The following is a 71346-nucleotide window of genomic DNA, read 5'->3' as shown; positions in this document are numbered from 1 at the left end:
ATGTAATCCCAGTACTCCAGAGGCAGAAGCAGAAGGATTGCATCAAATTCAAGGACAGCCTGTTACATATAAGTAATGAGTTCCAGGCCAACTAAGGTTAGATATCGAGAAGCTGTCTCAATGCAAAACAAAATCTCCACCTTATAACTTGTTTCCTAAGTAGTACTCATGTTAAGTTGGATCAGAGTAGATGTGCAAGATATGAGAGGGGGGGATAGCTTCATGATGGAGTGTTTTCTTAGTATGTTTGAAGCTCTAGTTTAGATTTGAAAACACACACACACACACACACACACACACACACACACATCTAAGATGTATAGAAAGATTGAAGGAGGAAGATTGCTTGAGTGGGAAGAATAGCAGATTGCCTTTAAGTGTCAGAAAAGGTTCGCCTGTTTCTGAAGAATCCCACTCAACAAGGTGGCCCTGCTTTCATGCCTCTTTGTCGTCTGTTACCTGGGAGAGCCTTGTTGCCCACATGGACCAAGAAAACCATTCTGAAGGGGTTTGCAACCCCATAAGAACAACAATACCAACCAACCAGAGCTCACAGGGACTAAACCACCATCCAAAGTGTACACATGGACAGACCCATGGCTCCAGCTGTATGTGTAGCAGAGGGTGGCCTTGTTGGGCACCAATGGGAGGAGAAGCCCTTGGTCCTGCCAAGGCTGCTCCTCTGCCCCCAATGGAGGGGAATGTCAGGATGGGGAGGCATGAAGGGGTGGGTGGTTGGGTGGGGGAAAAGGGATAACATTTGAAATGTAAATTAAAAAATATCCAATTAAAAAAAGAGAAAACCATTCATTTGGTTTATCAATTCGTTTTGCTCCTTCCATGCAGTTTTGTTTTGTTTTCCATAGTAAATAATCAGGGAGAATTCTTGTATCAAGTATGTATAGAATACATGGACGCTATAAGAATTCCACTCATTTAATTTTTTTGATAATTTTATTTTTTTAAGTGGTAAGTGGGAACATTTTAACCACTTTTGAACATACTTTATGAGAGCTTTTGGAGACCAAATTGTAGCACTTGTTAAGGGAACACATGAAACTTTTTTTCACTTTTCTTTTCTTTCACTGGATACTTTCTTTACTTATATTTCAAATGTTATCCCATTTCCTGGTTTGTCCTCCAGAAACTCCCCATCTCATCCCCCCACTCTCTGCCTCCATAAGGGTGCTCCCCCACCCATCCACCCACTGAAACTTTTTAAAAATAGAAAAAAAGTATTTTTACAGGTGTATGGCTGTCATCTCATCCCTTCATTCGAGGAAATAAAAGTGACATACATTACACAGGTCTATAGGTGACTAAGATAATCCTTACTTTTCCTTAGGAGAACAAGATTGAAGTTAATAAAATATTACATAACTCATATACCTAATCCAGACTAAACATCTAGGTGTTGATTTTAGTTGGAAGGGTATTTGATAACTAAAAGAAGTATTGCAGAAATAAATACGTTGCAAACGTCTCATTGAAAATTTAAAAAACACATTAAAATGAGTACAGTTACTTGTACTGTGCAATGGCAAAGCTTAAAGAACATCTGATTGGTTCACTACTAGCAGTAAGGAAATGGAATCAGCATAGGTGCCCATCAATAGAAGATTGGCTTATGAAAATGTGATACGTATGTACAGTGGAATTCTATTCAGCTATAGAGAAAGATTACACGATGAAACTTTCAGGAATAATGGATGGAACTGGAAAAATTATATTGAGTCCATCTAAGAAGGGCAACTACAAAATGCTGCCATGGGTCATACAGACATGACATGCCTGTGACTTTCGTGAACTAGTAACAGCTATGGTTACCTGCATGGAGCCTGGAAGACTCGGTCCATTTAGTCATTGACAGGGGAAGAGCTTACAGGGCTCTACCTGGCTGAGGGAAGCCGATGGCTGTCTTATAGTCCATGATGTAGGCATTAGTGAGTTTTTCATACTACAGAGGATAGATTTAAAGCCATGCCCACGCAAAAATGAATCAAGGAGCGATGGAAGTGGAGTGGGGGCTTAGGGAAATGGGAGGGAGAAGGATCAGATATGGTGACGAGATGAGTGTGGGAAGAATGTGTTATACATGTGTATGACATTGTCAAAGAATAAATTAATTATTTGAAGGACACTGACAAAAAACTGGTAATATCATTTACATACGTAAACAGAAGTGACTTTAGTTAAAAGTTAGAATAAGCAGTGCAGATGGCCCCTCATTTCCATGGGTTTCACAGATTCAACCACTGATCAAAATATTTGTAGTGACTGGAAAGATGGCTCAGCCAGGAAAGCACTTACAAGTATGAGAACCCAATTTCTGCCCTCAAAAAGCATGGGGGTAGGGGGAGCCAGGCATGGAGGTGTGTGCTCCTAAGTGTAGCACAGAGGAAACAGAGACAGTCAGATCCCCAGCCACCTGGTTATCTGGCAGAGTCTAATCAGTGACTTCCAGGTCACTGAGAGACCCTGTCTCAAAGATTACATGTAAGGAACATGTAAGGTTGATCACTGGTCTTCATACACATATATGTAGCTGCAGATATATACACAAAAGTATTTCCAAGATGCGTTTATTATGAACATTTACAGAAAGGTTTTCTTTTCTTCTCTAAACAATACATAACAATGATTCACTTGCTGTGTACATTGTATAATTTAGAGTTGACAAAATACACAGAATGATAGGTGTAGGTAGATTCGACACAGCTATCTATATGGTGAAGTTGAACATCTACGGACATTTCCATGACAGCTCTTCATCAGTTTGTCTGTCTGGTTTCTCCGTTATGGGCGGTTAGTGTCTGTTTTGCTGTCTGTGGGGTTTTGGTGGTGTTGTTTGTTTGTGGTCCAGGAGGCTTAGATTTCTTGCATGCTGTTTGTTATATATTGATTTTATGGCACAAAAAATGAAGTTTATACATTCTCTAGAAAGGACATACTTATTTTCAGTTCTCTCAGGCAATCTAAGAGGGCCTCTACCAGCCTAACACAAGGTCTTGTTATTCTAATTTGGATGTTCATGAAAATATATGACTTTTTTGTTTTTCTTTTCTTTTGTTTTTCGGGGGTTTTGTTTTGTTTGTTTGTTTAGTTGGTTGCTTGGTTGTTTTGATTTGTTCTTTTTTCTTTCAAGACAAGAGTTTCTCTGGGTAGCCCTGAATTTTTCTAGAACTCACTTTGTAGACCACACTGGCCTCAAACTCAGAGATTCTCCTGCTTCTGCCTCTTTCTCCCAAATGCTGGTACTAAAGGTGCGGGCCACCAGCGCTCAGCAAATATATGCTTTATAACACAAAGCTTATTTTAAAGCACAGCATATGTTCAGGATGGCACAAATACAGACAAATGTCTGTCCTTCCTGTTGCTGAAAAAAAGATGTACTTTATAATTCTCCCTCTTACTAAGTTTGGGCTGTGACAAAGTTATGTGGCCCTTCTCCAATTAAGGGTAGAACACTCTGAATGGCTCAACATCACAAAGAATGTTGGGCCAAGCTATTCATCTGACAAGGGCCATTCTCTATGTTCTGGCTCCATTCAGCTGCAGAAATCTACCAATCTACCATGATCGAGATGGTCTGGTTTCTCCAGGATCACAGTAGTGCCAGAAACAAATACAGACTGACATTTGGTTCCATTTTTAGGTATAGGCACTCAGATTTCTCTGCTTGCAGATAAGTCTTTGTAGGAAAAAAAATAATGTTATTTATCTAATGAGGTAGTCTGTAAATGGTGTTTTAAAGGATATTTGTAGCACTATATTCCAGACAGAAATTCTTATATAGGAATAAAAATCTCTTCCCTACTGGGCTCCAGATAGATTTACCTCTCATGGTCACTGGCCACGTGTTTTTATAAATCTATCAACAGCCAGAAATGTGGTGTTTCCAAAATTGACTTAAGAGTTGGCAATCTATACCTCAGGGACACATGGAGGAGGGAAGGACAGTGAAATACAGTTTTGGGAGGAGGGAGGGAATCGCTGTTTGGGAGAGATGGAATAGCCTGTCTGCAGCTCAGATAATTTAGAGGAGACTGGGGGACCAGTCTGATTACAGCAGAGTGCTTGATCTAGAAAGTTGGATTGGAAAGGTTTTTGCAGGGGTCAAAGGGTGGGAGCATCTTGAATACCTAGATAATGAGTTCATATTTCACTCTATATGGAAAGTAGCAACATTGGAGATTTTTGAAACAGAAAATGATAAGGAAAAATGGTTTGTGGATTAAGTCAAGAGTGGTATCTTTTACACATAATCTTGGTACTTGGGAGACCAAAACAGAAGGGTTGCCATGGATTCCAGGTGACACTGGGCTACCTGGAATTTAAAAAAGAAAAGAAAAACCTTAAAAAACATATAAAGTATATGATTACATCCATGTAGACATTGCTATTTTGACAACAGTGTGAAGTATGAATTAGAGACTAGAAGCAGTACATTTTATTTGGGAAGAATTTGTCACAAAATAGACCTGAAAAGATGACAGACTATGCAATGTTGGGGAGCAGCAGAAATTCAAAGGAGACATGTTATTAAAAAAGGAGGAAATGGAACTTGACAGTTAAATTTTATGAATAACAAATTATTTTGTAAAACACAAATCAAGAGATAGGGATTGACATTTCTCTCAGTGTTGTAGCCATAAATTGTCCGTATATGAGGAAATAACTCGTGCTCATAAAGCAACCTTATTTAAATATAGTGTGTCAAACTTTAAAAGGCATCGCCAGGCCAGTCATGGCAGCATAGTAATACTCTGTCTCTGAATTAATTAATTAAGTTGATTAAAACTTAAACAAACATCAAAGTAGAAGGGCAGTTGCAGGGAGGAAGAGGAGATTCATCGAGAGAGATGGGTGAATGAGAGATAGCAACAGGGGACAAAATGCAAACTCATTGTATATGTCTATAAAACCTATCAAATAATTAAACAGAGAGATAGGGGAAGGGGGGAAGAAAGAGAAGAGGAGAAGGAGGAGGAGGAGGAAGAGACATTAAAAGATGAAAAGACCCCCACACTTAAGAATTATCAGAATCTAGCTAGATGTAGTGTCACAGACCTCTAATCCCAGCCCTGTGTAAGCAGAACCTGGTGAATCAATGTGAAGCCAAGGCCAGGGAGTCTACATAGTGAGTTCCAAGATAGCTTTAGGGTTATGTTCGCAGAATTAACATTGTAATAATGGCTATATTAACAAAAACAAGTTACAGATTTGGTGCAGTCCTCATCAAGATTTCTATTTCATTCTTCACAAGATAGATAAAGTAAAATTCATATAGAAACACAAAGGCCTCAGATACCTAAAGTAACATAAGTAGAAGTACTAGTATTGGAGGGATCACAGTACCTGGTCTCAAACTACTGTCTAAAGCTATACTATCAAAAGCAGCATGGTATTTGCAAAAATACTGACTTATTGATCAATTGATTGGAATATACAAAAGCCCCACACAGTTGTGGTGACAGAGGTACCAGAAATATACATTGGAAAACAGCTTCTTAAACAAATGGTGATGGGAAAACTGGATAAAACTGGATACATATCTTTTATCTTGGACAAAATCAATTCAAAATGGATACAAGTTCATAATGCAGTAACTGAAACTTTGAAACTGCTAGAGAAAAACACAGGTTAAACACTTCAATGTGCAGTATAAGCAAAAGCTTTTTTTAAAAAAGACTCATAGGGTAGAGATTTGGCTCAGTGGTTTAGAGCACTGGCTGCTCTTCCAGAAGACTGTGAGGTCAACTCCCAGCACATACAGGGTGGCTCACAACCGTCTTTAACTCTACTCCAGGGATCCAATGCCTCCTTCTGACCCTAAAGTCACCAAGTTCACCTGTGGTTCACAGACATATATGCATACAGCCAAAACACCCATACACATAAAATAAAATAAAAATGATAATTTTAAAAAAGAACTCCAATAGTGTAAATCATGAAATCACATGGAATGAAGCGCTTTCTATACAACCACGGAAACAATTGTCACAGTGAAGAGACAGCTACAAACTGGGGGGGGGGGGAATTGCCAATCACCAGTCAAGGTCAACACCCCCCTAAATCATCCAATCAATAAAGGAGCTAATGAACTGGTTAGAACATTTCTCCAAAGAAGAAATACATATGGGTAACAAAATTTGTGGAACACTGATTAACTGATTAGCTATCAAAGAACTATATTAAAACAAATTGAGATTCCATCTCACCCCAGGAAAAATGCTTATCATCAAGGAAACAAATGGTGACAAATACTGGCGAGGTTATGAGGAAAGTGGAATCCTTGCACAGTGTTGATGGGAACATAAACTGTGCAGTCAATGTAGAGTCAGTGTGTAGGCTTCTCAGACATGACCCAGCTAGACCTCTCCATCACATATAGCCAGAAGAGTCTAAGTCCCATGACACTTGCTCACCCATGTTAATTGCTGTTCTATTCAAATAGCTAAGCAACTAAAACCACCTGAGAAGTTCAACAGATGGACGGATAAAGAGAATGTCATATGTATACAAGATGGGATTCTGTTCAGCCACAAAGAAAAATGAAACTGGCATTGGCAAAAAAAAAAAAAAAAAAAAAATGGCCGCCACTGGAGTAGTAGGCAAAATAAGCCAAATTCAGAAAGACAAATGTTACACCTGTTGTTTTTATATGTGAACCTTAGATTTAAATCTCTCTCTCTCTCTCTCTCTCTCTCTCTCTCTCTCTCTCTCTCTCTCTTGTCTTTCCCTCAGTGTGTGTGTGTGTGTGTGTGTGTGTGTGTGTGTGTGTGTACATGTGTGTGATAGAACCATGAAAGGAGGGGAAAAGACCTTAAGGGAGGGGTGAAGGAGAAAGGAAGAGATGGCATGGGCATGGGTTCAAAAGAGAAGAGAGGCCATTACCTGTGGGTAATTTTCTAGGACCTTCACATCCTATATAGCTGAAACTCTGTGAAAGGAGACTACTGCCTCCCTGTTTCTCAATCTCCTCAGCCCCTGGCAACCACTGATCCACTCTCTGTTTCCTGGGTTTGATTATCTGTCATTGTTGGGTTGATTGATGTTTACATTTGAGGTCTCATTATGTGTCACCGGTTATTCTCAAACTCTTGATCTCCACATTACAGAGTCTCCTTTTTAGAGTGAACAGAATTTTTTGACCATTTTTTCCCTCACTGGACATTGTCATGTCTAGATATGATCCTAAACTGGCACTAAACTACACTGACCTTCTGAGGTCAAAAAGGATGTTGTTGTGTGTCCTCGGACTCAGCAGAAAACCAGAGCTGAAGAATGAAAATGACTTTGTTCCCTGTTGCTGTCATAAAGCTGAACCAATCCGAGATGTTATACCCATCTCTGAACTTTCTGACCAGACCTGATCAGTATTTAAATCCTGCTCCTCTCCTCTCTCCTCCTTCCTTCTCCCCCTCCTCCTCCTCCTGCCCCTTCTCCATCCTCCTCTCATTTTCTTCCTCCTCCTCTCTACCTCTCCTCCTCCTCCTCCTTGTCTTCTTCTTCCTCCTCCTCTTCTTCTGTGATAGTGATTGAACCCAGGGTCTAGATATACTAAGCAAGTATTCTGCCTCTTAGCTACATTCTCATCCTAAATGTCTTTAAGTAAATAAATTTGGTCTTTGTAACTATTTATAATCAAAAGTTTACAACTAATAACATATACTAAAGCTCTCTTCTACAAAGCCTGCCTACCTGTCATTCACAATGGTATTAAAAGTATAAGCCTTCCTTATATTCATGATAAATATTCATAATATTCTTGGTTAATACTTCAAATTTTACTTTTGTCATAAACTTTTCCTCACCAAGTGGTTTTCTAAATAGCCTTATCACATGCTCAATTTAGGTTTGTTAAATGACTATGTAATTTAATTTCTTATAAGTAAGCTGGTTTGTTGACATGATTTCTGGAATTCTAAGCTGTAACCTTTGGACACTATACAAACATTTGTCTTGTATCAATGGGAAAATCTGTTTAACACATATATCCAGATTTTATCATTTGTCAATAAAAATTGATAATCATTCAACCAAGCTAAGCTTCATGCTTTTAAGGATGGGTGGTAAAGCAGGGAGCTAAAGTCCTAAGCATTGAAACACAGAAGTGGGCTTTCTAGTGCTGTAAATCGACTTACAGTTTGGCCCACACTGGTTGCCCAGCATCCTCCTGGATGTTCACATATTACTTCAGTTAATGTTCACAATAACTTAAAGATGGGATATTTGTCACATTTCACAGAGGAAGATTCGTGTTCTTACAGGGTTTTAATGATCCCTTTCTCACAAGTTGAAAAAGTTGGTACATAGGTTACAAGTCAATTCCAGGTCTTCAAGACTTCAGCATTACCTTTCCCACACATCATGATAACCACTCAAGAATTTATTTACTTATGGACTTATGGTTTAGTCACAGTTTTTATTAATTCGTTTATTTATTTTGTGTGTGTGGGGGGGGACAGGGTCTCATTTTGTAGCCTTGGCTGGCCTATAATTCTCTATGTAGTCCAGATTGCCCTCAAACTTAGAGATGTCTGCCTGCCTCTGTCTCAGAATGATGGGATTAAAGTCATGTGTCACTATACACAGCTTAGCCACTGCTCTTAAATACAGAATAAAATTGAAGGCGTAATGTACATATTCTTACTACCAATCATGAAATCTGGTAGACGACATTACATTGTCACATTCCAATAGTCCATAATTTCGGAACTCACTGTGTAGATACAGCACAAACTTTACAGTGCTTAATCAGTCATGAAGCTCTGAATCTAATTCTATTACTGGTTCCATAAACTAATGAAAATAATTAGGTCACAGGAACACTGTCCAATTGTGCCATAATTGAACATTATCAGAGTTGGGGACGATGCTCAACTGTTACACTGCTTGCTTCAGATGCTTGAGTCTCTGGGTCTGACGTCTAGTACTAGATTAAGTCTAGAATAGAGGGCTCATGCCTATAGTCCTGGCTTGGGAGGTGAAGACAAGGGTTCAAGATCATTTCTAACTATCCTGAGAGTTCAAGGTCAGCCTGGATTACAAGAGCGAGTTCTTGTCTCAAAAGTGCATAAATAGAGGGTGGAGAAATGGGTCCCAGGTTAAGAGCAGAGAATCTGAGTTCAGTTCCCAGCTCAGAGATGGCGACACAAAACTGTTCACAACTCCAAGTTCAAGGAATCTGATGCTCCCCCTCTTCAAGCTCACAAGTGGTACACATTCGCACGGGCAGTAAAACACTCATACACATGAAGCTAAAATAAATAAATCTTTAAGAATAAGCGAATGGATGAAACATGATCAGACAGGGCAACTAAAGTGGATGGCATCTTGAATAAATTATACAAATATGACCATAATGTCTATGACTATACCACCCTGAATGTGCCTGATCTCATCTGATCTGGGAAGCTAAGCAGGGTCGGGCCTGGTTAGTACTTAGATGGACAACAAATATGACCACATTACTGCAGAAGTAGAATTGCATTCCACAGTCTTTGAAGGTGCGTCAGCTTTATACCTGTGGAAACCCTAACGGGGTTGCATGTGTTGTGCTGACCACTGAAGCATATCATTTCGACTCACCACTGGGAAGATATTAACATGTATCATACTCAGTAGACTAGTCGTACATGTCAATGTCATGGATATTTGACCTGAAACTCAGTGTGCCTTTCATTCCAGTCATGGAACAGTGGACATGCATTCCCCCTCAGGCAGCAATGAGAGTGCAGAGAGCAGCTCTCTCTGATTTGTATGCTGTGTTTGTGGACTTAGCCGAGATGCCTGTTACAAATGTGTTGTTATGTGGGAAAGTCTGTAAAACTGTGCTACCCATACACTTTCAAAGTAGAAATCAAATCTATGTATTTTAATAAAATGATATATATTTCTTAATTTAGCCACGCTCTTTTGGGAGATTCCACAATTCATACTGAATAGACACAATTGTAGGTTTCATTTTTAATGCTTGCATAACAGAAGGGCTAGAAGTAATTAGTGTGGATACTGCACGTGACAGTGATTGTGTACGTGTAGTTTATAATTGGAATGATTGTTCAGGGGTAACAAGGCTTCGCTTCTCTGTCAACATGCACTTATTTCATTTGGAGTGTAGCCCATACACGGTGCTCACTATTAATTCAATGACGGTTTCGGGGAAACTTACTAAAGCGATTGCCAAATAAAATCATAGTTACTTTATTATCATAGTACACTATGTCTCTGAACAATAGCCTATGGAAAACTGATGTGCTGGGAAAGTCCAAAGCTGATTCATAGCCATAGAGTATTAGGAGAAAACGCAACTGTATTCTTGATGATGCAATTCACAGCTGGGCTTTACTGCTATGATATATTCATCTGTTCACTGGGCCAGTTTTTCTTCTTTCTTTCTCACTCTTTCTCACCATTTCTTATGTACTTGTGCCACCACAGATATAATTAAGTTAAGACCACCTTTATCTTTAAAGACCCAACAGTAAAGGAGCAGGAAAAGGGGGGGGGGAATCTCATAAACAAAATAATGTGAGAGGTGAGTGCAAATGTGGTTGTGCTCTTGATATTAGGAGATCATAATCTCCTAATTAGGGTGCATATATCCTGTAGAAAAGACTGGAAACCATAAGCAAAGTGAGCTGTCAGAGAAGTTACCAGAACAGGTACAGGTTGGGGCCTAGGGAAATACTTAGACAAGTGAACTTAGACAAGTGAAACTACAAAACACCTAGAGATGACTCTAATGGGAGCGTGTGTGTGTGTGTGTGTGTGTGTGTGTGTGTGTGTGTGTGTGCGAAGAGGCCAGCATCTCTTAGTCAACTAGGTACCACATGATCGTGCTGTACAATCAAGTCATCTGAAAGACTAGAAACAGGCAATGAGGTCGATGCCAACAGTCAAGAGAGGAGGGCACAGGGAGATGAAGTGTCTAGATTGCTTCATGTTACGTGGTCCACTTACACTTTCCAAATAGGAGGATGAGAGTAAGGACAGCTATGCTCCAGGCATGTGACACTGGTGGAGCAGCATCTGCTGGGAAGCCAGCCGAGCTTGCAAATAGAAATAGTTGGAATTCCCTGAAGAAATTTCTAAAAACCAGTTCTGTGAAACATGTGCTATTCAATGTTTGATTAAATGGGAGAGAAAAAAAAAATTCCCCATAGGCAACCTCAGGGGCAGGTAACATTTGCTCTCAGTCCTTGGAACTGATACTGAGGGTGCATCTGCATGGAGCAGACCGTGTCACCACACAACATCAGGCTAGAAAACATCAAACACATAAAGCAGCATCCAAAATAAATGAACGTAACAGGAAGTATTCGGCCGAGAAGCGTGTTGCTAACCCGGTGGTTCAGGCTCCAATTGTCCACTCACAGCTCAATACAATCGTAATGTAAATATTACTTGAAGAGGCAGTAATTTAGGGGCTCAGATCAGATCCATGATGAGGTACACATGGATGCTGTAACTGAAAACAACCCAGTCATTAAGAATTCACAGTGTATCATTTCATTTAGGTTTTTCAAAAACAATTATTTCCAAGTAATAGATATTTGCTCGAGTGTGCATTATCATCTATAGAAAACTTACCATTCCAGATGGCATCTCTGACAAGAGTGTAGGAGGAAGACAATGAGTTATTTATGCAACCGCAAATCTTGTGTGCATTGCTGGGTTTCAAATTACCACATGCAGAAGAGCATGATGGGCCGTGAGGTGGGAAGATGGGAAAGGCATGTTACACGTTGCTTGTAATATTTTGAGGATCCAATGCCCAAAACTAAAAGGGTATGTGTGATTGTGAAATGTCAAGGAGGGACAACCAGGGCAAATGAGAGGAACGACTTTAAAAAATTAAGATGAAAGTTTAAACAGTAAAATCTCTGGGCGGGCTGGTGAATTTATTTTGCTTTTGGAAGCCGCACCGTAGTAGACATTTATTAATTGTGCCCTTGACATTAATGAAGTCCACTTTGAGACAGGGACCGGTGGGTTACACACAGGTAGGTCCAGATTAATCCCGATTGGATTAAACATAACCTTCTCTTATAAGACTGACTCAAGAATGAATATGACCCTGGTTGTAAGAAATGAAATTTGATGGTTCATTTTCATGGTGCCCTTAAACCAGAAAATATTAGACCCTTACTGAAGCCTGATAGTCTGGCTACGCCCCCACCCACCCAAACTCTGATTAACTTTCTGCCCTCAAAAACGAATAGTTTAGAATGCAGAAGTACTAATAACCACGCTTGCCTACAGGAGAACACATCTGATAAGCTGGAAAATCAAAAGGATGTAAAGTAATGGAAAGACAGAAAGGTAGAACACAGATGGCCCCTAGCATTGTCCCCTCAGATTTCTCAGCCAGAGGGCAGAGGAAGGAAGGGGTTTTTGTTTTCACTCTGGTTTAAAACTGTCCTCTGCATTCAATCAATACTCCTGCCTTCCTGGGCTCATGCACACTTTGCAAAGTTGCAAAATAAACTGCCTCGCTTTCTATAGCTTGAGGCTATGGTGCTTTTTTTTTTTTAACAAAACAAGAAATTAGCATATATAGAGATAGATAGATAGATAGATAGATAGATAGATAGATAGATAGATAGATGCTAATCACGTTTGCCCTCCCCTAGCTCCTCCCAGCTTCTACCTACCTCCCTGTCCACCCAACTTAATGCTCCTCTCTTTCAAACAAAAATATGAGAGCACACACACACACACACACACACACACACACACACACACACACACACACACAAATGAAAGTAAAATAAAACAGGTCAAAAACTAACGAGGTTTTTTTTTCCTTTTTTTTAGAAAACTCCAAAACAAAAGGAAAAGGTCCACAAAAATATCACTGAGTCCATTTGTGTTGGTCAATTGCTCCTGGACATGAGGCCTACCCTGGAGTATGGTTGATACACCCAGTGACTCTCCAAAGGAGAGAGACGGAATTGCCCTTTGATAGCACTTATCTTCTGGAGATGGCTGCTTGGTAAAAGGATGGGATCGCGTGTCCTCTTCCTCCTCTCAACGCTGGAACCCCATCTGGCCTGAACTTGTGCAGGTCTTGTGCTTGTTGACACAGTCTCTGTGAGTTCATACGGGCATCAGTCTGTTGTGTCTGAAGAATGCTGTTTCCCTGAAGCAATCCATTACCTCTGACTCTTACAATCTCCCTGCCTCCTCTTTTACATAAATTCTTGAGTCTTGACTAAAGAGATAAAGATATCCCACTTAAGGTTGAGTGCTTCGAAGTCACTCTACTTTGTCCACTTGTGGGTCTCTGTGTAAACTTCCATCTACAGCAAGAAGAAGCTTCCATATGTGGGCTGAGGAAGGCACTGATCTGTGGGTGTAGCAGTATTTCATTAGGGGTCATTGTATTGTTATGTTCCTCTAGGAGAATAATAGTATTCAGCTTTCCCCCACCCCTAGTTCCATGGTCTATCTAATTTGAGGTTCTTGAACACTTTATCAGTGTCAGGGTAGGGTTCCATCTCATGGAGTTGGCCGTAAAGTCCATCAGAAAGTGTGTGCTTGCTCCAATAACATTTGTGCCACTACTGGACCAGCATAGCTTTCAGGCAGGTCGCTGTTGTAGGTTGCAGGATTTGCAGCATGGACATATTGATGATTACATTTCTTCTTTGTTAGTGTGCACAGTACCTTGCAGTACTATGAACACTAGTTAGTAGGGGTAAAGCTAAATGTTGCATTCAGCAAACAATAGTCCTATCAATACCCCGTATTGTTTGGGGGGCGGCGGCATTCATGGGACCCCTGTGAGAACTATCCAACAAGATGCAGCCAATGCCTGGCACTGGAGGTTTAATAGCATATGACATTTAGTTAGGTCACTGTCTTCCCTATTATTTGATGATTCTATTTAGATTCCTTTCACATAAAATAGGGACAAGGATGGGAGAGAAGGGTAAATGAGGGACTGTGGGGAGGGACAAGTAATAGTAAAAACCATTTGAAAAACCTTATGGAAACCTTATGGAAAATATTTATTTCTCACACTGCTGATGACTGCTCAAACTTCTATGAGGCAAGGAACGTCTAAGCTGGAGCTTCATTGCAAAGTCTGAGAATCTATGACACCTTACAATCTGTTTGCACCCACTTTACACCAGTAAGAAATGGACCTATGTAGCAAGTGAATTAGCGGAATTGACAGAGAAAATGGAGAGAGCCATGCTTTGATCAATTCATCAAATGTTAATCCCACTTATTCTTCATGATTATCTAAGTAAACAGAGTTCTTTTATTCTAACCGGACTAAGTTGTATGCTGTATGTATGTATGTATGTATGTATGTATGTATGTATGTATGAATGTATGTAAATGTATGTGTGTGTGTGTGTGTAATCTTGCAACCCAGAGTTCTAACATATCTATTTCAAAATTGATGTAAATGAATTCTAGTGGGAGTGCATTTCCATGAAACCCACCCTCAAACATGAAAAACATGTTTAAGTCAGCATACACACCCAAAATTTGGGGAATAATTAGAAAATCTACTCAATATCATGTTACTAGAAAATCCAACTATAATAGCTTCAGAATAAAATGAGAACTTCACCTACTTTTCTAGAACCACGACAAAACACCATGACCAATGCACCTTATTAACGAATGTGTTTAATTTTGTGGCTCAGAGTTTTAGAGAGTTATAATTTATAGCTATGATGGTGCAGAGCATGGCAGGAGGCAGGCAGGCATGATGCTGGAGCAGTAGCTGAAAATTTACATCTAATTCATAAGCATGGGGGACAGAGACAAAGAGGAAGCTAAATGAGAATGGTGTAGTCTTTCAAACCTCCAAGCCCACCCTTAGGGGCGCACTTCCTCCAATAATACCACACCACCTAATCCTTCCCAAATAGTTCCACCAAGTGTAGACCAAGTGTTTAAACACGTGAGTATATGGGGATCATTCTCACTTAAACTCCACATCTACCTTCTGAGGTTGGACTTGATGCTCTCACTTTCATGTAGCTTTGGCTACTGTGAACAGGGAGAGTCTGAAAAGAATAGAACACACACAAGAATGCGCTAAAATTCAAGGCCAACAGGAGCCTTTCAAAACAAGAGACACAGAAAAGAAAACTGGATATGACAATCAAACGAATACTGAAAATAGATAATTAAAATGCTTTGGAATTATTAGTAGTGAGATATTTTCTCATCTCACTTCATTATGTTTCAACTTTGATTACAATTTAAAGATGCATCTGTAAGAATGCAAACAGTGGTGTCATGTGACTAATACAAAAATCATGTGCCCAGAGGCATAGACTAACCAGGACAATTATTTTTCTTTTTCGTAGACTGGATCTTGCTATGCTGTAACTCACTGTAGCTCAGGCTGACCACAAACATAATTCTTAGGCCTCTACCTCCTGAACCTATAAATTTAATTTTGTGGTGTTGGTTGGGGATGAATGGGAACCTGACTTATGTTTAAATACTCATGCTTAATGATACTCATTCTGAGGGGGTTTAACTTGGGTCCCATCCTTCCAGATTTCCTTAAAGCCCCTCAGAACACCAGGTAGTCTCCAAATCACAAATTTATTATTCCAGTATAAAGGAGCATTTGAACACAGTATTCCACCTTATTAAATCACTGAGTTTTACAATATATCAATAGACTTGTTTCAATCTGTGATTAAGGACATCAAATTGGGAGTTAGAGAGGCGGCTCGGCGGTTAAGAGCACTGACTGCTCTTTCAGAAATGCTAAGTTCAATTCCCAGCAACCACATCATTGGCTCACAACCATCTGAAATGGGATCTGGTTCCCTCTTCCGGTGTGTCTGAAGAGAGCAAGTGTAGTCACATTCATAAGACAAATGAATACATAAATCTTTTTTTATTTTCCTTGGATACTATGTATTTACATTTCAAATGTTATCCCCTTTCCCTCCTCTCCCACATGTCCTCCCCCCGTCCTTGCTTCTATGAGGATGCTCCCCTTCCCACCTGTCCACTCCAACCTTAACACCCTGGCCTTACCCTACATTAGGGAAACAAGCCTTCCTACGACCTTCCATTGATGCTGGACAATGTCATCCTCTGCCACATATGTGGCTGGAGTCATGGGTCCCTCCATGTGTACTCACTGGTTGATGGTTTAGCTTCCGCTCTGGTGGGGTTTGGTTGGTTGATATTGTTGTTCTTCCTATGGTGTTGCAAATCCCTTCAGCTCCGTAAGTCTTTTCTCTAATTCCTCCATTGGGGCCCCCTTGTTCAGTCCAATGGTTAGCTACAGCCATCCTCATCTGTATCAGTAGGGATCTGGCAGAGCCTCTCAGGGGACACACATATCAGGCTCCTGTCAGCAAGCACTTCTTGGCATCAGCAAAAGTGACTGGGTTTGGTGGCTGCAGTTGGGATGGATCCCCAGGTGGGGCAGTCTCTGGATGACCTTTTCTTCAGTCCCTCTCCACTCTTTGTTCCTGTATTTCCTCCCATGAGTATTTTGTTCCCCCTTCTAAGAAGGAATGAAGCATCACATTTTGGTCTTCCTTCTTCTTGGGCTTCATATGATCTGTGAATTTTTCTTAGATATTCCAAGCTTTGGAGCTAATGTCCATTTATCAGTGAGTGCATACCATGTGTGTTCTTTTGTGACTGGGTTATCTCACTCAGGATGATATTTTCTAGTTCCATCCATTTGCCTAAGAATTTCATGTAGTCATTGTTTTTAATAGCTGAGTAGTACTCCATTGTGTAAACGTTCCACATTTTCTTTATCCATTCCTCTGTTGAAGGACATCTGGGTTCTTTTCAGCTTCTGGCTATTATAAATAAGGCTGCTATGAACATAGTGGAGCGTGTGTCCTTGTTATATGTTGGGGCATCTTTTGGGGATATGATATAGCTAGGTCTTCAGGTAGTACTATGTCCAATTTTCTGAGGAACCTCCAGACTGATTTCCAGAGTGGTTGTACCAGTCTGCAATCCCATTAACAGTGGTGGAGTGTTCCTCTTTCTCCACATCCTAGCCAGCATTTACTGTCACCTGAGTTTTTGATCTTAGCCATTTTGACTGGTGTGAGGTGGGGGTTGTTTTGATTTGCATTTCCCTGATGACTAAGGACGTTGAGCATTTCTTTAGGTGCTTCTCAGTCATTCGGTATTCCTCAGTTAAGAATTCTTTGTTTAGCTCTTTACCCCATTTTTAATAGGATTATTTGACTCTCTAGAGTCTAATTTCTTCAGTTCTTTGTATATATTAGATATTAGTCCTCTATAAGATGTAAGATTGGTAAGCTCTTTTCCCAATCTGTTGGTTGCTGGTTTGTCCTATTGAGAGTGTCCTTTGCCTTACAGAAGCTTTGCAATTTTATGAGGTCCCGTTTGCCAATTCTTGATCTTAGAGCAAAAGCCATTGGTGTTCTGTTCAGGAAAGTATCCTCTGTGCCTATGTGTTTGAGGCTCTTTCCCATTTTCTCTTCTATTATTTTCTGTGTATCTAGTTTTATGTGGAAGTCTTTGATCCACTTGGACTTGAGCTTTATACAAGGAGATAATGGGTCAATTTGCATTCTTCTACATGCTGACCTCCAGTTCAACCAGCACCATTTGTTGTAAATGCTGTCTTTTTTTCCATTGGATGGTTTTATCTCCTTTGTCAAAGAGCAAGTGACCATAGGTGGGTGGATTCATTTCTGGGTCTTCAATTCTATTCCACTGTCTCTTGTCTTGTCTCTGAACCAATACCATACAGTTTTTATCACGATTGCTCTGTAATACAGCTTGAGTTCTGGGATGGTGATTCCCCCAAAAGTTCTTTTATTGTTGAGAATAGTTTCCGCTATTGTGGGTTTAAAAAAAAAAAAAAAAAAAGGACATCAAATTGTGGTCTCAGGGTTGGAGGGTAAATATAGACAGTGGAAAAAGAAATTGGGATGGTCTGTGATGGCCTAGACACCTTTCTCCTGTCCAACTAACCCACTTTTGCTGTCAAGGATCCCCTCCTGCCATTAGTTCTTTATAACCAAGAACACTAACAAAATTACTCAACAACACTGAGTTCTCTTGAAATTCAGGCTGTGGTGTTCAGGCTGGGGGTGATGTTAATTTATTGAAGGCATAAATTTGTTTCCTGGGCTCGTGCTAAATTCACTAAATTAACTTTATAGGAGTATAGGTGTCACTTTCTAAGACAGGATTTATGTTTGGTTTTTCACTACACGAAAATAGCACCCTTTCTTCGTGTGAGACTTTTCCTTGATTTTCATTCTAGAGTTGGCCAATAAAACATGTCACCAAGCTTATGATTGCAGCTTCATCCCTCTCACACATGACCAGCAATCAAGCAGTCTTTTCTATATGGGGTGAAGGTGCTTTCTTTTAAAAACAAAATATGATCTAGCCTGGCAGGAAATTAAAACACTTGCCCTTTATTTGAGAAAAAATAGCAGAGACTTTAGGAATTGAGAAGGTACCTTCTTCCACTTCAGGAGCATAATTTTCCCAGCAGAGGAGCCAGGAGACCGAGGCAGCTCGATCTTCATTAAACAGTGCTCCGCCTCCACTCTTCGCCCCGCCCCCTAGACCCGGCCCCGCCTCCCATGCCCACGCCACACCTCCCGACCCCGCCTCGCACCGCGCCGGCGCCATGGCCGCCCAGGGTATCCGGGCGCTGTCGAGACAAGCACTTGGGAGGTCACCGCCCTGGGCCGAAGACTTCCGACAGCAGCTCTGCTCAACCCTCCATTCCGCTTCCGAGGGAGCCTGCGGCGGCTCCGCGCCCGGCTCCTGGGGAACGGCCGAAGAAGAGCAGAGGCATCCAGTGAACCGAGAGTTAACACCGGCGGAGAGGCACATCGCCGAGCTGCACCGGGCCGCCTGCGCGGTGAGACCCGCTCCTGCCTGCCCCGCGGCCTCTGCGCCTGCGCGCGTCCGGCCTCCGGACCCCCAGGCGGGCCCGGGGCCGGAGGTGCTGGGTGCTGCTGGGCCTCTGGCCTGGGCGGGTCGGCCTGGTGCGTCCGCTCAGAAGGTCCTGCGAGAAACCCGGTCACACTTTTGCGTTCCGGATAGAGAGGTGTCTGCCCTGAGATTGGTGGCTCAGCCCGTTTTCTGATCTGTGTCCCAACTAAAGGCTTGTCTCAGGGTTTGTGTGTGTGCGCGCCCTCCAGTGTGTGAGTGTGTTGGGTGGGGAAAAGGGTGTTAAGGAACTGAGGGTAGAAGGACTGAGCAGTTACTGGAAAAGTATGTTGCACAGGCCTGCCATCCATTGACTTTAATAATGAAAACATGAGACAGACGCTTTACATTTTTGCTCTACGTCCTCTCAACCTTTGCCTCCAGTACAGGAGAGCAAAAGAAATTATAGTCAGCCATGTTTGCATTTTTCCCTGGGCGTTCTTAAATAACCCTTTTCTTCTGGTTTATGGATTTGACAATTGCTTGTCACCACCAATATCTAACTTTATCTCCCTTCAGTTTCCTGACACTTTAGAATACAATATTTGAAGATAGCATTATTTATATGTTAAGTTTTATAATGATATAAAAGTGGTTTGTAATAAACCTATGTGTTAAGCTCTGTGTTTGGCTAGTACTTGATCAGACCACTGAGTATTGTTTTGTTCGGCTTGAACCACAGAGGCAGAGGAAAGCCTTGAATATTTCCTAAGGTCGACACTCCCTTGGGAGTAGTATGCCCCGAAAATCTACCATCTAACCCTTTCAGTGTTGAAAGTGAATAAAGATTTATCAAAAGATTACTGACAGCCTTTGACCATTCTTGCTTATGCTCTTATTTAAATATAATACATGCAGTTCGTTTCCACAAAACATACAAATATGGCGGGGAAAAGCCGAAGTCTCATGATTTTCAAGGCAAACAACAGTGGCATAGAGTGGTTCAAATCAACATAGGAAAAGGAAGGAAAGTATTTGCACTGGGGAACCCACTTTTTCATCATGGGTTTCACAGGTTTCATGACTGTCCAGGAGACCGGAAACAAGCCCCGAAGCATGCTTGGTATTTCTCTTTCCCACAAAGAAGAACTCCCAAACAACGGTATTTTTCCATGCCTCAAGGGAGATAGCAGCCTTACCTCTCTCCTGAGGCTACTACTGGGTATCTTGCTTTCTGTGGACATCTCACTCTCCAGTCACATTGTCAGCAAACTTGCCTCTTCTTTGTTGCCTCATTATCGGAGGCTCATTTAAATGCGAAGAAATGAATTGTGGGTAGGAAGTCAGCAAACTCAGAGGTACACCATCCACATGGGGAACAACCTGTTAGGCTTCCAGGTTGCCAGATCATTGTCTCAAGGAAACGCACAGACGATAAGTGAAGAGTCTAAAGACTTTGCAGTGTTGTGTATTTGCCTTCCAGTTTGTCAAACTCGAGCTCGTGTGGGGAGGGGGAAGAGAAAAGAAAAGGAAATGAGGTTCTGACAGTGGGTCGTTCTAAAGCAGTGTTGGGTGCATGTGATGTCACATAGCCTCAGGATTTGAGTGGCCCCTGAGACCACCAGCATTGGGACTTGCTGGATTCTTACTGCCCCGATCTATCTGTGCAGGAATGCCTTTAAGAGTGAAGCTAGACTTGAACTAACATAAGTTGACCTAAATGTCAACCATAATGAGTGACATCATTAAGTGTAGCGCCGGATAGCTGAAGTTGTTCATGACCAGTTGGAAAATGTATGCCTGAGCTGGCAGGACTGGTGCAGTCCTTACATCCCAATACTCGAGAGGCTGAAGCAGACAGGTTGGCTGTGAGCTTGAGGCCAGCCTGATCTACATAGTTCTAGGCCAGGCAAGGCCATATAGTGAGACTATCTGGGGGGGGGGGAGGGAGGGAGAGAGAGAGAGAGAGAGAGAGAGAGAGAGAGAGAGAGAGAGAGAGAGAGAGAGAATATGCATGTTAGAAGGCCTACTGCCTTCATGCTTGTTTTCACAAAAGTCTATATGCAGGAGTGCTACACTGAGTTACTGTTACTAATGGTTAAAGTGTTATAGAAAAGCCCATAGGGAAGTTCTCCTATAAAATCTGGAAGCTATGAAACATCATTAACGTGATATACATCCGTGGGAGAAGTTACAACTTACCTTTCCCTGCACACACAGTGCTTTGGAGGCTTTATGTTTTAAATCACAATTGCATATCGGTGGAAAATGCATCCCTGAAGTCTGAGGTGGTGTACTGGAAGTCGCTGGTGATCAAGCTTGTGAAGCCAGTGAGTGTTAACGTGGCAAAACAATACCTTTTCAGTTAAGACTAGATCCGACCACACTGGTGAGGGAGAGGACAGGAAAACTCTGGACCTTGCCTCGAGGTAACACATCGGGAAGGTATAGAAAATATTCAATACCGGCAAAGGCAATGCTTGTCTGTGAGGCCTGTTTGGCTTTGATTAGCACCTTTTCTGTGAGTTTAAATCATTATCCACATATTGTAAGTACTGAAATTGTAACTGCAGCTTCTGAGTGCAGTTCATTTCCAGCCTCTTAAGCTCTTAAAGTCATCTAAATCACCTGTTATTAAGCTTGTTACCTCGAGGCAGAATGAAAAATATCAGAGCGGCAGCCACATAGTTGTCGCATACAGAGGAGTTCTTGTTTTCCATCAACGTCTCATTTTACTCAAACTGTATGTTTCTCTGTCTAATCACATACGGTTAGCTTGTATATAGCATCGAAATGCACGCACTCTTTAATTGCAAACGCCACCACAATTACTGGAAAAGAAATTTAATACTGTTCTTTTTTAAAAAAAATTTTTTTACAACTGTTTTGGCCTAAAAATATTACTATATGATGCACATTAACGAAGATTGATGCATTGTTTTATTCCTCTTCAGGCTGGCCAGCTAAGCTATTTGGATCCAGCTACTGGCTATGTGGTTCTCACCAGGCTGGCCCACTTGCAGAGAGGTGCCTGCTGTGGTTCTGCCTGCAGACACGTGAGTAACAATTCTCGAATTACCCCGGCAGTTTGCTGAGCTTCTGTGACTTCATAAATACCTATTATTTGAACAACAAGTCAAATAAAAAAAGCTAAGTAGACCTAGAGTGCGCTTTTCACAAGCTGTTTTAGCAAAGGACAATGAAGCTGTTAGTACCAACACAGGACCTTTAAAGTTAATGGAATTTTGTAACGTTTCGCTGCAAGCATCCACTCCCCCAAATGCTAAGATGTGAGATTCAGGGGACCTCTTTATTTTGAGGGAAGCTCTCACAAAGTCTGAAAGAAGGTGTTTTCACTAGGCATGCACAGAGGAAGGTGGGAAGAGAAACCAAACCAAAAATATACATACATACATACATACATACATACATACATACATATGTGTTGCAGACCAGATCCTAAAAATACTGCTACCTTAAGAAGCAGAAATTTGCCCCAGGTTGAGGTGGACCTTGAAATGATAAGATTTCTTCCTTCCCTGCCATTCCACTCCCTGTTCTATGTGCTTTCCCTCAGCCTACAGATCTGAGTGCTGGGGCTCAGCTTTTCTATAGTTCATATTCTTCTCTGTCTCTTGATTTCTGTATCTCGCCCTCCTCCCCTCACCACTCTCTTGATGCCTGTCTGTCTCTGTCTCTTTCTCTGCCTGCCTGTCTCTATTTCTGACTCTGGTTCGTTCTCTCTCTCTCTCTCTCTCTCTTTCTCTCTCTCTCTGCTTGCCTGTCCCCATGTCTCTCTGTCTGTCTCTCCCTCTCTCTGCCTGCCTGTCTCTGTCTCCTGTCCCTCCCTTCCCCCCTCCACACTTCATTCTCTGCTTTCTTCTAGTCTGTGTTTAAAGTAAGTGCGAGGCTAGGTTGCTCCAAAGTTAGTGCTATAGGTCTTAGGTTGCTTATTTCAAGAAATGTGTGCCTATGTTTAATAATCAAAGCTGATGAATTATTCCTTCCTCTATTTTGAGCAAAGAAGAAATTTGTTTCCTACTGGAAGGCATATCTCTGAGGTACATTGTTAATAGGTTAAGATTATAACCAGATAACATCTGTTTACAGAACATTTTGTATGTTTTTTCTAAAAGAAGATGTTATTCCTTTTACTAGTCCACTTTCTAATTGAAGCCTAGACAGTAAATGCTCTTATAAACTGTGGGCAGTGTTCTAAAAGTCAGCCTTCACTTTTATGAATTCATTTATCTGTGCCATGAACTGTTTCTAATCTAATACGTAAGAGGTGTAAATCTAGCACCCATGGATTTTGTAAGAATGGGAGTTTGATAATAAAATTCTTCAGGTTGGAAAGATATACTTAGGAAATGGTTCCTTGGTCCTAATTAGGGCTATTTACCTAAAGTTCCCACTGTATTCTTGAGTCTCCAAAACATATGGATCAAGTGATTTAAACCATTGCCAACAGCACTTGTTTGTACTTTCTTACAATGACAGTTAAGAAATCTATAGTAATTTGCAATCCTTCTTTTTCAGTGTCCATATGGCCAAGTCAATGTGAAAGATCCATCTAAGAAAAAGCAATTCAACTCCTATTTTTATGTTTGACAACAACTTCATGTCTATTTTGTCAAATTAAACTGATGTTCTTGAAAATAAAGCCCTGGGGCTGGAGAGATGGCTCAGCGGTTAAGAGCACTGACTGCTCTTCCAGAGGTCCTGAGTTCAATTCCCGGCAACCACATGGTGGCTCACAACCATCTGTAATGGGGATTCGATCCCCTCTTCTGGTGTGTCTGAAGAGAGCAACAGTAGACTCACATACATGAAGTAAATAAATAAAACCTTTTAAAATTTTGGAAAAAAGGAAGAAGGAAAATAAAGCCCTAATCTAGAATTATCTGTTGTGAATATTTGAACAGTGAGTTAATATTAAGTGCATATATCCAAAAAAGACCCATAAAATGCACAGTATCCCCCCCTTTTTGCTGCATGACCATGGGCACACACTGAAGGAGACTATAATGGCTGTCTTATCGCATGAAAGGAGCTGTCAGGTGGAGGAGCAGCTTTGAGTTTTCCTTAGCTTTGCCTCTTCCGTCATTTTCTCATCAATGCAAGGAAGGTCGATGGCAAATAGCAAGCACGTTCTTTATTTGTATCTTCAGCCCAAGGAGATGGACACAGTACGATGAATCACAGCATATGAATATCCAGAAAATGGTACCCTACAGCAAGGGATGCTCCCATCATCTGTCCATCTGTTCTTTCAGCCTAACCTTGGTGTCATTCTTGATGTGGGGTCAGACATGCTTCTCTTAGACTGTTCACACTCTAGATGGGGGTGTGGGTGTGGGTGTGGGACATGCTTCTGTTCTTCATTCACACTCTAGACAGTCCATTGTGGCGATTCCCCTGTGGGAACCCAGCCTCCAGTGAGGCAGGATCTCCCAGGGAGTTGTTCTCACATCTTCTCAGCTTCTATAGGACAACAGCTACCAGGAAGTCCTTGACCTTGGAAGAATTAGGCAGTAATAGGAGGCTGCTGCCCAGAGCTGGGGGGTGGGAGGGTGGGGGTGGGGTGGGCTTAAAGTCCCGCCTCTGTCTTCCTACCCAACCATTGGCCACTGGCAAATTTATTCACCAATTAGAGCCAATTGAGGGCAGGGACCCTGAGCAGGCTGATGTGAGGGTTTCTGGATGATTTGGGGAGCTGAATTAATACAAATAGCATTAGAGCCAACCCACAACAATGGAACACCCAGGGACACCCTTTCTCTCTCTTAGTACATTCCTCACAAACAAAAACACTGGCCATCATGGAGGTTGGCAATTCTTGAGGTTTCAATGTGCAGCTTAGTAGCTGCTGGGTTAGGAAGGGAGGAGGAGGTAATTATTCTTGCCTACACTTGGTGCCAGGAGGAGAGGTCTGCTATGGTTCTGAAGAGACCTGCCTTGACTCCACCAAGGGTCTTTGTTTCAGCAAAGTGCCCCCTCTCCAAAGGCATTTATTGCAAAGTCCTTTGCTCAACAAAGTCCTAACATCAAAAAAAAAAAAAAAAAAAAAAAGTTGGCCTTTGATTCATCTGAACAATGAATGGTATAACAGGGCAGCAGCTTCCACAGTAAACACGATATTGCCACATAAACGGACTTTGCTGCAAGAGGGTTTAAGCTATATTGTTTTCACACATTGTAAAGTAAGTCTTTACTTTGCCGGTCTCTTAGTGGGCGCATAGATGCGAACACATGGAGATGCCCAGAAATACCAATATCCCCATATAAATCAACTCTGGTGTAGCTCCACTCTCACGGTTTCTAGAGATTCCTCCTGTCCCAGGGTACAATAAATTAAGAGAGACTGATTTTTGGATCGTCTCTAACACAGAATGACTCAAGGGAAACTAAGGTTACTAGAACAGGGTGGAGATGAATGTTTGAGGCTACATTCTCTCAGCTGGGAGAAGGTACCCCTAGCTGTGGATGACAACCCCCTCTCTTCAGGGGCCCTACCCCTGATTAGGAAGTTCGAGAAGAATCATTTTATCTTTTAAAAGTAAAACTTGAAGTTCCAAATAGTGTGTTTGCAACAGATGAGATGCTGAAGTTTTTAGTGGGGTCTTTGTTTCAGCAAAGTGCCCCTCTTCCAAGGGCGTTTTTTGTTTTTTGTTTTGTTGTTTTTGTTTTTCGCTAAGTCCTTTGCTCAACAAAGCCAGCTGTGCAACATCAAAAATTGGTAGGGCTTTGATTTATCTCCAGACAAGATTAGGGAAGGAGGCTTCCTACCTACCTGATGAATGGCAGTTGCTACATTGTGTCGCTCAGCGGTTAAAAGACTCAGGGTTCCATGTCAGCCCAAAAAGAACGTTGCCTTCCACACCTCACCCTTCACTCCTTTTGCCTCAGTCACTTCTTCTCTACCTTCCACCGACGGCAGAAGCTTGTGAACTGTCATCTGTCAATGGTGGAGAATTAAAAGCTCCCCGTTACCTTCTCACTATCTTACAAAAGTCAAGATGTATTTACAGATTTTAAAAGGATTCTCTCCTTTGGGAGGGGGAGATCTCGATCTCTCTCTCTCTCTCTCTCTCTCTCTCTCTCTCTCTCTCTCTCTCTCTCTCTCTCTTTTCCCCCTCCCCGAGTGTGCGTGCATGTGTGTGTGTGTGTGTGTGTGTGTGTGTGTGTGTGTGTGTTTATGTATATCCTTATCAAATACCCAAAACGGTTACCCAAAGAAGTTAAAAGGCACTGCCTAGGACAGAACTTCTAAGAGTTCCTAGTGCTCGTTCAATGATTAGCATAAAGGCTGAACCCAAGAGTCTTGTTTCCTCCAGGAGGGTACAATAGAAAAAACAGCCCAGGGTGATCCTGGGAAAGCCTGGTTGGCCGAAGAGACTAGTTCACGATGTCCAGTGGAACCCGAGGCTCAGTCCCTAGGTCTCCGAGCCACTTTCAGCAGCTCAAGATGCAGAGTGAGCACGCGTTGGGGGATGGGAGTGGGGGGGCTTGGATTCGCCATTCCCGAGCTGTCCCTTAAAGCCTCCAAACTGTGGAGAGCTTTTGGGACTGGCTGGCTTCCATCCCCGCACAATTCCGTGGTTTTTGCTGGTGGCTTCGAGGCACATGAATGCCTTTAGCCCATCCAGTCCTCGGCCCATGCCAAGTCAAGGAGCGGCTAAGACCGCGAGGCTTTGGGGAGCAGACGAGTGGGGGAGGGCGGCGCCGGCGCTGACCGGTGTTCGGGCGCTGCCAATCTCTCTGCTCACACCTCCTTCACCACAGGCGCGGGAGCCCAGGCTAATCCCCCGCCTCCCCATCCCCGACTGCGAGGGGTGCCCTGGGTGGGGAGTGGGGTAAATAATTGGCCAGAGGTCTGGCTTCCGAGTCTCCTCCACTTCCTAGCGGCTCGTGGGAACCCGGGGCTACGCAGTCCCAGTGGAACCTGAGACCAGGTAACAGGGGCCTCGTTTGGTCCCGGGTCCCAAAGCATCTCTGCGATAGCCATCTACGCGGGTTTGAGTGTAGGTTTCCTTCTAAAAGGTTAGTTTCAGCCTTTGCTCAAGGACCCAAGAGGGACAGGTGTCCTGGGCTCCCTCGCGGACCGATCTCAAAGGCCGCCATCCGGAGCAGAATGCTCTTCAACTTGCTGGGTTTCTAACGCCTGGCTTCGGAGCACCCACACTGAGTGAAGCAAAAGGAGAGGAAGGCGGGGATGGTGTGTGAGCAATCAATAGCTTAGCCCATTTTCCCCAGGAGCCACCACCATTCACCGTCTATGTAACGGGCACCAGCTGGTGGCAGCATCTTTTAGGTACCAGCTTCAGCATGGCAAAGGCAGGCTAGGGGTCCGGGAGCCCAGAGTGCACTGCGGGGCTCCAGCTCCCCTCCCACTCCCCACCCCGGCTGCGCCCAAGCCTCGGGATGCTCGTGGCTTTATGAGGTTCCCTTGCCGCCAAGTCTTCCATTAACACCTCCTTGGATTATTGAGAGGCTGGCAGGGCTGAGCGTGGCCTCAGAACGGGTGACGGGGCACTGGCCGGAGGCTGAGCCCTCTGCCACCCCCACCCCCGCCTTTTCCGATTTGAGAAAGCATAAACAGAAAATAAAAGACAGGTGGAGGAGGCTGAAGGTCAGAGGTGAGAGATTCAGGTCAATACTGGGAAGAGAAGGGAGGAGCGGAGGGAGAGAGGGAGGGAGGGAGGGAGGGAGGGAGGGAAGGAAGAAGGGAGGGAGGGAGGGGAGAGAGAGAGAGAGAGAGAGAGAGAGAGAGAGAGAGAGAGAGAGAGAGAGAGAGAGAGAGACGCTTAAGTTTATTCACTGGCTTATTTATTTGATTAACCGAGTGAGACGTGGGGATTGGCCCAAAACCCTGACCACCACCTCTGGCCACCTCCTCTCCAAGAACCAAATTCTTGAGAAGAACGCCTGACACCAAGACGAGAAACATCAAGGTAACATCCCGTTAGGTTGTGGTGGGGTGTGCTTTTCTTCCCCGGGGATGTGGAGGGTGGGGGAGAGGCGCTTCTAGTCCGGGGTGTCCCTGGAGCTCTGGAAGGAAGACTCAGTTAGGCTATAACCGCCTGGGTCCCCAAATCTTAACAGACAAGAGGTTGAGTCTGGCCCAGCCAGGGGGAGAAGGTTCTTGGTTCCCGGTAATGTCTAGCTGACACCAGGTTTTCTTTCTCTAACAGCACAACCGCATTTCACTGCGCGGTCCGCTACTCTTGCACAGAGAATGCTGAACGGCACCACTCTAGAGGCAGGTGAGTTTGGTGCAGTTTCCTCAGTATTTTCCTTGCCAACGTTTTCTTGGGCGTGTGTTCCAGGTAAGAGTGGAGAGAGAGAGAGAGAGAGAGAGAGAGAGAGAGAGAGAGAGAGAGAGAGAGAGAGAGAGAGAGAGAGAGAGAGATTGTGTGTGTGTGTGTGTGTGTGTGTCCCAGCATGCTTCCATGAGCATGTCTTTATTGAGTGGAAGGTCCGTATTTGTCTTAAAATTAAGCTATGCTTTGGAAGCTAGAAAAGATTTCGGCTTCCCGAAACTTGCCCCTTCCCCCTACCCCGCGTTTTGGCTCTTTTCTTCAATGCCATTGACTTTCCTTAGAGACCAGGGTCAGGACTCTAGGCAGAGATCAGGGTATCATTGGACCTGAAGAAAGAGCAGTCATGAGGGACTTGTGACCCTCGGTGGAGCTTCGGAAAGCAAGTTCCTTATAGGGCTTGAATGGCAACTTATTTTATTCCCATTTTGTTTTGTTGTTCAACACTAATCCATTGTCCTGCGTACAATTTCCTGTTTGTTTTGGGACTCTGAAGGCACAGTAAGTCACAGGAAAAAGAGCTTCAAATTTTCGGGTATTCTAGACTGGGTGGGAGCCTTGTTGGGGGTGGAGGTGGGGTCAGGATTCAAGAACGGGGATTTGAAGACAGCAAGCAGTTGTCATGGGCCTCTGAGGTCGCAGGTGTTCGTGCACTAACAGGGCATAGACTTGCTTGTCCCTAACCCGCATAGACATCTGTCCCAGAGAACAGCAGGCAACAGTGTGAGTGCAGCTGGACTGCGGCCTGGGTCTGCCTAGAGAGTAGCATCTTACAGGCTCCTGCGGCCATAACTCTGAAGGCTCACTTGCATGCCTAGAGGAAAACTTTGCTCTTAGGAAGGAATCGGAGGTGCTCTGTGATGCAGAAGCAGACTGGACCTGCCAGTATCATTCGGAAGAAGGTTTACTCATAGAAAGCTGTCCAGAGCTGGCCATCTGCTCACCTCTAACAGGGAGCAGCCCTATCTTCCAAGGCCAGTTGGCATCACCAATGAAAGCAGGGCTCCTAGCTTCATAACACCTCTGACTTTTCTTGGCTGTTTTGATACTCCCACTACTCCCACATGCCAGCACCTAGGCAAGATCTCCATAGCTTCACCTTTCCAACAGCACTATTCTTAGGATATGAAGAAAAGGAACCATAATGGCCAAACCTGCAAGCATTGGATCAGGGCTACCAAAACTCAGGTCAAAAAGACCTGGAGACTCTTAAAGTTAAGTAACAAGCACTTGCTGGGTTATTTTCCTCTCTAGAGTCTAAAGTCATACAGCCATTGGAGCAAACTAGGGCATCTCTACTTTTCCTCTTCTACCCTCCATTCCCCAAGGAGTCAACTAAGCCAGGGACCTTTGCCCAGGTGGGACTGCCTGAGCCTAAATAATAAGCCTTCATCCTCTCTTCCTATGCCCTTATGAAAATGCTGTAATCTGGTACACTAAATATAAAACCTTCTATTTCATTAGCATTCAGACTTCCACTTCACTGAGAGTCCTAACAATAACCCTATGGATAGTCACAGAACAGAAAAAGAGCACAGTAGCTCTTCCCTATCCTAGGGGGAGGAGGCCAGGATTCTGTCCCACTACCTCTAATAATATTTTGGGTTTGGAAAGAAGACTCCAGATCCTACTGCAAATGCAGGCCATGCAGTCCCCACTGTGTGTACCTGTCCCAAGGTGAAGTCTTAGTTTCTGGAATTGAAGTTCTAGTGCTCTAGTTTCCATGGAACATGAGCCACCCATTCAGTCTGGAATTGGGAGGAAGAGAAACACTTCCTGGGTGAAAGGAGTGTTTTTACTTGGCAAAGCTTCCCAGGATGCTTTCCCTATTTAAAGCACTGGAGAGCCCTTTAAAAGAAGAAAAGGAGGTAAGAGGGTTCTTTACCAGTCTCTTAGGGTTCCTAGTCAAAAAGGTAGCATACTCTGTGTGACACACCTACTTCTCGGGCCATCTCACACCTCTACTCCAGTAGGACTTCTTTTTGAGGAACTGTGAGAGAAGACTGGGCTGGACCTATGAGGAGCTATTTCCCTAGAACTAACTAGGACCTCCCAAAGTCCACTAGACCCCTGCCTCATTCCCACCTTTCCAAAGACTTCCTGCATCCTCATAGCAAGGAAAAAAGATCTTGGCTTTTGGCTTCTTTATGGGAGTGGCCAATGCCTGTTGGCCCTGGAGTTTTATAAGAAAGAACAGTCCTAGGTAGCTTTCAGCTAGGATCAGGATTTCAGGAAATACTCTACAATGCTTGCACTTACAGGCAATTTAAAGATATGTGTAGAGAAAACAGATTGGATGAATGAAAGAATGAATGAATGAATGCAGGCTTATAAGATGTCTGTGCTTGGCCTAAAGTTATAACTTTTTTCTGAGAGATGTTTTTCAGTTTTCCTTCATGCAGTCTTTTTTTTTTTTTTTTTTTTTTTTTTTTTTATGCTCTTGCTGGACAGAGCAACATCCAACATCCAAGGTCAATTCCAAACACTTCTATTTGAAAGTGGGGGAGTGTTTAGGTAGAGCGGACTACAGTCCAATATTTACTTTGTACTTCTAGCCTCCTTGGGTTAATTGACTACTTCTTTGGGTAGACCCCTCCTTTTTCTCCTCCTCCTTGGGCTCTGAGTCAGTTTAACTACTGACTTGTATGAAGGCAATCTGCCCCTTTGTGAGCAGACCTGCTGTCTCTGAAAGGGCCCCTGACCCAGCCCCTCCTTGGGGCCCTTCCTGTGTGCACGTGGGTTTAGAGAGCTCATTGATTTCCATCCAAAGGGGCTAATTACATTACTTACAGTAAATAGCGGTCCTGCTGTCAGGTAGGGCTGCCAAAATTGGGGGGGGGGGGCTCCAGCTTAGTTCACTTGATTGGCTTCATTTTTTGTGTGAAATTGTGTTTTATGAGCTGTATTCTGGCACCCAGAGGACCCTAAAAGCGTCCACTCTGCAAATAACATTATTTTGACCCGGAGGAGGGGAAAGGTGAGGAAATAGTGGAGACTTGAGTTTCACGAAGACGCGACCCCAGGAACCTCAGAAAGCAAAGCTTTGGGACAGGAAGTTAGGCTGCTGCACTATGGGTTGTTTTTTACCAGTCAATCCTTCTCCGTCTCTTCCTTTCTGTCCTTCCTTCCCTCCGTCCTTCCTAAGTCCCCTATCGTTCACGCGGTTCCTTTATTCTCCCCTTTCTTCCTTTCCTTCGCTAACCCTCTTTTCCAGTTTCTTCTTCTCAGCCTTTCTTTCAGATTGGGCTAAAGTTCCACTTGGAGCTGCCTGGGTGGAGGGAGGCGGCGGTGCTGCGGGGTGCTGCTTTGGCTTGGCTTTCTAGACAGAATCCCCGATGCTCCCCGCAAGGCCGCAGAGTGGTGGTGAAACGGAGTGGCGAGCAGGGAGAAAGGAGCGGGAGCAGTCTTTCTTCCCTTTCGGATTAAGTTCCTGTCGCTGTTCCTCGCATCACGATCCTAGGATTTTTTCCCCCCCAGTGAATCCACAATATCAGAGTCCTGTGGTATTGTGGACACTTTTTAATGGGTCCAGAGGGAGGGGAAGGGCCGAGCTAACAAGAACAGAGGGCAACAGAACAATACCATCTCTTGTGAGGAGCAGTCTGCCATCCTGCCTGTTAGTTCTCACTTCCCCGCCTCCACCCGGAGCCTCTTTCACACCCTCCGAAGTGTGCGGACCACTAGCGGCTATTGCCTGGTCGTCCTACCTCACGCGGGAATCCAGCTCACCCAAGACCGGTGAACGTTGACAAATTCCAAAGGGGACGTTAGAATCTCCAAGAGTTACCTTCAACTTAGAATTAGGTAAAAGAGTAACCCACTCCTCGGGCTAAGGTTCTGTTTAGCATACAGGTCTACAAAACCATGTCCTGGTCTGGCCTTTACACTCGAAATAATATATACATATATATGGATATATTTATTGGGAGATATATATATATATACATATATATATATCCCAAAGTATTACTCAGAAAAGTAGGCTCTCCACGCCCCCTTTTTACTTTGGTGGACATCTCGGAGCGTGGTGGCACTGCCTGCCCTCGGGAAGGTTAGGCGAGCAGACAACTGTCCGAAGAGTGTTTTTAATAAGTAAGTTAAGAAGAAATGGGGAGGAAGGGAGCACGCATTAAAAGTATCGTTTCTAAGGAGTGCTTCAAAGTCTGCGCGCGCGGGGAGTGGGGGGCGTTCTACATTTCTGGTGACAGCCTTGTAAAATGGGGATTTAAAAAGGTCTGTAGATGAGAAGGAACCTTAAGGTTTGGAGTGGATCTTGTGCGCCTCTGGCTGGGGTCAGATGAACTAGGATCAAATGAGGCTGGCCCTGTCTTTTGCTCCATCCAGGATGCGGACAATAAGGGCTCCTTTACGGCTTTAAAACATGACTGTTGGGAACTCTTGCTTGGAAGGATATGTGCTTGAGGGTGTGTGTGTGTGTGTGTGTGTGTGTGTGTGTGTGTGTGTGCAGGCGCGCGTGTGGGAAGGGGGTAAAGGCCCCCTCCTTCTGACTCCCCCCCCAAGTCCCCCACCCCTTTGTAATGTTTGTCCCTGCTTGCCCATCACCAGGGGGTTGAGAGGAGGTATGACAGGTCTTTGTTGTCTGAATAAAAATCCGTGGCAGCTCCAGGGAGAGGACTCCTCCTACTAAATTATCAAAAATGGGCTGGCTTTAGTCTCTTAACAAATTGGACACAGCTCTGGCTGGAGCAGTCCCCAACGCAACCTACAGGCACTGGGAACTTGCAGGCAGCCGGGGACCGCTGAATATAGCACTTCGTTTTCTTTCTTTGTGTTCAAAACTATTTTTTTTCTTCCTTAGATTTTGTTTTCCTCCCCCCACTTCAACCCCCCTCTGCAGTTGTTTCCCATTAGTAACTCGATCTCTCACTGCAGTAAGGTTCGCCTGCTTTCCCCTCCGTCCGCGTTTGTTTGTTTTCTGTACATCTTCTGGAAGACGCTGGACTCCCCACCTCCTCCTCCTCCTTCCCCGTTGTTCTTTTGCCCCAGTCTTTTCCCTCCCAAGTAGAGCTATTTCTACTCTGCCGTTTTTCTTCTTTTCTCTCCTGTCCCTGTCCCCACGCGTTTCTACGCCTCTCCACCGCGCAGCCCTGTGCGGTCGCCTTTGCTTCTTCACTCGAATGAACTGAGAGCCCCAGGCGTGTGTTTATGGAAATAGTGGGGTGCCGAGCCGAAAACAATTCGTGTCCTTTCCGCCCCCCAGCCATGCTCTTCCACGGAATCTCCGGAGGCCACATCCAAGGTATCATGGAGGAAATGGAGCGCAGATCCAAGACCGAGGCCCGTCTGGCCAAAGGCACTCAGCTCAACGGCCGCGACGCGGTAAGGACCAGCCCGGGCGCAGCGCTGGGAAAACTGCAAATCTCCGGCCCGCCCAGGTTGGGGATGGCGGGTCCTGGGGACGTTTGCCTAGGGATGCTCGCTAGGTTTTCCCCGCAGGCGTGCTTGCTAGGCAAGGTTCCCTTTCCGAATCGAGGTGTCTAGGATGTTGCAGTCCTGAGCTCTCCAGTCTTTGTATAGCAGCTGATCGCCGGCCGATAGGGCAGCCGGTCTTGGAAGGAGCGGGCGTGCTCCCCAACAGCCACAAACTCCAGTCTCCCGCGACTCGGCCGCCAGGCCGGATCCACCGCCCCCAGGGCAAGCCTTGGTGCAGGTAATAGGGGACCACTTGCCAGCACTGCGTGGGATTCCCAATCTCTGGGATAAAAAGCAGACCTTCAGAGTAGAACCCAACGCGCTGGTCCGTTTCCAGGTCTTCGGACTCCCGGAGCTCACCAGAGATTGTTAGGGGCTGTGCATGCCTCTTCAGCTTCCCGGGTCACAAAACTGAGTTTCTCTTCCTTATGGGGCGGGTGTATTGGATACGGGGAAATCGAATAAAACGCGAAGGAGCGGCTCCCTAGTCTAAAATCAAGAACATGAACTCTACAACCTCAAGAGATGCAGTCAACTATTGCTGTTTCTCTTCGTGAAAGAGCAGTTATGTCTTTGTGAAAGTACTAGTAACCCAAACATGTCCCCTTTCCACTTACCGACGGGAGAGGAAAAAAAAAAAAAAAAACCTACAGAAGTCCGCAGAGATGATTCCAGGCAGGGCAAGAATGCTGTGTAGACTCTGTATCACAGCGGGGACTGTAGCTCAAACTGACCGCTAGACAATCAGCGAGGTTTTGGGTTAAAATAGCCCACTGTCGCCATTTGTACAATTAATTCGATGAGAACACAATATCCGAGTAAACGGCGAAATGTGTCCTTTCCATGTCGCCAAAATGTAATAGGGGAAGACTATTAATGCTAGTCTGAGCAGTGGTGAGCTTCTTTTTACTTTTAACCGCTGTTTTATTTTAAAACATCCCGACTGGGATCCTCAGAGTGAGTTTTACCGCCTTAGCTAGCTTCATTTGTGACCTAGGTCTTAGTTCGGGAATCAAAATTTCAAGATAATTATCTGTGCTGTTTATGCTGGCCCGAGAAAAGAGCCAGTGTACAGAAAAGAATGGATGCGGGTCCTTCTTTCAGGACAGGATCTTCACTTTCTCACCAGGGATAGGGCGCCGGCCTTGAACGGAGAGTACAGCAAGATCTGCTAAGTAATGTCCGAACCACAACGTCTGCCAAATTATTCCGCCTATAAACATTAGAAAAAGTAGAATTATAGTACTGTTTGTGTAAAAAAAGATCCACATACTTCAGAATTGTAGTTCTCAACAACAGTTTCTGGGTTTTTTGTTTGTTTTTTGTTTTTTGTTTTTTTATATAGTGTGTATTGTTGGAAAGTCACACGTTTTAACCTTATTCTACTTCTGGACCGCCCATCAAAACATCCTGTAGACTCTTAGCAAGCTCAAGACATCGAGGTGTTTTTAGAGTCACCGGACTAGGGGGCTCGGGATGCTAGGAAAGGAAACTGGACGTTGAGAAGGGAGAAGTTGCAAATGTTTCCCTCACTTTTTGCTTTTGTGTGCTGTGGCCCTTGCAGCGATGCGCTCGGTTTAGCGCCGGGGATTTGTTCTGCCAAGACGTCCCGGGTTGTGCGGCAACGCCCGGAATCCCCTCTCAGTCTTGTTCTTATTTCACAGGGTATGCCCCCGCTCAGCCCCGAGAAGCCTGCTCTGTGCGCCGGCTGCGGGGGTAAGATCTCTGACAGGTACTATCTGCTGGCTGTAGACAAACAGTGGCACCTTAGGTGCCTGAAGTGCTGTGAATGTAAGCTGGCCCTGGAATCGGAGCTCACCTGCTTTGCCAAGGACGGTAGCATTTACTGCAAGGAGGATTACTACAGGTACCCCCCAAGCCCCCACCGCCTGCCCATTTACATACTCCTCTGACCCCGTAGAGCACTGCGGAATCCGGAGTTCCCTCGCTGCCCTCCTTCTTTGGCTCATTCAGGGTGCAGGGATTTTTGTTTGTTTGTTTGTTGTATTTGTTTTTGTTTCTCTGAAATGGGGAAATTGCCTTAAAACCGTGTATACCCCACTGGTGAGGATGGACGAGAAGGATCACAGGGTCTAGTGAGATTCATCAGGGTTCTCAGTTCTTCACAGCTCCCCTGGAAAAATCTGGGAGAAGAGTAAATGGACAGGTATCAGGTGACCAAGAGAAGGTTTTGCTGCTGCTGCTGTTGTTCTGTTTTGTTTTGTTGGCCCTTTTTAAAATGAACTGGTCAACTTCCCCCCTGTTGGCCCAGGCAGCAGCAACCAGGTGTATGACAATGGTCCTATAATGGCTATGAAAAAGTCACAGAGGCCACTGCTAGTGAAATGGCTAGTCAGAACCAGATTGAAGGAAACAAAACCAACCAACCAACAACCAACCAAACGGACAGCCAAATAAACAAAAAGAAAGCAAAACAAAAGAAACAAACAACCAAAAAAAAAAAAAAACCCGAACGTACAAACGAACAAAAAGAAACCAACCAATAAACAAAAAACAAGCAAACAAACAAAAAAGACAAAACAAAAATCCCAGGTTGGGAAATGTTTGTGCCTGTGGAAGTTATCTGGCTTCCCTCTAAGCAGAAGCAGGAGGGGTGCTAAAAGGATAGCTTTTTCTTTGCAGAATTACCGGGTTTTTTGCTTTTTTTTTTTCTGAGATGACAGGCACACGCAATACTATTTTGTCATCAGTAAGATCAGGGTTTTTCATTTGGCATTGCAATTTAATATTCTTTCAAGAGCGCTGTGAATTGGCCAGTTCAGAATTTCGTTTGTTTGCTTAAAAAAAAAAAAAAAGAAGCACAGTTCCTGGTTCTTCGGACTTTAGTGTACGGATTCACTAGGACCAGAGAAGGTCATTGAGCAAGGAAAGCTGATATTCAAAGAGGTCCTCAGCCAGAACTCCCTAGCTAGTCTCTTGCCCCTGTAGACTATGCCCTGGTGCTGCGAATGGGAGTTAGGGCCTCCTTGTACCAGCTGGCTCCCTGATTCTCCTGTTTGCTTCCAGAAGGTTCTCTGTGCAGAGATGTGCCCGCTGCCACCTTGGCATTTCCGCCTCGGAGATGGTCATGCGCGCCCGAGACTCAGTCTACCATCTGAGCTGCTTCACTTGCTCCACTTGCAACAAGACCTTGACCACGGGCGACCATTTCGGTATGAAGGACAGCCTGGTATACTGCCGCGCACACTTTGAGACCCTCTTGCAAGGGGAATATCCACCTCAGCTGAGCTACACGGAGCTGGCGGCCAAGAGCGGCGGCTTAGCTCTGCCTTACTTCAATGGCACTGGCACAGTGCAGAAGGGGCGGCCCCGGAAGCGGAAGAGCCCAGCTCTGGGAGTGGACATCGTGAATTACAACTCAGGTGGGCCTCTTAACTTTACCCACTCAGCTCAGATCTCACATTGCTGGAGGACGATTTGGCAGTGCAGGTTCTGCTCCAAGACCAGAACCTGTTCTCAACACAACCCCCTTTCAGTCTGAAGAAGAGAAAGACGTAAAGGAGATGGGAGGGGAGAGAGGATGGGTTATTGGTTTGTGAGCTTGTGGTGCTTTATAACCTTGAGGCCCAAGTGACTTCCCCCAAACAGGCAAAGCCAAATCCTTGTTGCCCATTAGTTAATGAGCCCATTAGTTTCTGGCTCTCAGTTGGAGCAAAACAGCCCCAGGGCAATTCCTTTGTTGGAGCCAAATTATAGATCCTGGAGGAGGTTTTCCTAAATAGTTAATGGGGGAAAAGAAAAGACTTCAGAGCCCAGCTCCACTCTGTCTAGAGGGGGCAGAGGCTGTGGTCACCAGCCCGAAGTTAATCAGCAACATAGTTGGCAAGGGTATTGAAAAATTGAATCTCTGATCTTGGCAATGAGCAACTGTAGGGTGGGACTCACTTTGCACAGCTGTGCCTCTGAAGGCTCAGTTATTCATCTAACCTCCTCACTCCAGGCCTGATAGATCATCAGGTCATCTAGACCTCCGACAGCCAGAGGAACCTCTAGGTCAAGCCCACCGGGGTGACTTAATGTTCTCTCAGGCTGCTTGTGTGACATTTGCCAGTCTTCTCCCAATTCAAAGCAGAGTAAAGGCAGCAGTCCCTAAAGACGCCCTTGGTTTGGAAGATACACCTATCTTTTATCAATTTGCCTCACAAAAAAGTGAGGCTACTTATTGTTGATAGCCTGTCCCCACCTCAAGTCTTCGAGGTCAGGATGTTGGCAGACCTTGAAGACCTGAGCTTCTTATTCAGAGTAAGTGCAGAGGGAAAGGAAACCCAGGTTGGTTTGGGGAAACCCAAGGAACTTGACTGCTCTGATTTCCCATGCCCTGGCCCAAACCTATTTGGGAACTTAGCACACAGGGGACTTGGGCTACTAAAAGTGACATACTAGCTGTGAGTATCTGTTACTTATCATCTTCCAGTTTTCAATGTCTGGTTTGGGGTGTGACTTGTAGTTTGAAGATAGTGGGACAATATCCTAGTTAAGCGATCTGCCTGAGGTCACAGACACTGTGAACATCTGAACTGAGAGCCCCCACTCTGGCTTCCTCTTTCTCAGGTGGTCCTGAGCAGGGGCGTTCATTAAGCTAGGTTGTGTCCTGGGATTCTCTTCCCAACTTAAAGGAATTCATTTTGGGATGGCACAGAGAGATGGCACCTCAGAGAAAAGGAACACGTAGCTCAAGGAGGCTGCATCTCTCTCTAGTGAGTTCACATCTGGGCAGTGGCTGGACCAAGGGAAAGGGGCCAACTTAGAGGTTAAGCATGGGGCAGCAAGCTAAGCCCAGGGGTTGGCCAAGGGTGTTAGTGGCTGTGCCTGGCTACACCCTGGTCTGGGGACCCCTGCTAAGCTGGGGTAGAGCTTTGCCTAGGGTCCAATTGCCCAGGACACATCCCATATTCTCTGATGCATGGTACCCAAGGGAAGACAACCGGGACACTAATTGTTCTTTATTAATAGAAGATGACATTGAAAGTTCACTTACCAGCCACTTACTAAGACCTGACCATGCTATTGGGAGAGGAGAGGAGAGGAGAGGAGAGGAGAGGGGAGGGGAGGGGAGGGGAGGGGAAGGGAGGGGAGGGGAGAGGAGAAAGGGGTAGAAAGTCGGAGGGGAAGGGGAGGGAGGGAAACAGGGTTTTAAACAACTAGTAAGGAGAAAGGGCCCTACAGAGGGGTGGGGATTTCTGGTGAAACTGGGAGTGAGCTGGGCTGTTTGCTTGTTTCATTTAATCTAATTAGCTAAATTTGGTTTTCCCTTGGATCTACATTATGTTAGACAGACCCAAGAAGCTTTCAAAATAATAGACTTTAGCTTCACTTGGTTTTTACTTTTCTGAAGATAAATAAAACAGGCAAAACAAAATTTTGGTGTGGATTCTTAGTTTGCTCCTTAGGGCTGCTCAGTCTTTGAGTAAGTTGTCCTATTCCAGGAGCCAAAAAGTAGCCCAGGCTGTTTAACCCACTACAGCTTCTCAACATGCGCTCCCTTACCTGGATACTCCCAGAGGCATGAGCAAATAGCACACGTTTCTTTAAGATTAGGTGGAGAGAGTCTGGAGGAACTGGTTTAAAGTACTCTAACCCCAATCACCTCCATTTACAAAAAGTTCGTGTGTGACTCCAATGGTACCTCGTCACACAGTCGATGGAGGTGGAGCAGGGGTGTGTGGATGAGCAAATTGAAGACATGTGAAAGTATAGAACACACAAGTCCCCTACATGTAAAGCCCATGAGTTTGGGCACGCTCTGGGTTTTCTATTTCCACTTCAGTGTAAAGCTCCATAAAGAACAGCACTAACAGGACCCAAATAGGTTCATACAATGAATTTTAAAAACATACACACAACACGATCAAGATCCAAGAACTGTCAGCCTGTGAGACTTGTTAGTGCTTGGCACAGGGCAGCTACCTTTCGATGAGAATGTCCCTAGCTCAGTTTCCACCTCTTTGAACATAGTAATCAAATTACTCAGGCTGATATTTTTGAAAGAGGCATAGATAATTTATCTGGAATGCCGTATTGAAGTAAAACCCTCCAGAGGTGAAAGGATTAGCCTAGGATAGACATGTCCTCATGGGTAGCTGACCATTAACGAAGAAACTGGATTTTTGCTACCTCTCACAACCTCCCTCCTGAGGTTCTTTCCTCTAAATGTGCAAAATTCCTCTTGTTAAATTAGCCTGGCACTGACCCCTAGTGGTCTCCCAGGAATTAGTTGATTCTCAGAAGGTTCCGAACCTTTCCAAACAGAAACTCCTTTTGGATAGGTGACCATCTCCCCAGCAACCCAATGTAAACCATTTAAACCCTCTCATTAACTTTAGTGACAACAGATGTGCAGCTGCAGGTGGAAATCTGAAGCGATTTAAAGAGAATTATTTGCTCTTATAATTCAGGAGGGGGGAATATCCCTAAAGTTTACCCACAGGGGAAATGATCACTTGCTGATTTACATAAAGCTTTTGCCATTAAACACAAGCAACTTGGATATGCTGACTTAAACTGTGGCAAAAATAGATTTCTCTATCATGATGGATACTGTAGGAGCAAACAAAGCCACATGGATATCATATATTGTAAGGAAAACCTGACACCCGCACAGTTCTTACACACGGAGTTGGTTTGTAGCAGCAAACACAATAACGTTTTTTCTAATGCACTCAACCGCTATATCGAGTTTGCAATGGGCAAATCTGAACGGACTGTACATGGAGGAGCAATTTCCTCAAATCTTATTTTATTTTTTTCCCTTAGATTCATTTCAATGGTGAATAGCTAGATAGCTAAGTTGGGGATAATATTCATTTTTAGGAAATGTTATCCTGGGAGAGGGGGACTAAGTAAGTGCATTATGTAAACATCAAGTTAATGTCTCTGTCGCCATTGATGTGTTGCTCAGGGAAAGTTGCTCACGTAGGCTAGGGTGGATATCTCATTTGAAGAGGCCTCTGATGAATGGAATGCGCCTCTTTGACCATTTGCTGAGGGTATATTTGTAATCTGGCTGTGAAATATGGCTCAGTTTACTGGAGATAACCTACTTTTATAGCCACAAGACCCTGCTCCATCCATCTGAGGATCAGAAAGTGCTATTCCGCAGACTATTTGAAGTTGACATATCCCCCCTGGGATGAAATAGGGTAACATGTAAAATATGTCCTCTCTGCTAGCTGTGGGAATGTGTTTCCACTCTGGCTGGCTTAAGAAGTTAAGCTCAAAGTTCAGCAGTATACATCTGACATGGACACTGTCTCCACCTGATCTGACTTTGGATTAGCAAGAGCTTGTAATTTCTTAGGGAGCAAACAGCTCATGCTTGTTGAGTTCAGTCATAGCCTTGCTTTTGACCTAGGGAACCCAAAGGAGAATTTGATAAAATCCTTTCCCTCAGAGGACTCAGGACTGCTCTCCCATATCCCCTCCCCCTTTGTGTCTTACGGCACACAGAAGGTCATAATTCATTTTATTTTATTTGGGACAATTTCTCACTTAAACAAGTTTTTTTTCAAAGTAGATTTCCTGGTTGATTACCACAATATATATATATACATATATATATATATATATATACATATATATGTGTATATATGTATGCTGCTTTCTGAGCACACATGTGTATACAGACATACTGATTGGCTAGAAAAATTCTGAAAGAAATTCTAACCACAGCCTGGAAGGCAGACAACATTGCAAAAAGCAGGAGAAGGGTAATATTAAGAGATGCCTCCCTCTTTTCAAAATTTAAGCTTTTCCTTCATAACGGCATGGTCAGGTTGATTTTAAGTAATTTATCGGAGCACAGGATGCTCAGATCTGACAACAGAGCAGATAAATATATGAAATAAGGTTTTAAAGAACCAAAGTTGTGATTTTTGCAGAGGTAAGTCAGTATTATTAAATGTTTTTCACCTTGGCTTTAAATAGGAGGAGTGTTTACATCTTGAGGATGAAGACTTTCCCCTTGGTTTAAAGTTTGACTTATTCTGCCCCTGGTGCCAAGGAGGATTTCCAGGAGCAGAGAAGGTGCTGCCCTCTCACTGTCAGACCAGTGAGTGGCACAGCTCAAGGCTGACTTAGACGCATCCAGAGCACAGGGGACCAGGCTGGATGGAAACCATCAGTGTTGCTTCAGCAATGAGCTATGGGGAATGCCTCAGGCATGAGGGAAGAGAAGGCTGGGCTCATTTTCCTTCAGAAATATTTATTAGAAGAACTCCAAGGGAAAAGTGTTTTCTTCCTGGCATAGCCCAAGCTAACTAGTTATAGCTAGAATTCTTCAAATACAATGCTCTTCTGATTCTCTAAGACATTCACAACAAAAGGTCATTTTCTCAAGTCTCTTCCTTTTTCCAACCATGTTGAGAAAGCTATTAGGATAAGAAAATGGTTTAGGTCATTCCTTAGGGGTGTGTGTGTGTGTGTGAGTGTGTGTGTGAGTGTGTGTGTGTATGCGTGCGTGTGTATGTGTGCGTGTATGTGTGTGTGTGAGTGTGTGTGTATGTGTGCGTGTATGTGTGTGAGCGTGTATGTGTGTGAGCATGTATGTGTGTGTGTGAGTGTGTGTGTATGTGTGCGTGTATGTGTGTGTGAGTGTGTGTGTGTGAGTGTGTGTGTGTGTGTGTGAGATGTGTGGTGTGCTGGTTGATAATTTGGAACCTGATTTGCCATATTCATCATGATAAAGAACAGTGCCTTCACACAGAACATGGGAATCAAGAAACCGGCAAACACGTGGTTTCAAAAGACCCTGTGAATGTGCACACCTGGGTGAAAATCCACATAAACTATCAGAAAAAGGTTTCTCCTCCTCCTCTTCCTCTTCCTCCTCTTCCTCCTCCTCTTCCTCCTCCTCCTCCTCTCCCTCTTCTGATGTTGTCTTTCTTCTTACTTCCCACCTCTCCCCCAATGTTTACTACTGAACATCAAGCAGAGGAAAGGATTTAACTTATGTTTTCCAGTATGTAAACCAGCTGTGTCCAAATAGCCTAGGTTAGCTGACCATAGCCATTGTCTTCTTGTCCAGATATCATTCACCACTGGGTTGACAGCCTTTTGCTTTATGAAGACAGCATTGTCATGTACCCTGCCTGTCACGTCCCCTAAGCCAGTGTAGAAGTTTCCACTGAGCTGTTACTTGTTCCCTGTTGCTGCAACAGGTTGTAATGAGAACGAGGCAGACCATTTGGACCGGGACCAGCAGCCTTACCCACCTTCCCAGAAGACCAAACGGATGCGAACTTCTTTCAAACACCACCAGCTTCGGACCATGAAATCCTACTTTGCCATCAACCATAACCCAGATGCCAAGGACCTCAAACAGCTTGCTCAAAAAACAGGCCTGACCAAAAGAGTTTTGCAGGTAAGACACATCCATCATTGGCTTTGTTTCTATCTCCTCCCTTTCCCCCGGACAGCGACTAGTTCTCTTCCCTAATCACTTGGATATTTCCTATTCTGCTTCCTAGTCATCTCCTTCCTTAGCGATCTTCCTACAGGGACTTCCTGGAGGGAACTCAGGGAGGCATCCAGGATTCACATTCTCCCTACAGACAGAGAGGTGGGCTCCAAAGCCTCATCGTTTTATACATGGCGTTGACTTTATCTAAACAAGTTTTGCCTGTAGAGATATTCACTCAGGCGGGGTTTAATGTGCTAGTTTCTAAGGAGCTACGGTCCCATATCCACAAACTCCCGGCAGCCTACTCATATGTTATGCCTTTCCACATTCAGGCGGCCCACCCCTCGCACTTGAGAGGTCAAAAATAAGGTTAGTACCTCAGCGAGCAGTTGGACTGGGAATTTTTCCATTTTACCAAGTCGTAGTTAAAACGCCGGAGTTCTTCCTGGTGTTGAATTGCTTCCCCAGACTTTTGGGAAGAATTATAAAGTTATACAGGGTTGCCATGAGTGACCTGCCATCTCCCTCTCCTCAGTGACCAATAGCATACATTTTCTGCTCTCCAAAATCTCTCTGGAAGTTTGGGGGTCTGTGACTGGGAAGAATTTTATGGTTTTACAGCATTTGTCAGGTGACAGACTAGCCAACAGCTAAACTTTTTGGTGTTCCTTTCAAGTGAGTAGTCCTACTTTGAGACACTTTTAGTGACCATGATTTTCCCTATTCTTTTGAGGGATGGTGTATTTCCCCCTAGACTCCATGTTTTTGTTTCGGTGGTATCTCTGTTCCAGCATCAGTTATCCCAAGTGGCACATTTAATTCAGGAATATGTAAATTAAGAGCGTATAAATTTATTCTACTACTGGAATTAGTTTATTTTGAAAGAAATAAAAAAAAAGTCCACTTTCTTTCCAAGAAAAAGAAAATGATATCTAAAAGGAGAAATAGAGGAAAAAAAAGAAAAGGAGGAAAAAAGGAAGAGAGAAAAGAACTTAAAAAAAATCGATAAAGAAATCAATTGGGATTGGTTTGCAGGTTTGGTTCCAAAACGCACGAGCCAAATTCAGAAGGAACCTTTTGCGGCAGGAGAATGGGGGTGTTGATAAAGCTGACGGCACGTCGCTTCCGGCCCCGCCCTCAGCAGACAGCGGCGCTCTCACTCCACCCGGCACTGCGACCACTTTAACAGACCTGACCAATCCCACTGTCACTGTAGTGACAACTGTGACCTCTAACATGGACAGCCACGAATCCGGAAGCCCCTCACAAACTACCTTAACGAACCTTTTCTAACATTGGTTTTTTTTTTTTTGTTTTTGCTTTTGTTTTTGTTTTTTTTGTTTTTTGTTTTTTTTGGGGGGGGTTTTTTTGGGTTTTGTTTTTTTTAAAGGATTCTTCCTCTTTTTATTATTATTGTAATATTATTATTTTATTATTTACAAGACTTTTTTTTCCTTCTTCTAACCCACAAGATATTTGGGGAATAAAATAGCAGCTTGGCGTGTAGCATCTACACCCCTTGGCTATGAGCTTATAGTATTGTCGCTTTTAAGTGAACAAATTTGGTCTCCAGGATGTATTTGACCTTTTTTCTTTAATCAGTTTTTTTTTTTTTCAGTTGGTAAGGGAAGATTTTGAATCAGTCTAATAAGTGCCTCTTAAAATTTTATGTTACTTATTTCCAGAATCTCGAAGGGAAAAAAAAAGAATGCTATTAGGATGGGCAAATTATATTCCTGTTCTTGTGATCAGGTTATTAAGCAACCATATACTTAATTGTTTTTTTAAAACCTTACAATTAAAAGTTTTTATATTAAAAATTTTTTAAAAAAAAACCAAATATATTATTACTGTTTTTTTTACCTTGAACTACTAATTCGAGTGAAGAATATAATTAAACAAAAACATTAATATCAATTTTAAATGATGATTAGCTGGGTGGGCAGTCTAACTCAGGAATGTGACTTCCTGCTGTTAGAGTTGTACAGCCCCCCTCCCAACTCTTTATTGCTTTTCAAAAACAAAAATCTTAAAGTCCCTGAAAAGTTACACTTTAAAATTTGAAATTTTATACTTTTGACCTCCCAAAACACACACACACACACACACACACACACACACACACACACACACACACACAAAGAAAAGAAAACTCATCCAGTCTCTGAAACTATTCTTTCTACCTTTCTGTTTTTTTCCCTTGAGAAATGGAAATAAGCAAAATATAATTTTTTAAGAAGTAAAATTATTGGCATAATTTATTAATAATTAATTAATTGGCTTCAGCTGTACCATGACATTGTATCTGGCATTCTAAATAATGTCTTTTCCTTGTTTCTTCCTTTCTTTTTTAAACTGACTTAGTAAACTAACACCAACAATGAGAATTATTTGGTTTTTCTTTATTTTATTTTGGCATAGGTTGACGCATGTCTAAAATCCTTTTAACATTACAGATGTGAAGTTGTGACTCTTAAAGTAGACAAACTCAGAAGCCTTGTGGATGCCAAGCTGAATATATTTCCTAGTTTACAGTAGCATTCTTTTCCTTTTAATTTAAGGTGAAATCTTAACGGTCTGGGCAGTGGTGAATGTTCATCTCTCTGCTTCTGTTGTAGTTTAAAAACAACAACAACAACAACAACAAAAAAAAAAAAAAACAAACCAACTAGATTGTGGATTTCCTAAAACAATAAAAGAAGAAGTCAAGATCTATGTCTTGCTTTAGTGGATTGTTAAGACTAACTTTGCACATGCCGTCCACTTTTTTGCACCCCTTAAATCTCCTCTGGTGGTCGAAGTGGCTATTTAATAGATTTTTAAAGGTGCCCTTCTGGTTGTATAAGTGTGTGGTTACCTATCGACAGTTCACTGCCCACATTGAAGTGCATTATTGTAACTCTTGCTCAGGGTCTTTAGAAAATTAGCACAGAAAGTAGCTTATTTTTAAAAAAAAAAAGATGATGGAAGAGAAGTTAACACTGTAACAGAAGAAAAGTGTGATCGCCATTATATATTTAGCAAGTGTGGTCATCTTCTATGGAGCTTAAATCTTGACCTTTCATATTTCTCTTACATTTTGGGCATTTACCACTAACCAGACCAAACAATCTTGGTAAGGCTGAGATCTTATATAACACACTTTTACAGGTAAAATATCGACACATAAATTTTGTTCTTTGGCAGAACAATATATATATATATATGGTACTACAGGTCTGCTTTATTAAGTAGACAGACTTTAACTCAGTTCTCCTATGTGCCTTATGATATAACTTGGAAGTAAGTTTGTGAGAAATCAGGATCTATGTGTGTTGTTTGTTAAATTAACTGTTAACCCTTTCGGCACCTCACTAGTTTTGTACTGTTTTACCTCTTATTTCCGAAACTCTTTTTATGGTGTATCCTGTTAGAGGGGACAAACATGTCATAGAAAGCAGTTGTGCACTCTTTCAAAAATAGTTGATAAATTCAATAACCTTATATATTGAGCTTCGTGTTTATAGTACAGTAAGTGGTCTAGCAAAATTGTCCATGTTCCTTTGTTTATTGATAAATGCATTGTATAGAAACTATTTCCCCTAAATATTTATGGACCAAACAATTGTGATATATCCTATTAAATTTGTGTGAATAAACCATCTTGAATCTAAGGAGTTTTATTTCCCATCAGTTTTATTTAAGTTTCACTTGGATTAGTTTGTTTTCAATATCTATGTGTAAAAGCTAAGAAATAGCAGCTCCATTAAAAAAAAATTTAAACGGACAGATAGTTCTTAGGTTTCCAAACTTCTGATTCATATCAAATGCACACACCATTGTATATAAAAATCTGACTCAATCTTGAAATACTCTTAAATATTCGTGTTTATAATAAAAGTAATGCCCCACTGATTTGACTCAGTTCAATTTCTAGAATGAAAATAAATGAGCAGATCTGTAGTTGCATGAAAAGAAAACTTAAATATGATTAAGATTTAATATCAGGTCTATTGAGCACAAGTGGATGTTTGTAAATCTAAATAGAAATTGCAGACCCCTAAAAGCCAAGTTGCTCTGTAGTTAATAAATTGTCACTATGATTTTTTTTCAGGGAGAACAAATCTTGGGGCATTACAGCCAAACATCCCGACGTTTGAAAATTCCCTAAAGTATTAAAGGAAGGGGAAAGATTTGATCGGAAATCCACTGCAGTGAAGACAAAGACACTATTAGGTTATGATAATCATACATTAAAAAGTTTATTGAACCAAAAGAGAGAGAGAGAGAGAGAGAGAGAGAGAGAGAGAGAGAGAGAGAGAAAGAGAGAGTGAGACTTAAGTGTCATTTATTGAATGTTACCAAAACCTGTTCTTTATGATGTCTGACACCAACGAAGGCTTAGCCTCATGTGGTTTAACAAAAGAGCGAGAGAAACCATGTCTAAAACCAGAGCAAGCCGGCATTAATATGCCCTCCCCACATTTGGAAAAAATCATTACCGAAACAATACCACACATTTGTCAAGCACAATAACTGTAAAATAAAGTCCAAGAAAAGAAATCCATTTCATCTGCTTGCTAATGTGTATCAGTCCTACCTGTTAACGGCATTTTTCCAATTGTAAATTCAGAGAATAACTTTTACCCTTTAATGAGAGGCTAGGGATGAAGCCAGTAATTTTCGTATTATTGTCTATACTTCCTTTCTAAACAGAAGGCTCTGCATGCACATTTGCATCTGTTACCTCTAGTGTACACCTCTGTAATGATGACTCTGCTGTTTCCTGTATGATAAATAGCTTTCATTAATAAACATTTTATTTGATGCAAACATAGTTAACTTTATGTTAAGCACATACCGCTGAAATTAATTTTGAGCACTGTCTTAAAGGGGCAGGACAGTAGTATACTTTTAATTTGTTATGCCCGGGGCGGGGGGAGATCCAGACTAGAGAATGAGGTGAAATTATTTTTTTTTAACTTTTGATGGATTATTTTCACTTACTATATTTAGTTGACACATGGACAAAAATGAAATAGTAAGCCCAACATTACAACAAAAATAAACATCAGAATAAATTACTATGTAAAATTTCAGCAACCATTTTTAGAGGCTAGGGTAAGCATTTATAGATTCTCTGGGAGTTTACATGTTTGCTATGCAATGAGCAGATTTATTGAAGCATACAAGTATATTCTGAGCTCTGACGTTTTGTTCTTTGTGTAGTTCAGGGTGCACAAGGCATCAGAAACAAGGGACCAATGGGAAAGAAGAGCATCTATTTAGGGACGAGGCTTTTTTTTTCCCCCCACTGTTAAAGGGACTACTTGAAGGAAGAATTTTTGTAAAGCTACTCTTAGCTGTATATCCAAAGCAAATGTTAAGCAAGTTAGCATGTAGAACGCTTTCCAGAAAAAAATTTCCTTATGAAATTTTTATTACATACAAATAAACCGTATGCGAAGGATGTAAGTTTTACGAATGACAGACATTAAAAAATAATCTCACTTGTATTCATTGTCAGAATTTTGAATGTTTTCTCAAACACTTTCACTTCCTGAATGCTAAACAAGAGGGGGGAAAAGTTTCAAGGACAGGTGCCAGCTTACTAGCAATGCTCCCAGAATGCACCATGACAAGCGGACTACTTTGAGTGATCATGGACCACGTTGGTTTTTGTCAGTCCCTTGGATGCTCGTGCGTCTTCAGACTCTCTTGCGTGGCGCTAGCAACCTGAATGGATTTTTCCAACACGTTTGCAGCCAGAGTGTTGAAATCTTGGTCCTGGAAGCTTTGCCTTCTTTTCCTGATCTGTCACCTAGAGGGTGGTTTCATTTTGAAATATTTTGGAAGTTCGCCTGGTTTTGCAGACTTTTAACTATTTGTCTGGTATGTGAAGTGTGGGGAGAGACCAAAGAAAGAGAAAGAACGTAGCTGACATTAGACATCTGAAAAAAATAATACAAATTTGAAACAGGCACATTAAAAAAAAAAAGAAGGAGAGAAAAAGAACACTAATTACGTGCGAGGGAAGAGGAAAAAGCACGTGAAGCAGACTTGGAAGGTCCAGCACACTTTCCTATGATGGACGACAGTCTTCAGTCTGGGCAACTGCAAATTTAGTGTTTGGCATGGAAGCCTGAGGACATTTTAGATGGGTGCACAGGGCACCAGATTTTATAGCTTCTACCTCCCCAGTGCCTAGGCAAGTCTAACTTCTGGCAAATTGATCCTGGCACACAGACTTTTACCGACAGTATCTGTGAACTTCGGCTGAGTACCACTGTAATATTGACTCATGTAGTAGGTAGGCTTTTGATACTTCAAATAGGGCAAAACTTCATAACAGAGAAACCAAAGCACACAAGTCTTAAAGCCTTGGTGATTTCCATGACCTAAAACGTCAATAGCTTTACTTAGCCAAGTCCCAGTGGAATTTGCTGTACAGTTTCCAGAGTGAAAGCCTCTTTTATCAGCCATGTATAAGATGGTGTCATTTCCTACTGCAGTATGCCTGCAAGAAATACCGTGATGTGAGGCGTTGGAAGTAGGAAGTGCTGGGACAAAAATATGGCGTTCTATCATTTTAGGCTTTTAAGGAAACACGAAAGATAATGCTGTTGTTATACAAGTATAAAGTTTTGGATAGAGTTTTCTTATTTCATTTTCAACTGTGTATCTAACACAGTAGCTTCACTTGTACGAAGATTATGACCTGTCAAGGAGATCCAAGATCTTTTATGGTCACTAGACATCGGGGGACAGTAAGAACAACGGGGCTTAGTCTAGACTAAAGAAATGATATTGCATTTTCTTTGAAACTGTGCATATAGAGAAGGTCTGTATTGGCCTGTGGGTAAATCTATTTTCTATTTTTAATGGGAAGTCAATTCTGAAGATTGCAAGAAAAATAACACCCAAAACAACAGAACTCTGATGTACAATTCGTCGCTTTACAGGCAATGTCAAACACATTGGAACGGAATCTCTTTGTTTTGCTCTTGATTTTTAGGTGTTTTTAAAGTCATGCCTATTTTGTCTTTGTAATATTTTTCAGATCAATATGATTTCCTTCATCTTGAAAATAAAATCTCAAGTTAAAATATTCTTTTCAATGCCTTCTGGGAACATTCCCATTTTATTTTACTGAATTTCATAGCAAAAAAAGAAAAAGTTCAGAACTGTGCAAGATGCTCAAGGAAGTCCCTGAATGGGATGTAAGCAGCAAGGTAATTGCCAGGGTCCATTTCCTTATTAACTGTGTTGCAAAATAGATGTTTCAATCAGACAGCATCCCCTGCTCACTACATTTCTCCGTGAACAGTAATAAAGAAGTTAACCATCCTAAAACATGTATCCATTGGCAAGTTTCTCTTCTCTTGCACTGTTGATTTCTGCTTCTCCATATTACATTTATCTTGTGCTGAAATGTCAAGAAAGAGACAAGGATAAAGACCCAGGCATCGACCCTGGGTAGAAGGTTCCGGTGTCTGTCTCTGCGTCCCCTCAGCTCACTTGTTAGAACCGTCTGGAATGTTTCCTTCTTTTGGACTTTTCTGTTTACATCATGCATGATCTCAGAAATTCCTCTGAAGAGTACCTGGATACCTTTTATGGTTATTTGAAATAAAATTTCCTACACATAAGATGCTCTGGTCTCTGTCATTTCATATCATGCACGAATGTATCTTTTTTATACTGCCATGTAGAATGAGAAAACATTAACATTTGAGGACATTTAAGTTGTGATTTATGACAAATAGACAAAAATAAAGAAATTCAAAGGTGAGATTCATTTACTTTATCATTTTTATTTTCTCCTTTTCTTTCTCCAAAGTAAGAAAACCCACGAGGAACTTTCAGCTTTGACCTTGGCATTCAGTGTTTTGACTTGAAGTCTATCACTTCCAGTTAGATTTGTTACTCAATAAACTTGAATTCTGTAAAATGAATGCCCTTTATGAAGTGTGTGTGTGTGTGTGTGTGTGTGTGTGTGTGTGTGTGTGTGTGTTTTGATAAGCACCCAGGTATTTCGGAATTTCAAGCAGTTGTTTGGATTCGGCAACCAAGAATTGTTTCTTAAAAGGAAAGCGGTGGGAAATTATTTAAAATGCAATATTCATAGCATTTTCCCTGAGTGAACTAGAGACTGTAGACAGTGTTTAAAGAGCTGCAGAAATGTTATGAAGTAAATAATTAAATGATGGCATTCCTTTATACATCCCAAATTATATATATGTCCCTTTTATATATCCCAAAAGATGGGATAGCTTATTCTATAAAACATGACTATAAAATTGCCTTGTCTTTTGTATGCTCATTTGGAAACTGCAATGACAAAGAAATGTGGTTATATTTCCAATGGTTCTGATTAGTTATATTCGTTTTTTTCTCTTAAATTTAACAGTATTAGCCTGTTGTGTGCTTATAGACGTGTTGAATATTTTCTTTCTAACATTTCTTAAAACCAGTTATTAATTAAATGCCAAACAAACAGCTAAGTAATGGCAATTCTCTGACTCAGGTACCCTGACAAGCCCTCTTCTCAGTAAGTAGTTTGTGGCTGTGTTCCCTGACACACTTGGTCACAGTCATTTTCTGGGGCCTGTATAGGTTACTTCCTTCCTTGAGCTTGGCCATAACATTTCTTTTTATTGGGATTGCTGTCTTGAACTAGTTTATATTCAAGTGACCAATTATGCCCTATATTCAATTTGACCAATGTAAGGGCATTTCAATGTAAGAGACAAAAGGAATTATTTTTGGGAGAAATTGTTTTAATTGACTTTATATATTATGGAGGAGAGCAGAGATAAAAGTTCTATCACATTGCCAAGAGAATATTTTTATTTAAATTTAGCATTATCAACATGTTAATGTGTTTAGACTCCAGTAAGTTCATTATTAAATGTTGAAACACAAATTTATTGACAACTTGTGTGCATGTGTATATATAAAACACGATTACATTATATATATACATATATATATATATTGATCGAGAGAGAGAGAGAGAGAGAGAGAGAGAGAGAGACCCATAAATATTCACTAAGGCATTTGCAAGAGAGCTAGACCCTGAGGCCAACAAAGAGGCAGTCAAACATATGCAACTCTAATAGTATGAATCCCTACCACACAATGGATTATTAACCACTTGATAGGAACAATGGTAGGTTTTTTTCTCTTACTATTTTACACTGGAATACATTACCAACAAAACTTTTTCTATGGCCCTTATTTAAAAAAAAAATGAAAACATTTGTATTGATTCTCCGTGAGTTTCACATCATGCACCCCAATTTCGCTTATCCCCCTGTCCCTTCATATCTTCCCTCCACCATTAAGGCCTCTCCCCACAAAGTAAAATAAAATAAGATAGAATAAAAACAATCTTACGGAAGCTGTAGTGTGTCACAGTGTGTCCCACAGTAACGGGACACCCTTTTGTTCACCCAATTTACTTGCAAGTGCTCATTGCATGAGGCATCGATCTGTTTCTAGGCCTCTGGCTTCTGCTACACTATTGATACTGGAGCTTCCCTGGGACTCCTCTCAGATATCCTTTTGTGGCCCTGCGTCAAGGAGACACTGTAGTTTGGATCTGCAGGTCTGGCGCTTTCATGAACTCCAGCATCTCATAAATGGGGTAGATGTTGTGTAGGCCAACTCAAAAGCCCGGGAACTGGGCCTGGAAGGTAGCTGAGTTGGTCAGCCTGCCAGCCTCCTGCACCTGCACCATCAAGGTGAGCTCTCCAGCATGGCCTGAGCTAGCCCACCCAGTGCTGCAGCTGGCAAAGGTCAGGGTTAGCTCTCCTACCGTCCTGCCCTCAGGGTTAGCCAGCTCATGCTGCCCAGGCAAGGTGCTGTGGTGCCCATTCCCCGGAGTGCTGCACCTGGTGAGGGGTGGGGCCAGCTCTTCCACTTCCCTGACCCTGGGGCCAGCTCACCTGGCTGCTGCAGGTAGTGAGGGACAAGTGGCAGGGAGGGTATCTCTATACCAACCCACAGCAGGCAGACAAGGAGCGGGGTCAGCTCTCCTATGTTCACAGCCTCAGGACAGCTCACCTGCTCCCCAGCCATCAAAGTCAGCTGTACAGTGCTGCCCAGATAAGGGGTGGTGCCAGCTCTCTTAATTGTGGCTGTTGATGAGAAGCGGGTCAGTTCCACACAGTGCCTCAGACTGCAGTCCAGCACAGGGATATCTACATGTCCTCTTAGTGGTAACACAGGCCTGGATCATCAACACAGACCCCAGCTACCATAGGACCACAGACCCAGACATGGCTCCCAGAAGGAACATGGGCCTGGATGTCCCCATGGCCTCAGGTGGCAGTACAGGCCACTCAGATCGGCATGTCCTCCCACAGCAGCACAGCCTTCGGGTATCCACATGGTCTCTGATGGCAGCCCAGACCATGGACTGGTGGTAAGTCAGGCCACAGGCATCAACACAGAACCCCAGCGGCAGCAGGATCGTGGACGTAGATATGGGCCTTGGTGGCAGCACAGACCACAGACATCACTGTGGTCTCAGGTGGTCGTGCAGGCTCCTCATTTCCGCCTGTTCCTCACTGCCACTGAGTCTCCATTTCCACCTTTCTCCACAGTGTACACACTACTCGGCTTCACTTTCTCTTCCAACTCTTTACTGCATGCATACTTAATTAGTCCCATCTCTTTGTCACGTACTTGTCCTTTGTAGTGCTATCTGCAGCAGGTGCTTGAATGTTCTTAAGGCCAACCCACCCAGCGTGGTCAGGCTGGACTTTAGTTTTATTTATTTATTTGTTTGTTTCTCAGATATGGATAAACTGAGAGAATCATTCTTTTTGCTGGAAGGCAAATGTTGGTTCAAATTCCTTCCTTTTCCCCTTCCTTTTCCCCTTCCTTCTTTCCTTCCTTCTTTCTCTCCCTCCGTCCCTCCCTTCCTCCCTCCTTCCCTCCCTCCCTCCTTCTTTCCCTTTCTCCCTCCTTCCTTTCCTCCCTAACCTTTTCCTTTCTTTCTGAGACAAGGTCTCATGTGTCCCAGACTGGCCTCTAAATTGCAATGTAGCTGGGAATTGCCTTGATCACGGGCCCCATTCACCTTGGCTCCCAGGGTGCTGGAATTGCAGGTTTGCATCCCCTCAGCAGGTTTTGTTCATGTAGCACTGAAGACTGAACCCAGGGCTTGCACATGCAATGCAACCACACAGCAAAGGAGTTTCTCTCACTTCCGGAAAGAGGCGTTACCAAGACAGATGGGTATTGTTTCTAGTTCACACGACATGAGATCTGTTTTGTTTTGTGCCAGGCATTGAACCCTGGACCTCAGTACACTCAAGTGTACTAAATCACAGGTCTAGGCTTAATAAGACTGCTTATTGAAAAAACAAGAAGGAACTTTTGATGTCAAAAGTTTCTGTTTAGTTTCTGTTTGGTCCTTCCAGATAGTCTTCTTTCATTGTTAGTGAAGTGGTATCGTTGCAACAATATGTCTAATACCAGCGTCTCCTCTTCCTTGCTCTAAAGTGTTGCTGAAGATTGCGTTCCATTTGCAGAGATTATGATTAGCACATCATAGGAGTTTCCACAACCTTTATCCAGCACATCTCATTACCACTATTTTCTCTTAAATTTTTTGATTTTGCTTTGAGCTTCTATTCCTACTGCACTATGAAAAGCATCTTCTTGAGATCATTCCTCTCTCACATCATTTCCCTATCTTTGTTTACATTATCTCGGATGCCAGATTTCTTTCCCCCATGACTTGCTTCTCTTGAGAAGTCTTTCCCTGCTGGCTTTGCACCTGCTGTTTCCCCCTGCAGCTCTGCCGACTCAGAGCCAGCCCACCAGTCAGACCTGGGAGCATCCCTGGAAACCATGTTCTTTCCGAAAGGTTCAACTTTTCAGTGATGATTCCAAATATATTTCTTGGGACATTTCCATCTCTGTTATTGCTGGAAGGGCAGCAGAGGTGAAATTCAACTCCCGTTTTCTCTTCAGAAAATGCCCAGACTTTTTCATTTCTGTGAACAGCATTTCTGAATCACCCAGAGTAGGAGGAAGCACGCATTTACAGTCTTATTGACTCTATCCTATGTCTTTGACCTAGGTCATATTGTACTTGTGTTTGGCCACTAGGTCATATTCTACCTGTGTTTGGCCACCCCTTTTTGTAGGGAGCAACTGGAGTCTCGAGTGACTGCATATTGTTTGATATCAGCAGTCATATGCCTTAGTCCTATGAAAGTGGGAAACCCATCTCGGGGTGAGGCTAAGAGGTATGGGGAAGCTGTCACTGGTTCTGAGTGGGAATGCTGACCTTGTGTGTAGACAATGATTTCCACAACTTTCTCCCTCTGGATGTTTGCAGCCTGAAGACTGTTCCCCTTCAGAGACTGCTCCTACCTAGATTAGCTAAACCTGCTTCCTGCCATATATAATAATACCACCTCCTTCTTTATCTGTATGTATGCCCTCACCTCCTTGTCCAACTGTATGTAATAACCATGCCTCCTTTCCTGTTCAACTGTGTAAACACTGGGATTCTGGGATGCTATTGCTTCTCTATCAGAGAGTCTAGGCCACCTGATCCCAGCTTTTCTTTGTGTCCATGTGTTTCTCATGTGTTTATTCCCTCAGTGTCCAAGTTAGGTCAATTCCTGGAGCCACACCTGATGCAGCACCTCTCACCATCTTACTCTCTGGGTAAGCTTTCTCCCGATTATGGGAAGGAAGCATTCTTATTATGAAGATGGATAGTTTGTTCAGATATTGTGCTGCTCCAGATTCCCATTTTCTGAATCTTCCCGAGAGCACGACCAGTAGCCAGAGCTTTTGAATAGGTAATATGTAAGTGATGTGAATATCCTCTCTCATGATGTGGTATTATGTAATCCAGGAGATTGTGAGCCTCTTCAAAGGGACAGGAAAGGACCTTCACTTTCTGTTATTTGGAAAACCAGGGAAGCTTTCTGAATCTTGGAAAAACTGAAATTGCATAAGCCAACAGACAATCAGCAATTAATTCATATCACAACAAAGGCAAATACACAATACAATAATATACAGGGATTGCTTGAATTATAAAGTTAAAGCCCACTTTGGGCCACAGACAGACCTCGTAGGAGGGGGCTCCAGGTGCTAGGGCTACTTCTGTGGAGAAGGTGAAGCAGAGGAGGGTCAGAGTTCTTTCTGCTTCTCTCTGTCTGTGGCAGACTCCATGAAGAAGACTCGTGAGCTTTGGAGAGACTGACCCGGGTTTGCATCCTGCCTCTCCCACTGAGGTTCTGGTGCAAGTTCTCATCTGCCCACACACTCATATTGAGCTCTCTTGGGGCTCCCCCTACCCCAGACTGAAAGACTGGACCATACGTAATTCTAATCTTATCTTTTTAAATTCCATATTTTTTCATAGAAGCTATCCTGATTTGCACTCCTACCAACAGTGTATAAGAATTTGGTTTTATATTAATACTGGCCAATAATTGCTACCTATTTATTTTTGGTAACGGTCATTTTAATTGAGTTGAGATGGTCTCAGGATGTAGTTTTAATTTGCATTTCCCCGATAGCTAATGATGTTGGTTATCTAAATATATTTATAAACCATTTTGAGAAGTGTCTATTCAAATTATCTTCCAATTTTAATTTTTTTTGTTAAGTTTTGAGTCCTGTATACAGTCTAGACGCGAACTGCCTCTTTTTCTTTTTGGTCTTTACACAAACCATGTTCATCCGATACAAGGGAGCCTGATTTAAGAAATGTCTCCATAAAATTGGCCTGAATGCATTCCTGTGGGGCATTTCCTTGATTAATAACTGATGTGAAAGGCCCCAGCTCACTATGAGCAGGTAGCCCTGGGGTATATGTCAGCAAACTGTGCTGAGCTAGATAGCGCATGCGCCTAATCCCAGTGCTCGGGAGGCGGAGGTTGGAGGATCTTAGTGAGTTTGAGGCCAGCATGGTCTACACAGAAGGACAGCCAGAGCTACATAGTGAGACCCTATCTCAAACACACACACACAGACACACACAGACACACACACAGACACAGACACAGACACACACACACACACACACACACACACACACACACACACACACACACACACACACACGTACGAGCGCACGCGCGCATGCAAAGAACTAACCAAGTCAGAAGGCAGTCATGGTCTCTGCTTTAGTTCTGCCTTTGATTTTCTGCCTTTATTTCTGGCTTGACTTCCCACCATAATGGACTGTGATCTAGACAAGTAAGTCAAATTATCGCCTTCGTCACCAAGCTGATTTTGATCATGGTGTTTTTCACTGTAATAGAAAGCTAAAGTATGATGTAAGCCCTCGATCAGAGTCAGCAAATGTTTTCCGCATCTGTAGGGTGCCTGCTCCCTGTGGACCAGCCACTCCCTTCACCTTGTAGCAGCTTTGTGGGAAGATATCCCTCACTCGTCAGTGTTCACTTTGGTTTACTGTGCTTGAGTGTCTCCTTCAGTCTCTTTCATTAACACGAATGAGTTTTCATCCAGAAATTTCTTTACCTCCTCAGTTAAACCTGTTCTCAGGTATGTGCAAATTTTTAGGTGGTTGTAAATTTTTTGTTAACCATTGTTGAGATTCATCTCAATATATCTTTGAAAATTTGTTACTGTACAGAGAAGCCACGATTTCTGTATGTTTATTTTGTATCATTCCGAATTTCTCCGTTCTAATGGTCTTTTGATTCAGTCTTTAGTCGTTTCTGTTAGAAGAGCATCACTAGGAAATGGTAGTTTCTCTCTCTCCCCATTTGAATCTGCCTTTTCCTCTCCTTTATCCCATGCTGTAGGGGAAACATTGACATTAGACATTTAAAAGTTTGGTATAATTTCAGCAAGATGCCACCTGGCCTTGGGCTTTTCCTTGGAGAAATTTTAAAACAAATTTGGTAGAATTACTTGTAACCTATCTACTTGTGTTTCCTATGTCTGCTAAGTTGAAATCTATTCATTTGTCTTAGAATCCATAAATTATTAGCACCTATTTATCCAAGATAATCCCTAACAATTCTTCTTATGTCTGTGGTATTTATTTAAATGTTTTTTTAATTTCTAAGTTTATTTGGGCACCCACCCCTCCCGCCCTTTGGTAGTTAAGTTTGTTCACTCTCTGCTTTCCCAGAGCTGACTCCTCACCTCATCAATCTCTCCTACGGTTTCATCTTTTTGCAAGGCTGGGGGTCTCTCATCGGTTTATCTCTGCTCTAATAATTATTATTTCTTTCCTTCTAATTTTATGTTTGGTTTATTCTTTCTTTTCTAATTCCTTGAGATGTATGTTAGGTTGTTTATTTGAAGTATATGTCCCTTGTAGAGGGTAGCTTGGTCTCCATATGGGTCCCCCTAGCAACTGAGGTGGAGCCTGTCCCTGAATCTGTTGCCCCCCTGTGGATCTTATTCCCCTAGTTAGACTGCCTTGTCTGACTTCAGCAGTGACTTGATGTCAGGGAGGGGGGACGGGGGCTGGGGTTAAACAGATGGGACTTGGGGGACTTTCCCCTTCTCAGAGGAGAAGGTAAGGGTGAATGAGGAGAGGACCCATGTGTTGGGGTACTGGGAGGAGAGGGGAGCTGATATTGGGATGTAAAGTGAATAAATAAATAAATTAATGAAAAGAAAATATACTACCCTTCTTTTAAAAATATTGATATGCGATCCATGAGGCTGATATTGGGATGGAAAGTGAATAAATGAATAAATTAATGAAAAGAAATACATTTTCCTTCTTTTAAAAATATTAATACGTGATCAGTGTGTACCAATGAGTGTGGGTACTGCAAGGCTAGAGGTATCTGATCCCCGTGGGGCTGGAGGTACAGGCTCCAGGTTCTAAGCTGCTTGACTGTTGTGCTGGAAACTCAATGAACAGTAGCTACTCTTGACCATGGACCCACCTCTTCCGTCCATTCCTTCTATTCTTCCCATAGGTCCTGAAAGAGGCATTAACCGTTTTAATCTCCATCTCACTACTGATTTTGCTTTGTCTCTAAGCTTTTGAGATGTTGTTCCTTTTTCCCCCTTTGTTTTGAGAAAATTTAAATTTCTTTCTCTGACTTCTTCAATGATTCGCCGTTTCACTGAAACACATGTGTTGTCTTATTGGTCTGCTTTCTGTAATTTCTTTTGTTGTTGCCGTCCAGGCTCCTTCCGCTCTGATCAGAGAGGACAGACTATGATCTCACAGCATTTGAAGTTGTTTGTAGCCTGATGTGTGGTCCATTAGGAGAAGCCCCTGTCTTGATAAAGGAACGTTGAAGCTGAATTTGTTGAAGTGAACGTTCTGCAAATGCCTGTTGAGTCCACCAAACCCAAGCACAGTTTAATCCTGATACTTGGCTATTGCTTTTTGTTCGAGTGATCGTTGTTGTAAAATATAAAAAATAAAAAGTACAGTTGTCTTTTATCCCCACTAGGTCCGGCACCACGATGTCCCAAGATATCTGCTAGATATCTTGGCCGAAACACATCCAAACTCCGCGGCGGTTCAGTGTCTCCTGCCGCCGCACACTTTCCTACACTCAAACCGTCACATGAAAGAACACACAACACAATAACCTTTGACCCAATTGGTAAGATATAATTGCCCACCTAAACATACAGAGCCCAGTACCATCCATCCCTTAAGAACATTAATAACAACCTGTAAAAACACAGAGCGGAATCTTAACATCACCTGCCATGGCTTCTCGCCCTCTCCCTCCTGTCTCTTCTCCTCTCTGTTCCAGTCTCCTCCTCTTCCCTCAAACTTCTCTCCCACCCATCCTTCCTTCTCATCCAGAGACAGGCCTCAAGTGTATTTTACAAATTGAGTTCAGGGAAGGTTCTGGTGAAGTCTAGCAGCAGTCCTTGGGGCAGCGGAATTAGCATCAAAATACAGATAACTCCAGGGCAAACCACAACAAGGGATCCGTCCTGTTTTTATACGCACTATCTTCTCTAGTTACGAGACACTTCAGATTGCTTTTTCATGTACCTAAATCTCCTTTTCTTCTTTCCCTCTTTCTCTGTCAGGTTCTTACTGTGTAGCCCAGCAGAACTCACAATTGTCCCGTCTCAGTCTCCCAGATAGGAGGGTTACAGGGTTCTATCATCATGCCCAGCTCTAAATTCTTTCCTCATTATTTGTTGCATATGGGACCTTAAGGATGAAAAATTTAAGAAAAAATTACCAACAATCCCAAAACAATTATATATCATATAAATTTCATAGTTATATAATATTCAATATTATTATAATATTCAATGTTATTATATATTTTATAAAGTATAGACAATGCAATTATATTATATAATAAATTATAAAGGTATTTTTATATGTAATATAAATGTATATCTTATAAAAATTCCAAGCTCTATACCAGTAAAATCGTGGTTGTTTTGTTGAAGCTTGTAGTTTGGTGACTGCAGCTAAAAATGCAATTAATGCAAATTGAGGTAGAATCTCAAAAATGTCCCTTATTTATATTCATTCTCTTCCTATGAAAGTTGTTCCTACCAATACTTGTTATAATTATGCATTCCTTCCTGACCTCTCCATAACATGTGATATGAATAACGTTAGGCCTTTGTCATACTCAGGCCACAAGTCTAATCACTTTCTAAGTATTCCCAAATATTACAACACACCGTTTTCCTCTTTTGAGGCAGAGGCTCATGTTGTTCAGGTTGATACTGCACTTGCTATGTAGCTAAGGGAACTTGAACTTGTGATCCTCTGTCTCCTGTTACAGTTGTGCACCAGCGCGCCCAGCTTTTGGTGATCATGGGGCCCTATCTCAGGCTTCAGGCGTGTGTGAGCACTGTGCTGAGTGACATCTTTAGCTCAATAGCTTTCTTTTGGCAGAAGATGGGTTCCTTTTCTCCTGCTGGTTCTTACCCTTTCCAGTGATGTCTCTAATATCAGAAGTACTTCTTCCTGTTACTCTTCTGGGATGGAAGGAAGACTGTTCTCCATTTTACCCTACTTGAAGTGAACAGTGACACGATCACATTTCAATGGCTGGTCCTGGAGTCCTTACAAGAGAGGGAGGGCCTCTTTGTCTTAAATCTTGAGTTGTATTACCTGGGACTTCATGAATTCTCATTTCTGTAGATCACACTGGAAAAAAAATTTAAAAGACTCAAACAAACATTAAGTCACAAATGGCGACAAGACCCAGTTGTGGTGAATTTGCTGAAGGAGGTGGAGGCAGGAGGATCACCAGTTTGAGGCCGACGTAGGCTATATATTTTTGCTAGACAGTGATGGCACATACATTTAATCTCAACAGTTGGGCAGAGACAGGTAGATCTCTATGAGTTTGAGGCCAGCCTGGCCTACAGAGAGAGTTCTAGGAGAGCCAGGGCTATTACACAAAGAAACCCTTCCTTGGAAATTATAAACCAAACAAACCAAAACAACAAAAGACAAATGCTGAAAGCCATTCACTAATGGTGGATCACCATGCCTTCCATTAGTGACAGAGGCATTTGGTAGTTATTTCTTAGCCTGTCTGTCCTACATTCAAGAACATTGGGTGGAGTAAAGTTTCAGGCTTCCTCGAGTAGACTTTCCTATCTATTCGTAAGAGTTTCACATTTACTAAGCATAATTGTTTCTTGGATGCCAGCTTAGTGTTAAGCTACATTTGACCCTTCCCAGCTTGCAGCAAGTGTCAGCTGGCATCACACAACCTCGAACCAACAGCGCTGGCTAACACAGAAAAAAAAATAAATGTTACACATTGGCCAAACAGTGGCATTAAACTCGAATGTGTGCAAGCACAGCTGTGAAGTGTTAGCAGTGCTCCTGCAGATTGTAGCATCTTAGCTGAGAATCGCTATGCTTCGGAAGGGGCCTGCCAGGCCCCTCCCCACCCTGCTGCAGCTCCTTGCTTATAAAACTCATTGTTTCTCAAGGATCACCGTTGATTTTGTATTATTCGCATTAGAAAACAGGCATTAATTTCCGCCACCAAATTGATGCTAAGCATCCCTATTAAGCCCGACCTCTCTGAGACACGTGGTGACCAATATAATTGGTCGTTTCCACATTAATAGAATAAATATGACCTTTAGATAAGTATGTGAGGATGTTGCTAGCTGTGGGGATTAATGAACAGGGTATGAACTTTAAAATAAGAGGCTCTGAAGCAATTTTTTTTTAGACAGGTGAACTTTTAAAATATAACCAGGTTCACAGATGAGAATATTTAAAAAAAAATCTCACTCACAGATTCTTTTCAAGCAAGAAATCTTGCTTGGTGAATTTTTTCACAGAAGAGAATATATGAAACAGATAAGAATAGGGCTTTTCTTTGTTGTTGTTGCTGAAATAAGAGGGTGTTGTTCGACCTTCCTGTCTCCAGCCTGTTAGGACAAACATCTATGACTAGCGTCCTTCATCATCCCTGCTACAGTTTCAAAGCGAAATGTCCTGCACAGCTTTATGTGTTTCAGCCCTTGGGCCCTGGTGGATGGTGCTGTTTCTTAAGCTTATGGAACCTTCAGGAGAAAGATCCTCCCTGGGGAAAGTAGTTCATGGTTACTTTATAGGTGGTTCTCGCTTCCTGGCCACTCTCTGCTTCCTGTTCTGACAAGAAAGGGAAGAATCCCTGAACACCTGAACCCTAGACTTACCTACTGTGTGCATTCTCCCCTGCTGTGTGCTTGCCTTCCAGGATGGCTGTCTCCTCTCCAACTGTGAGCCAAGACACAAATGCTCCCTCTTTTGACTTGTTTCTGGTCAGGTGTTTGGTGACAGCATAAAGAAAGCAACCAATTCAAAGCTCAGCCAGAAGCCTCCAGACGACTGACTCCTGTAAGTCAGGCATATCCATTTTGCCAAACCTATTTGCATCTCAATTTTAGGCTCAAGGAAAGAGGGCTAGTGTGTATAGTTCTCTCAGCTGATCACTGCTTGGGATAGTCAATCCCATAATGCCAATTAATGAATTAATATACCTGTGTGAGGTGTCTGGAGGCTTGCTCAAGGATTGATTTATCTTCAATGTTTTTATTACTGAATTAGTTTAAGGATGGAGCTGTCAAGTGAGTCACTCCTGGCGAGAGGAACAGAAAATGCAGTGATGGCAAAAATCAGAATAGAAATGACACTAGCTCTCAGAATGCTGATCTGTACCTATGAGATAAAATATGGGAAGAGGAAAATGTACAAGTTCACGTAGACCCAAAGTCCCCCCTCCCCCATTCAAATATGAGCTATGGCAGTGGTATTGAGCCACGTTACCTGGAATGCTCCCAGCATATGAAATTTTGTCAGTATTCTCATATATAAGAAAGATCTGCTCTGGTTGCTATGGGAGAGAAACAATGGGGAGCCCCGTTCCTCCTCTTCTCTATGTGGGGATTCTGGAAACTGCCTGGAGTTTCTTGAGCTCTGAGTTGGTGGAAGGAGGGAACTAAAGAGAAATAAAGGAGGACTTAATACACAGAAGCAAGAGCATATTGGGAAAAAACACTGAGAAATTTGAGTTGAGCACAGACTCAGTATGAAGCAGTGGTGTGATGTAGATCTTACCCTGACTATAGTAGTTTATTGGGTATTTGGGCCAAGTTTATAGGATAGTGAGACTGGGGGAGACATCCCTCCAGGAGATCTTCACAGAGCCACAGTATTGTCCTCACTCATGATCATCTGAAACTTAGAACTTTTTTGTTTATTCATTAACATTTTATGATTGTATCATAAGTATCCCCTTGCTATATAATTATTATTTGTAGTGACTGAAAACTGTACCACAATACAGCTATTCCACTGTGGTGGCTTGACTGAGGATGGCCCTATGGGCTCATATATTTGAATACTTGGTTCTCAGTTGGTGAAACTGTTTGGGAAGGATTAGGAGGTGTGGCCTTGTTAGTGGAGGCGTGTCACTGGCAGTTTCAGCTCTAGAAGCCCAGACTATTCCTAGTTACCTCTTTCTCTGCCTTGTGTTTATGGATGAGATAGATTTGAGCCCTCAGCTACTGCTTCTATGTGATGTCTGCCTTCCTGCTGTCATTGTCCCTGCCATGTTGATCATGGACTCTAACCCTTTGGAACCGTAAGCCTCTATAAACTCTTCATCCTGTACATTGGTTACAGCAATAGAAAAATAACTAACTAAATCACAATGATGCTTGGAAATAAAATTTAGAAGCCTTTAAAAAATTAATTTGAAATGGTTTAAAAAACGTTTTATACCTACAAATATATAATTTTAAAGATATAAATGAAACTTGACTTACTAAGTTTAAGGTAGAGCAGTCATTCAAAAATTGGTTTCTTAATGTTTCATCTAAATGTTTCATGTAACCATTTCTATGCAATATACATTGATAAGCAGAACATCCAGGTATTTCATTTGAAACTGATTCCTTTTTTTAAAAAGATGTATTTATTTACTATGCATACATTGTTCTGCCTGCATGTGTGCCTACACACCAGAAGAGGGCACCAGATCTCATTATAGATGGTTATGAGCTACCGTGTGGTTGCTGGGAACTGAACTCAGGGCATCTGGAAAAGCGGCCAGTGCTCTTAACCTCTGAGCCATTTCTCCAACCTGCTGGTGTTTAATTTGAAAGTCCACTAGTATAAAGAAAACAGCTCGTTTTACAGGAGGCTTTCATTTTTTTAAACCGTTGTGTAACACGAGCACTGGAGACTGTGACAGGTGTGTGTCATTAATTAACAAACTATTTTTAAGTATTTCATTGGAAAAGTATCTCTGTTTTCATCCTTTGGTTTGCCGTGTCACATGTAGCAAATATATGAGTAAGTAGCTCCAGAAATACAAATGTTTTATTAAAACATTGTAACTGTGAAAAAAAAGGAGCTAAGACGATCAAAACCCATGAGGGCACCCCTCCCCCACAGAAGATTGGCCAGGAATGCTGTACATGGCATGGGCTGTACCCTGCTCAAAGCTAACAGCATTATTATCAGAGACTACAATGTCTTTAAGAAGCCATTTTTCTTGTTTTATTCTCTCATTCGTTAAAGTTGCCTGGCATTTAGACCTCTAAGATATTCCTTTTTAAGGTCAGATATATGCCAGTGGCCCAGAGATAAAACGGCATGAGTGAAAAAATAAAGCGTTCTTTGCGGCTTTAGAGAAGTCTTCTTTTAAAAGTTTTATTTATTGTGAGCAACAGTGCTGTGCCTGCAGGCCAGAAGAGGCTGTAAGATCCCAGTACAGATGGTTGTGAGCCACCATGTGGTTGCTGGGAACTGAACTCAGGACCTCTGGAAGAGCAGCCAGTGCTTTTTACCTCTGAGCCATCTCTCCAGCCCTAGAGAAGTCCTTTTAGTATTTGGCATGCTTCAATTTTCTTATTGGCCTGTATGGTGAGAGGAGTAACTGAGGGGCTGGAGAGATGGCTCAGCAGTTAAGAGTGTACTACTCTGGCGGAGGACCCAGGTTTGGTTCCGAGCATCTGTAACTCCAACTCCAGAGAATTCGATGCCATTTTCTCTGAAGGCACCTATGTACCCATCCATTCACTCGCACAGACATAGATATAAGCAAAAATAAGTACTAAGGAAATAACCAAAGCACTAAAAATATGCCATAAGCTATGGATCCCAGTATTTTATAACCCACCAATGAGATGAAGTCCACATCTGACTCTTTAATCAGAAAGATGGCTTCTGTTCTACCTCTGGCCTTGTATTACGACTTGATTCTAATGCGTTGTCTTACTTCGGCTCCCAGAAGCCATGCTTCTAGACCTGAGGGTCCCTGCCCCAAGCTGGCTTCCGTTCACAATAAAGAATGCCATACAGTCAGAGAGAGAGAGAGAGAGAGAGAGAGAGAGAGAGAGAGAGGAGGGGGAGGAGGGGAGGAGGAGCGGGAAGGAGAGGGTGGGAGAAGGGGGAGAATCACCATGATGGGGAAGCAGAAGGAGGAAGCTTAAAGGCCCACTGACATGTAAAGATCTGGGGAAGTGGCCTCTAGGGCCTCCTTCCTGATTAGGTCTAGGGTAGCAGAGGTGAAATAGAGATTTTGAAAGATGTTAACTCAGGAATACTGGAGGGGAGTGTTTGTTAGTGTCGGGGAGGTTTAGAAGCACCCAACCATTGAGATAGTCCAGAGAGCTCTTGGGCAGGTGCAGCGCATATAACCCGTGGAGAGCCAAAGCAAGTTGACTCATTCACTGCTACAGCCTTGCTTAGTATTCATTTCTTAATCTGAAAAGTGAGAACTTAGGCTAATCACAGCAAGGCTTCTCTCAGCTCTGACAGTTCACTATTCATTCTATCATGGTTCGTAGTCATTGAAAATATATTTAGCATGTAGAGGCGATACTATGTAGCTTACTGTGTTTTAGTTGAGTTTATCCATCCACATTAGCCATTCTAGTTCCTCACCAGGATTCTAAGGCAATGTCTCTCCAAGTGTGGCTGTGAGACTGCAGGAGGTTCCCAGGATAAGCAGCACTCTTCCCTGGCCCCCAATTGAATGACTTCTCCCTAACTCTAAGATGCGATTTGCCATTTTCCCATGAATGTGCAGAATAGACGCTGATCGTTATGTTTCCAGGTTATACCAAACCAGCCTTCATGCAGCTATCCTTTATGAAGATGTAGTGTCCAGGGGTGTCTGTATGCGCATGTGTGCAATTGTTGAGTTTGGATGCATTGCAAAATAAGAAAATTCACAATTATTTGGCTTCTTTCATTAATGTTCTCATGGTACCGGAAACTGAATCTCCTACATGCTAGGTAAGCTCTCTATCCTATACCCCAGCCCTATTCATACTTTTCTGAGAGGTGGCAATAAGTGTCTTTTTCTCCCCAAATGCATAGTCCCCTTTAAACTAATTTTTTTCTTTATAAATTTCTTCCAAAATAATGTAACAGATTAGAAGGAGCACAGCCAGATATTAGAGAAGATTTAATTTCTTATATAATAAACATTGGCATAAGCAACATGGTAAATGCTAAAGCTGTGAGGGGGCCCTGAAGTCAAAACATTTAAGCACACCTGCTTTAGAAGTTACTCTGCGAGCCAGACTTTCTTCTCCTGCAGGCCAGTAACTGCTGCTGCTTTCCTCCAGTCCTCCAGTGTTACGTCTTCATTTGCTCCCATCAGGAACTCTATGCTACGATAGCAATTATCCTGTAATAGTCTTTGGATTTTTAAAAACTGCTGAATATCTGTATGTGCATACATGTATTGCACGGCCTGTGCGTACCATGAAACACGTGGAGCTCAGAGGGTAAGTTTGTGGAGTCACTTCTCTGCTTCCATGTTTATGTGGGGTCGAGAGAGCAAATTCAGGCCATCTTTCCCACCAAGCCATTTCCGTAGACTCCTGGACTCAGGTTATGATGGTTGCTATGGAGTCTGAGAACTGTGAGGGGAGTGTGAACACCCCACTCCCTCTCAGGGACCTTTGTTCACTGGAAAATAACATACAAGATGCTTTTTCTTTCTCTCAGAAATCATTATCCTCTTGAACCTTTGCAATCCAGGCATCAGAAGAGAAGGGGAGAGGTAGGATAGAGAATACAAAGAATTAGGAGTTTTTACTTTTCTGTCATTACCTAGTGAATTCCAGAAGATTCCTGGCCTTCCGTGCTCTCCATCCCCACCCATTTTTTCATTTAGTAACCTTACCGAGGCTCTGTCCTGACTCATGCTATCATGTAGGAGAGGTAGACTCAGGCTGGGCTTGACCCTGCCAGGGAACAGGCAGGGGAGAAGGAACACAGAGGCCTTTTTATCAATGCCACAGGCAGAACCTAGGCCCTTTCATCCCAAATCAGGTCACCAGTAATGAGATCCTGGAACCTTTCCCTGAGGTTAGCCCCTGATGTTACAGTTAGGCCCCATGCCATGTGGGCTCATCAAATAAAACATGGAAAGAGAGAAAGTGACAGCCAACATTTTGAGCAAATGCTGGAATAGTTACGCTAGGGCTGCCTTGAAGCAAGGTTAGAATTAGTGTGACATTGCTATGATATATAATCATATGTAAAATGGTCTAGTTATGATTATTTTCATACATAAATGAATTAAAACATTCCGTAGGGTTCACTCATCACTCACCATCCACTGAACAATTTATGCACTACAATTAGGTTCAAGATCCTCTCAGCCTTTCGTCTCATGAATGATAAAAACTCAAATACAGTTAATGTAACTTCACTCACGTTCTCTACGACACGGTAAGACAGCGGGGCCTTCAAGAGAAATTCGCATTTTAGGTCGGCTAGTTATCGTGACGAATTCAAAATGCTAACTCACCTCAGTATTTCTCATGTGGTCCCATTTCTCCGATGAAATAAATCTTGTCCCCTGCAACAGCCTTTCCCGTCGTCCCCATTCACAAGCTACCACCAGACACTGCATCCCACCTCTAAGCAGATCGCATGGTTTAGTCCCCAGAAGTACAGAATCTGTACGTGGGACCGACATCCTGCTTCTTCTCTTAAATCTCAGCTAGTGACACCCGTCATCTTTGCTCTGCCTTATAAAAGTTTGCCTTTCTGAATAAGTCTCTTCATTGGTGTCCTGTGCTCTCTAATGTTTTCAGGAGCCTCCTACGCTTGTCTCATCCATTCTCCTGCCAACCAATCTATTGCTTATACCCAAACCCACTCTCTTTTCCCATCAGTGTTTATCACCTTTGGGAATGATGACATCATTCTTCCATCATTCAAACCAGAGAACCCCAGAACCATCCTTGGCACCTAGCTTCCTTTATCTGTAATATCCAATCAACCATCAGTTCCGACAAGTTGTAACCCCCAACTCTTTGGGCCCCCAAATCTACTTCCCTTCTTTGCCATGCTTATGGTCCAGGCTGGCATTTTTCTTTTTCTACACTGCAGCAAAAGCTAATGCCTTACCAAACCGTCTCCTTTCCTGTTTAATTCACTTTCACACTGACATCTGTTCCAAACAGCTATAGTCATGATATGCCTAAACCCGCCCAAGCTCCTGTTTAAATATTTCTTCAATAGTTCTCCATACTTTTAGAAGGTGATTTTTTCCATATATAGTGAAACTCCATCTTTAATTAGGTTTCTCTTGACATGCTGAGCTCTGGCCTGTCTGGTCATAGTATTAGAATAATACAGGTCTTGGCACACTTTCCCCAGTCAGGAAAGTGCCTTGGTTTCTCATCATAGGTTAATGCACAGGCATCCTTCATTTGCAGCTGAAGTGGCACTCTTTTTCAGAGGCATACCTCAGACACGATCATGCTATAAGATTTCGAAGCATTGTGTGTTTTCATGTGTCTTTCTGTGTACAGCTTATGACAGCTGCCATTTTATATTTATTCATGAGATCACTTAATAATATCGGTCTCTTCACTAGCCTACAAATGCAGGGGAGCAGGGTCCATGTCCGTCCTTGTGCTGTGTACCTCACCTAATGCCAAGCAGGTAGTAGGCAACCCATAAATATTTATTGAATGGATGTGGAATGAATAAATATTCAGGGGATTGTTTTAGATGCTCTAGGGCATCGGTTCCCAAACTTTAACAACCAGATCACCCAAAGGCTTGTTAAAGCACAGATTGCTAGGCCTCAACCAGAATTTCTGATTCAGTAGGTCTTAGGAGTCACATAAAAATTTACATTTCTAACATGTTCCAAGATGCTGACATTGCTAGTCCAGGGATCAGGCTTGAGAGTCATTGCTTCAGGGAATTGAATAGATTATGATTGCTCATATCATAAAATTTACAAGTATATTCTGTATGAAAATCATAGATGAGACAAATTTTATAAAAGCACTATTTAGACATGAAGGAAACTGGACTTAGAGAAGACAAGGCATAATCTTGTATATTCTTGACGCACATAATTGATTGATAGGTCAATGTTATGGTCAACAGTTGCTACTAGTTTTTGAGGAAAATAAATATTTCAGATTGAATAATTAAAAGTTTAGAGGCTATAAAGTGGGCCTTAAAGGAGACATAAGAGGACTGTAGTGATGACTCAGGACTTAAAGTCCTTGACACACAGACAGGAAGTCCAGTAGTCAGACCCCCAGAGTGTACATAAATGGATATGTTGGCTCATCTGAATCTATCCTCACAAGAGACAGATGATCCCTGGAGAAAGCTGGCAAGTGACATTAGACATACTGTCAGGCTTTGGGTTGGACTGAGAGTCATCTCAAGAAGAAAAAAGGTAGAGCAAGGAAGATTTAGGCCTCCACGCACATTCATACACGTGTTCGTGCACCTGCACACACAAACATACACACATAAGAAACACGCGGGGCTTACAGTTTAAAGGGTTGAATTGTCAGGGCAGGGCAGCTTGTACAAATATCTGAGAGACAGCAATAGGTCAGAGGAAAGGATGCAATCAGTGTACCTGGAGACAAAGGGGATGAAGTAACCATGTTAAACCTATGACTGATGTAAAGGTAGAATGTAAAATTAACTAGTAAACGGAGAGATGCTCCGCTTTGGCAGTAGCAGTGCAGGAAAGGTGGGCTAATAACTTCAGTGTGTAGGTTACCAGATGGTGTTGGTTCTTGACCTCCACATATCTGCCACACAAACAGAAGGACAGTGAATGGTTTAGGGGAAACATGAAACCTGCAGTTATAGAGCAGCAGTCGTCCCTCGTTGGCCTATGCTTCATATAGCTTCTGTGAGGATTTCTGCATCCCCCAAAAGGAGCACCAAATAGGCCAACCATTTCACAATGCTTTGTTCTGTGCTGATAAAAGTAGGTCCTTGCTTTTTCTCTGTGAAAAATGCTACCAGTGTTCCTACTGTCCGAACCGATTCCTTAACCATCGTCTGGGCCATTTCCAGAGACAACTGTAGCATATCCAGGGCTACAGTTGAGAGCTCACTGCTCACCACGAAGGACTCTATTGTGAAAAGTAAGACAGATGCCAATCTCCCTGACCAAGTAGCAGCACTCATGCCATCTTGCCTGCTGTCATCCCAGAAAACATGAAAACTCACCTGACCACGTGTATGCCGTAGCAGCTGTTCATTTCAGAACACATCAGCTTCTTAACCAACTTGTCTTCCCTGTGATGAGATACAAACACTCAATTAAAATAAGCCGAATTCTTCAGAACTTTTTTGTTTACTGACCAGAAAATGTACAGATATGGTTTATGTCATGTTCCGACGCTGTTAGACAATGAGCATTGTGTTATTATAAAGTTTGCCAAATGTTTGCACACACTTCAGGCAAGTGAGAAAAATATGGCTTTTTCTCTAGTACTGCTGACTAGGGGAGACGCAGAGTATTAGCGTCTGGCTAACATAACAGAATAATGGTAGCTTAAACAAGAGAGCCTCGGGGC

The 71346-nt window shown here is 42.7% G+C and overlaps 2 protein-coding genes and 1 long non-coding RNA gene across 9 annotated transcripts; 2 read left to right on the top strand and 1 right to left on the bottom strand.

Moving 5' to 3' along the window:
• Positions 1-15874: 15874 nt before the first annotated feature.
• LOC134481501 (uncharacterized) lies at positions 15875-19019 on the bottom strand. The gene is made up of 2 exons (XR_015635485.1): positions 18632-19019; positions 15875-17836 (listed from the first exon to the last, which is right to left on the bottom strand). It is a non-coding gene; the product is annotated as an uncharacterized LOC134481501 (long non-coding RNA).
• Positions 18620-23794, top strand: C13h1orf53 (similar to human chromosome 1 open reading frame 53). Of its 2 annotated transcripts, none has more exon segments than NM_001108347.1 (3): positions 18620-18880; positions 21846-21947; positions 23431-23794. In NM_001108347.1, coding segments are annotated over 3 exon segments (411 nt in total). In that variant the 5' UTR covers positions 18620-18643; the 3' UTR covers positions 23503-23794.
• A 2828-nt stretch (positions 23795-26622) lies between these two features.
• On the top strand, positions 26623-47874 carry Lhx9 (LIM homeobox 9). 6 transcript variants are annotated; one of them, XM_087580153.1, is made up of 8 exons: positions 26623-26846; positions 27738-27845; positions 28086-28157; positions 33433-33551; positions 35309-35511; positions 36672-37027; positions 42821-43023; positions 47156-47874. In XM_087580153.1, exons 3-8 carry the CDS (start codon positions 28130-28132, stop codon positions 47210-47212), a joined length of 966 nt encoding a protein of 321 aa, XP_087436279.1. In that variant the 5' UTR covers positions 26623-26846; positions 27738-27845; positions 28086-28129; the 3' UTR covers positions 47213-47874. The 6 variants fall into 6 exon arrangements, with proteins under 6 accessions (XP_087436279.1, XP_087436277.1, XP_087436280.1 ...); XM_087580151.1 differs by lacking the exons at positions 26623-26846; positions 47156-47874 and adding exons at positions 27233-27530; positions 44098-45722; XM_087580154.1 differs by lacking the exon at positions 26623-26846 and adding an exon at positions 27296-27530.
• Positions 47875-71346: the final 23472 nt, after the last annotated feature.

Source organism: Rattus norvegicus, chromosome 13 (genome assembly GCF_021556685.1).
Source record: "Rattus norvegicus strain SHRSP/BbbUtx chromosome 13, alternate assembly SHRSP_T2T, whole genome shotgun sequence".
NCBI classification, from domain to species: domain Eukaryota; kingdom Metazoa; phylum Chordata; class Mammalia; order Rodentia; family Muridae; genus Rattus; species Rattus norvegicus.
Note: the sequence above shows the minus strand (reverse complement) of the source record. Positions and strands in the feature narration are given on the sequence as shown.

What these genes read in the sequence shown, in the direction of transcription:
- C13h1orf53 (XM_087581225.1), top strand. Translation starts at nt 18,644, where the DNA reads ATGGCCGCCCAGGGTATCCGGGCGCTGTCGAGACAAGCACTTGGGAGG. An exon ending in TTTGCGTTCCGGATAGAGAG is followed by an intron (nt 19,070 to 21,845) that starts GTGTCTGCCCTG and finishes ATTCCTCTTCAG; the next exon opens with GCTGGCCAGCTAAGCTATTT. An exon ending in GTGGTTCTGCCTGCAGACAC is followed by an intron (nt 21,948 to 23,430) that starts GTGAGTAACAAT and finishes CTTCTTTTTCAG; the next exon opens with TGTCCATATGGCCAAGTCAA.
- Lhx9 (XM_087580152.1), top strand. Translation starts at nt 33,378, where the DNA reads ATGGAAATAGTGGGGTGCCGAGCCGAAAACAATTCGTGTCCTTTCCGC. An exon ending in AGCTCAACGGCCGCGACGCG is followed by an intron (nt 33,552 to 35,308) that starts GTAAGGACCAGC and finishes CTTATTTCACAG; the next exon opens with GGTATGCCCCCGCTCAGCCC. An exon ending in TGACCAAAAGAGTTTTGCAG is followed by an intron (nt 43,024 to 44,097) that starts GTAAGACACATC and finishes ATTGGTTTGCAG; the next exon opens with GTTTGGTTCCAAAACGCACG.